This window comes from Aulonocara sp. 'chitande type north' Nkhata Bay, linkage group LG12, assembly GCF_057382095.1.
Source record: "Aulonocara sp. 'chitande type north' Nkhata Bay isolate Kocher_YH1m ecotype deep benthic linkage group LG12, A_spYH_male_GT1.1, whole genome shotgun sequence".
Taxonomy (NCBI): Eukaryota; Metazoa; Chordata; class Actinopteri; order Cichliformes; family Cichlidae; genus Aulonocara; species Aulonocara sp. 'chitande type north' Nkhata Bay.
In genome coordinates this window covers 2479117-2551205 of record NC_141355.1, presented here as the reverse complement: position 1 = coordinate 2551205, position 72089 = coordinate 2479117, and the positions used below count along the sequence as shown (strand labels likewise).

Genomic DNA, 72089 nt, shown 5'->3' with positions numbered 1-72089 from the left:
CTTCCAATCATCTCCCAGTGTCATAGTGGATCAGGTCAGGAGACAACTGAGGAAGCTTCGCCCCAGAAAGGCAGCAGGCCCAGACAAGGTGTGTCCTAGGATGCTAAAGGCGTGTGCTGCTGAACTTGGGGAGCCGCTACAACGAGTCTTCAACCTCAGTCTGCGACTGGGGAGAGTGCCCGCCCTATGGAAGACATCCTGCATCGTCCCGGTCCCCAAAAAGAACCGGCCCAATGAGCTGAATGACTTCCGACCGGTGGCACTGACGTCACATCTTATGAAGACTCTAGAGCGGCTCTTCCTCATCCTCCTCCGACCACAGGTACAACATGCCCAGGACCCACTACAGTTTGCATACAAGGCGGATGTCAGAGTGAGGATGCCATCCTGTACCTCCTGCATAGAGCCCACTCACACCTGGACAAGGGAAAAGGCACGGTCAGGATCCTGTTTCTTGACTTTTCCAGTGCCTTTAATACCATCCGGCCCTGTCTGCTTCAGGAGAAACTAAACAGGATGCAGGTGGACCCCTGCCTGGTCGCTTGGATCTCCGACTACCTCACCGACAGGCCACAGTAAGTCAGGCTGAAGGACATCACGTCGGACACTGTGGTGTGGTCAGCACTACAGGGAACTGTGCTGTCCCCACTTCTCTTCACCCTGTACACCTCTGACTTCTGCTATAACTCTGAATTATGCCACATTCAGAAGTTTGCAGATGACACGGCCATCATGGGGTGTATCTGGGATGACCAGGAAGAGGAGTCCAGGAGTCCGGTGAGGAACTTTGTCACATGGAGTCACACAAACCACCTGCAACTCAACACTTCAAAGACCAAGGAACTGGTTGTGGATTTCTGTTAGGTAAACTGACACGGATGGATTACGTGGCAGAAACACACACGGACACCAAATAGTTTGTGATGCAAGTTTATATACACGAGTAGGGAATATTTACAAGGGAAGGGGCTATATACAGTGATAGATAAAAATGTGCCAGAAGATTAACACCGAGGAGATCAGACGGAGCCGAGGTATGCAGGTAGGCAGGTGACGCACCGGAGCTACCTGACAACAAGGAACAAAACAGAGTTTACGGCGTACCGTTGATAGCCGAACGTTAAACACAAGTGGACGGAGAGAGTTGGAGAGCTTACTTGACACACAAACCACAGCTGCTGCAGTGACCGCAGCCTGATGGAACGTAGCACTCCGTCGCGGATCCACAATAGCCAACACAAAATCCTAGGTAGGCAGGCAGGCAATGGAACAGGCTAAGACAAAAGAGAAGCAGTCAAAATGTGGGTCCTTAAAACATACAGCTCCACAGCGTAGAATCAACAGATTCAGCCTGTGCTAACTCGTTACCACTTGTGACAGCGACAATACTCCGACACCAGACGTCCGTGACTCTGCTCCCTAAAAGCGCTCACTGATGACGTCCGATGCGTCGCAGGTGTGTCGGAATGCCATCAAGCCCCGCCTCGCCTACCTATAACGAAAAGGAAAACAAAACCCAAACAACAACAATACACCTACCCACCACCTCCTAACAGTATCCCCCCCCCTCAAGGAACGCCACCCGGCGGTCCTCCAGGCTTGTCAGGATGCCTCCTGTAAAAATCCACAATAAGCGCCGGGTCCACAATAAAGGTCCTAGAGACCCAGGAGCGCTCCTCCGGGCCATACCCCTCCCAGTCCACCAGAAACTGGAAACCACGGCCACGACGGCGCACATCCAGCAGCTGCCGGACCGAATAGACAGGACCGCCGTCCACCACCCGGGCCACGCGGAGGAGGTTCCACGGGTGGGCACAGCGGGCTGCGAGAGACTGGCTGTAGTTGAGAAACGTGGAACGTAGGATGAACCCTCATGGAGGCCGGTAGTTGCAGCCTCACGGAAACAGGATTGATGATGCGTTGGATGGTGAAAGGACCCAGGAAGCGAGGGGCAAGCTTCCTGGACACGCACTTCAAAGGAACATTTGCAGAGGACAGCCAAACCTGTTGGCCCACGGTGTATTGAGGCGCAGGCGTTCTCCTCCGATCAGCAGCCCGGCGAGTCTGAGACACAGTCCGGAGCAGCGCTGCCTTAGCCAAATCCTCTGACTGCGACGTAAATGATCCTGCACGGCCGGAACCGCAATCTCCGCCTCCTGAGAAGGAAACAACGGCGGCTGATATCCCAGACAGACCTCAAACGGAGAAAAACCAGTAGCTGCCGAGGTGAGAGAGTTATAAGCATACTCAATCCAAGCAAGATGACCACTCCAGGAAGCGGGGTCAGAGGAGGCCACACAGCGCAAGGCGGACTCCAGCTGCTGATTGGCCCTTTCAGTCTGTCCATTAGACTGTGGGTGATAGCCCGAGGAAAGGCTCACCCCCACCCCCAACGCAGTACAAAAAGCCTTCCACACCCGAGAAACAAACTGAGGCCCCCTGTCAGACACAATGTCCAAAGGAATCCCATGTAACTGAAAAACGTGATCCTTGGAGAACCTGTCCACAATGGTGAGGATCACCGAGTGACCAGCGGAACGCGGCAACCCGGTAACAAAGTCAACTGCAATATGCGACCAAGGTCGACCAGGGACAGGCAGGGGATGCAGCAGCCTGGGAGGGGCCAGATGACGGCTCTTATTGCGCGCACAGGTGTCACAGGCCAGCACATACTCGCGGGCATCACTCGCCAAAGCGGGCCACCAAAAGAAGCGCCGTAACAGGGAAACCGTACAACGCACGCCAGGATGACAAGCAAAACGAGACGCGTGCACCCAGTGCAAGACACGCGCACGCACGGCCGCCGGAACAAACAGTTTACCCGGCGGGCCCGAACCCGGGTCCGGATCCTGCCGCTGCGCCTGGCGCACCAGGCTCTCGATCTCCCATGTCACGGCCCCCACCACGCAAGACGAGGGGATGATCGGAACCACCCCCGTAGACTCAGACGCGGGGGAAAATTGACGGGACAAGGCGTCCGGCTTAACATTGCAAGAACCCGGGCGAAACGATATAGTAAAATGAAACCGGCTAAAAAACGGCTGCCACCTGGCCTGCCTGGAGTTAAGCCGCTTCGCACTCCGAATGTAAGAGAGATTCTTATGGTCCGTCCAAACCACAAACGGCTGTTCCGCCCCCTCCAACCAGTGACGCCACTCTTCCAAAGCCAGCTTAACCGCCAGCAGCTCACGATTACCCACGTCATAGTTCCGCTCAGCCGGAGAAAACCGCCGCGAAAAAACCGCGCACGGATGGAGACGGCCATCATCGGGCGAGCACTGCGACAACACCGCCCCCGCACCCACATCAGAAGCATCCACCTCCACAACAAACTGTCTGGCACCATCTGGGTGGGCGAGAATGGGCGCGGAACAAAACAACTCCTTCAACCGAGCAAACGCCTGCTCGGCCTCAGGAGACCAACTGAAAACTCGAGCCGGGGACGTAAGCCGGGTGAGCGGAAGGGTGATCTGACTGAAGTTCTTAATAAATCGGCGATAAAAATTAGCAAACCCCAAAAACCTCTGCAGGTGTTTGCGCGAGGAAGGAGTCGGCCAATCCGCGATCGCTCTGATTTTACCAGGATCAGGCCCCACCTGCCCCTTAGCAAGGACATAGCCCAGGAACGACACAGAACGAGCATGAAACTCACACTTCTCCGCTTTCACAAAAAGTTTGTTTTCCAGAAGCCGCTGCAAAACCTGCTGAACATGGTCCTCAAAAGACCGTGAAAAAACAAGGATGTCATCCAAATAAACGAACACACACCGATTCAAAAAGTCCCGAAGCACATCATTAATCAATGCTTGAAACACCGCCGGCGCATTCGTCAGCTCAAAAGGCATTACCAGATATTCGTAATGTCCACGATGAGTGTTAAAGGCCGTTTTCCACTCATCTCCCTGGCGCATGCGCACCAGATGAGGTGCGCATTGTGAAGGTCCAGCTTCGTAAAAATGACCGCGTCCTGTAAAGGTTCAAAAGCAGAAGAGATCAGGGGAAGAGGGTATTTGTTCTTCACAGTAATGTCATTAAGACCCCGAAAATCAATGCAGGGTCGGAGAGATCCATCTTTCTTATCCACAAAGAAAAAACCCGCCGCCAACGGCGAAGACGACGGACGAATCAAGCCCGCCTCCAGTGACTCCATGATATACCTCTCCATGGCCGCCTTCTCCGGACCAGAGAGGTTATACAGCCGGCTGGTGGGCAAAGGAGCTCCCGGTAACAGTTCAATGCCACAATCATAAGGACGATGGGGGGGAAGCGAGAGCGCACAGCGTTTACTGAAAACCACTCCCAGATCATGATATTGTTCAGGTACAGACGAAAGATCCACCTCCTCGGGCGCCAGCTTAGACGAGCAGACAGGCGAAGGTGGAAGAGCACACTGTAAACAGTGGGACAAGCAGTGGCTACTCCAACTCTCAATTTCAGGAGGTCCAGACCAGGTCCACTGCCAGTTCAGATAGAGGGAGAGGAGGTGGAGGTGGTCAACACATACAAGTACCTCGGGCTGTAGGTGGACAACAAACTGGACTGGTCATGCAAAACGCAGCACCTGTATAAAAAAGGCCAAAGCCGACTGTACTTCCTCAGGAGGCTGAGGTCTTTCAACATCTGCAGGAAGCTCCTGAGGATGTTTTACCAGTCAGTGGTCGCAGGAGTCCTTTTCTATGGCGTGGTGTGCTGGGGGAGCAGCACAGCAAAGAGGGACTCATCCAGACTGGAGAAACTAATCATGAAGGTGGGCTCTGTGGTCGGCATGAAGCTGGACACTCTGGTGACAGTGGCAGAGAAAAGGACATTAAAGAAACTGATGGACATTATGAACAATGCCAGGCATCCTCTGCACACGGTCGTAAACAATCAGAGAACCCTATTCAGCGACAGGCTGCTTCTCCCAAAGTCAAAAACCACCAGACTTAAAAACTCCTTTGTCCCACACGCCATCAGACTGTTTAACTCCTCACTGGAGGGGAGAGGGAGGAGAAACAGGAGGACAAAGGAGGGGGGAACAACTGAGTTGTAGGAGCTTTTCTACACTGTGCAATATTTGCAATATTTGTTTTTTGTTTTGTCTTTTTTCTTATATTTGACTGTGCAATAATCACTGTGCAATATACTCACTCAAATGAGCAATCCTATTTATCCATATTGTATATTCTGTATCTATGTGTATATATGGTGTATTTATGCTTATATCCTTACTCTCATTCCCCTTAATATATCTGTAACATGCAACTTCTTACGGTGCTTTGCAACTGGAAACTGAATTTCCCGGAGGAACCCACCCGAGGGATTAATAAAGTTTCATCTAATCTAACTTGGCGTTGCAAAACGTGCAGATAGGACGCTCACTCCCATCACGTTCCGTGATACATGTGAATCTATATTGTACATATTTGTTCAACCACTTTCTTCTTTTGCCCGACATGGTTAGTATGGATTAAAACAGTAACAAAAAAAAAAAAAAAAAAAAAAAAAAAATAATCATCACACGAAGTACTACCATGACAGTCACATGTTGACTACTGAGCGCGCTAAATTCCCCACAGCACTGATTGGCCAAGCAGTGTAGCATGATCATCTGCAGCCAGTGATGGCCAAATGGGGCGGCCCCTAGGGTTCGGTCGAACCCAGGTTAAGAACCTCGGTTTTAAAAGCTTCTGAAATGTCCCGAGTCTCAAGTTCTGTTAACAGTAAATCCGATGGAATGAACTCATATTTAGAACAAGAACAGGGGAGTTTAGGTGTTTTAAATCCTAATGCTCAGACATTCAAACCTGTGTTACCAGAGCGACCCTGTCAGGGTGTTGATGAAAGTGATCATCAAGCGCAGGTTAAAAATATTTCTCAGCCCAAGGTCGTTTTGTTGGAACAGTCAGAGACGAAGTTACATCAAGTATTTCCAGGTGCAGTTTCGACTACTCAGATAATGTCGCAGTTGAAGGCACCATCAAAACATCTTACACCTACAGCACAAGGTAGTGAGGGTCATGATCATCTAGTTACTGGTTTGAAGAAACAAAATGAAATTACAACTTTATTGGCTGAGCAGCAGTCTCTGTTTTTGCTACCAAGGCGTGACATTCAGTTCTTTGATGGTGATCTTTTGCAATATCAACCCTTTATGAGAATTTTTGAGCACATGGTAGAGAGTCAAGCTTGGAGTGCTAAGGATTGTTTATATTTTCTCGAGCAATACACCAGAGGCCATCCAGAGAAGTGGTCAGAAGCTGTCAGTATATGCCTGCTGAGTATGGATATGCTAAAGCTAAATCTTTGCTCCATGAAAACTTTGGCAATTCGTTGAAAATTGCTGCTGCCTACATTGAAAGGGTCAATAAATGGCCACCTATAAAATCTGATGATGTGAAGGCTTTGCAGGAATATGGGTTTTTATTAAGGCAACGTTGTAATGCAATGGGAGACGTTGAGTCCTTGCATGAGTTGGATGTCTCTGCTAACATGCAAGCAGTTATAAAAAAGTTGCCTTATAAGCTCAGGGATAAATGAAGGAATGCGGTGTGCGATCTGCAGGAGAGGTTTCAACACAAAGTGGTTTTTAGCGATATTGTTGAGTTTGTCAAAAGGCAAGTGAAGATCGTAAGTGACCCATTGTTTGGAGACATACAGGATCCTCCAACAGCCATCAGAAAAGAGGCGAGGAATGTTAAGTCTTAGTTTTACCCTAACTCTAAGAGGAGTAATTTTGCTACTACGGTGGCCAAGGTGGAAGGGAAGATTGAGCCAGTGTTGAGGTGAGAGAGTGGTTCAGTTGTGACCAAAGTTTGCTTGTTTTGTGGAGCAGGGCATATGTTGGATTTGTGTCCTTCATTTGAAAGAAAGTTACACTGTGAAAGATTATCTTTTTTGAAAGAGAATGGTGTGTGTTTTAGTTGTCTGCGCATTGGGCACAGAAGCAGGGACTGCAGGAAACGTCTCTTGTGTGAAGTCTGTAATCAGAAACACCCCACACTCTTACATATCCACTCCAAGCAGAGGGAAAGTGTTTCAGTGCAAACTAAAGGAGAGGGAGAACCACCAGATGAAGGACCTTCGTGTGCTGTGCAAAGCAGTGGTGTTACTGGGGCCAGTGAACAAAACTGTGCTCTCTCCATAATACCAGTTAGAGTGAAGTCCAAGAAAGGCAATCAGTCACTGATATCCTGTGCTTTTCTAGATCCTGGGAGTTGAGTTTCATTTTGTACTGAAGGGCTCATGAATAGGCTGAAACTTTCAGAAAGGAAAACTGGCATTCTGTTGCAGACAATGAGTCAGGAGAAAATGGTCAGTTACGTTGTTTCAGATTTGGAAGTAACTGGTTTGGATTTGGATCACTACTGTGACTTGCCTGACTTATTTACACAGAAAAACATGCCTGTTCATCAATTCAGTATTCCCCGACAGAAAGATCTTGACAGATGGCCACATTTGCGCCATATTAAGATACTGGAGATAAATTCAAGGGTAGAGCTGTTGATTGGGACCAATGTGCCAAAGGCTTTAGAGCCATGGGATGTTGTTAGAAGTCAGGATGGGGGTCCCTATGCAGTAAAAACTATGCTGGGTTGGACGGTGAATGGTCCTGTCAGAGAAGATTGTAAGACTGACATTTTTGATGAGAGTGTCAATAGGACTTCTGTGGCAAGACTGGATGAACTGTGGGAACGTCAAATGAAGGCTGATTTTCCAGAATGTATTCAGGATGAGCAGTTTGCTTTGTCTAGAGAAGATCAGCAGTTTATGAAGTCAGTGGTAGACTCTGTTAAGTTGGTTGATGGTCATTATACCATTGATTTACCTTTTAGGTGCAATCAGGTAAAAATGCCAAATAATAGGAAGGCTATCGAACAGCGAACTATGGTTCATTTCATGTCATATCCTTTGGATAATATTTCCAAAGGGTATGCAGAGAATGTGCCTGCTGAAGAATTGGATCGCTGTGATGGAGGGTTGTGGTACATTCCACATCATGGGGTGCATCACCCACAGAAGAAGAAGTTGCAAGTTGTCTTTGATTGTGGTGCTTCATTGCAGGGAGTGTCTCTGAATGGACAGCTTTTGCAAGGCCCAGTTCTTACTAGCTTGCTAGTTGGGGTCATACCTAGGTTCCGTAAAGAGCCTGTTGTGCTCATGGCAGATAATGAATCCATGTTTTATCAGGTAAGAGTACAAAGAGAAGACTCAGATCTGTTAAGGTTTCTGTGGTGGCCAGTCGGAGATCATAGTCAGGATCTGGTGGAATACAGAACGAAAATACACCTGTTCGGAGCCACCTGATCCCCTAGTTGTACAAGTTGTGCCTCGAGGAAATGTGCAGAGGATAACAGAGATCAGTTCAGACTAGAAGTTGTCAACAATGTTCTACATAATGTTTATGTGGATGATTGCCTTACCTCTATTGGGTCTGAAGAGGAGGCAGCGTTGCTCCATTAAGAACTTATTGCTCTTTGTGCTAAGGGAGGCTTTAAGCTCACCAAATTGATTAGAAACAGACGAGCAGTACTTGCTGCCATACCTCAGCAGGAACAATTCAAGGACGTTAAGGCCTTGGGTTTGGATAGTGACGTTTTGCCAGTAGAGAGAGCACTAGGTGTACAGTGGAGTATCCAATCGGATACATTCAAGTTTGAGATCACACTTAAAAAAAAAACCTCTCTCAAGGAGAGGGATATTGTCTCTTGTGAGCTCGATCAATGACCCATTGGGGTTTTTGGCACCTGTTGTGTTGTCTGCTAAGTTAATCATTCAGAAACTGTGCAGAAATCATTGGGGTTGTGTTACAACCCGGCTCAAAAGCCGCAACATAACAAAGGAGACGAATACCAGCGTGTGGGTGAAAAGAAGTTTTATCTTAAAATGGAAAACCAGGTTGGCTAAAATGGCTGGTGCCACCAAGGCAAAGACTAGTGCACTGCCCGAAAGCTTGCCTCAGGTATGCTTTTATCCACACCTGACTAGGTGTGGCCAATTAGCACTAGCTGAAAACACTGAGACGATTAGAAGCTGCAGAGGGACGTAACACCTCCTCCCTTAAAAGGGTTCCTCTAGGACCCTTAAATTTATTAAAAGCCCCTCTGAAGCCTTCAGTTCCTTGACCCACAAACCTGGAATAAAAGTTAAAGCTAACAGAAGCACAGTGTTCACGTTATAGTTGGCATCTCTAAGCATGGATGGGCATGAGGATTTGAAGTTGCCACACTGAACAGACAAAAAGTAACATGTGACCAACACAAAGGAGCACAACAGTCACAAACCCAAAATGATTACCTGATCTGCTACAACACAAAACCAAAAGTAGCAACAAATAATCACAACTAAGTGATCTGTTGTCTCCACCACACAAACAGTCACATACAAGTGGCCCTATACCACAACAAGTTACTTTAATACAAAAAGTTCAGTAAATCAAGCATACTAGTGACCAACCACAAAATGGAGAGCTATGGCCACACAATGATCACATCAAGGGTGGCTCAGCACCCCACAGTGTTATTGCCATCACCTGGCCAACAACACTCACAAGTGATCCAACAAAATAGCCATATTCCCCACAACACTAAAAGGTCACATCACAAAACACTCACCTCACAAGGATCTCATTAGCATCCATCAACACTGACATATGCACACACATGGCGTACACACAATGCCAACTTAAAAACAGCCTACCTGCCTCAGCTACAGACCATAATCATGAATGGTCTCAAACCTCCTACCAAGTTTGGTGCCACTGATTTACTATGTGCAACTCCAAGCCTAAAACACTAAAAACAACAAAACCCTTACTTTTCCTACCCTTGTCTTCAGTGGTGTACCAGGCTCGAGGCAACTTTAAACGCGAACTCGAGAGCAGGCAGCAGACCAGAGATAGTCTCCTACCAAACTCTGAAGCGTACCCCCACCCAGGATAGCCACCAAACACAATAAACTAAAACAATAAAGCAAAACAACAAACAAGTGCTTCGATGGAAGGGCAGCACAGCCACCCAGCTGAAACACACTTACTAAAGGGAGTTTGCTCAATTACAGTGACCACCATCACTCACCCACTTAAAAGCAAAACAAACTGACATTCAGTCTCCACTAAAATGTCCAAATATCCCGGACGAGCCCCCACTTGTGTTACGTCTCCCCGAGGGCAAGAGGCGATAACACAACAACTCCGGAAACTCAGTACAGGTGTTATGAAAAGAAGGTTTAATGGCAGCGCTCTCACAAAATAAACAATCCAGACTCAAACAACAAATGTGGGGGAAAAAGGGACAGTTAGGTTATGCCAAAAAAAACACCAAAAAGACAAAACCAAAACTTAGCTGAGCTGAGCTATTAGCCTAGAAAAGCAACAAACAGGAGAGAAAAACCCTAAACCTCAACTTAAAACAAGCTCAAAATTACATGGGTGGCACCAACCTACTTACCTAGTGTTTCTAACACAAAGACTCTACGTGAGTAAGTGTATGGGGTCCCCAAACTTACCTAGTCCACTTTACTCCCACCACAATCATCAAACAAAAGAAAGACAGCAGGAAACCGTCACACATGTGTCAAACAATTCAAGGAGGGAAGAGAGCCACGCCCAGCCACAGGTGAGTCTCCTTATCAAGGGTTTCACTCCTGGGTTGTCCAATCAGGGCCTCCCTCCTCTAATTAGTTGGACGTCACACAGATTGACATCAGCCTGCAGTCTGCGACCTAAGGGAATGGCAAACAAAAGGGGAGGGAAAGAAAACATGCAGCCTGCAGACACGTAACAGGTTGGGATGATGTGTTGCCAGTTACTGTCGGAAAAGAATGGACAGTTTGGCGGAATGATCTTTGCCTTCTTGCAGATTTTAAGGTTAACCGGTGCTTTAAACCTAACTTTGGAGATGTTGCTTCTGCTCGGTTACATCACTTCGCAGATGCAAGAGAGGAGGGTTATGGCACAGTCTAGGGCTGTTCGATATAACGATATATATCGGATGACGATATAAAAACATCTATCGTTTCATTTTACGCTATTGTTTGTTTCGTGGTGTCGCAAAATAAACTGTTTACAGCAATATTTTTTCATTGTTTTGATGGTTACTGTAGCAGCTATATTAATTTCTTAAAGTTCTCTCTTTCTCTTATATTTTATATAGCCACACTACGGACAGACAAGCGCCTGTTTTTATGAGTTGTGGTTAGCAATAATGACGGTAAAACCATTGCGTGTCCGCTTGTTTATGTTCCACATAAACCTTTCACAATAAAGCTCAAGATCCTGTTGAGACTTTTCAAAATAAACTGAATCACGTGAAAGAGCAGATTATTTACGGGTGAGAAGTAGAAAAGAGCCGCCAGGTGCTAATAAATAAACCTTAGACTCAAACATTAGAACAGGCTTTTCCCCGCAGCACGCCGTGTAATAAATACTCACAAAGAAAACGGCGCCGTTACAACTTATGTCTAAAAATGTATCGTTTCATGCATCGGTTAAAACACTCGACTCCAGCTACATGACGCACAGCTGGAAACACTTCACACAAGTCGAGATTCACAGAATTTACAGAAAATGTTGCATTGTTGTGATTTATATCGTTATCGGGACGATAGAATTCTTATATCGGGATATGAGATTTTGGTAATATCGCACAGCCCTAGCACAGTCACTTACCTGTTGTTGCCCAGCACCCAGAATCAAGTCCATTGTGCGTTTATAATGCGTAAAGCAAGAGTGGCTCCACTGAAACAAACTTCCATTCCTCGCATGGAGTTGACAGCTGCATTGGTTGCGAGTAGAATGGATAAGATGTGGAGAAAAGAGCTGCAAATGCATTTGCAGGAGTCAGTATTTTGGACTGATAGTACCTCGATGTAGCAGTATATTAGAAATGAAACCTCAAGGTTTAAAGTATTTGTCCCAAACCGGGTGACCGAGATACTTAAAGTGTCCAAACCTTCTCAGTGGAGATATGTTAATACATCATGAAATCCAGCTGATCTGGCTTCTAGGGGAGTCAAGGTGCAATCCTTTTTGAAGGATGATTCCTGGTTAACAGGGCCAAAGTTTCTTGCTGAACCAGAAATTAATTGTCCAGTGAACCTTGATTTTGGAAAGATCTCTTCAAATGATCCAGAGATTAAAATGGTCACTTTAGTTAATGCTGTTGATGCAAATGAATACAAAGATGGTGCAATGAAGTTCATCACTTATTTTTCTTCTTGGCATCGTCTGAAAAGGATGGTTGCATGGATTCTTAGATTCAAGAGTTTGCTGCTAGAACTTAGTAATAAGGAGAAACAGCTGAAAGAGAGCTTTAAGTCTAGTGTGACCAAAGAAAATATTGAGGAAAAGCTTAAAAGAGAGTTGCAGACTGTCAAGCCAATGAAGCTGCTGCAGGACAGGAGTGATGTGGTGGATAGAAGGGGTCCTGGTGATGATACAGGCAGCAGAGTTCTGGATGCGTTGGAGCTTGTGGATCGATTTTTGAGTAAGAAGTGAAATCCGGGAAAGTAACAAGGCTATGGACAATAATGGCTGTGGCATGTGGGGTGAGAAAAGGACGGAGACGATTAATGTTGCACAATTGAAAATTTGCAGACCAAGTGACATTATTAAAGTGTGAATCGAAAGATAGAGTACTGTCGAGGATGACAGCCAAGCTTTTCACAGAGGAAGAAACGAAGACCGGCGAGTTATTGATAGTAACAGAGAAACTGTTGGTTCTGGATAATGTTGATTTAGTGCCTACCAAGAGGAGCTCGGATTTATTACTATTCAGTTTGAGAAAATTAGAAGAGAACCATGAATTTAGTTCGGCTAAGCAGAGGGTGAGGGAGGATGGGGGAAGAGCAGAATCAGTTTTAGTGGACAGATAAAGCTGGGTGTCATTGGCATAACACTGAAACAGGATATTGTATTTACGGAAAATGTGTCCAAGCAGAAGGTAGATAATGAAAAGAAGGGGCCCCAAGACAGATCTCTGGGGTCATTTTGACCCACCGTTCTTAGTTATCTTGTGTTTTCGTATTTTGTTCTTTATTTATTCTATGATTCATAGGTTGTTCAGTAATGTTTATGAGATTTCCCCTCGTGACCTTACCCCATGTGTTTCCACACATCTGTGAGTCCCCATGCCTCGTTTCTCCTCCTTGTGTTTTATCTCATGTTTCCCCCAGTCTGTTATGTCTGTGCTCTCCCCCTGTTCTCTCCTCCCCTCCTGTCTGGGCCCCTGTGTACCTCCTGTTTTACTTTGACAGTCTCCTCTCAGTATGAGTCAGTGTTGTGTTATTTAGAACTACAAATTAAATTTCTTTTAGCAATTACTGTTTTTTAATGTCACAATTCCAACCCTGCTCCTTGATCCGAGTGACCCGAAATTGGCGCTCTGGTGGAGTTACTTTGTGTGTGTGTTTATAAGTAGTTTTAAACCTTGTGATCCACAAAACAGCATAACAGTAAAAGAAGAACTGACTGTGTTACAGTCAGTGCGGGAGCAGCGGCTTCGCTCATGCGCGATTCATTTGCCGTTTGGACGCACAGGTGTGAACGTCTCCTGCCCTGATAGCAGCTGGGGGAGGACTATCCTCTGCCAGTGAGCGCTTTGGCACGGGTGAGGTGCCCAAGGCAGCACCGCTGCTTGTTGAGAGTAAGAGCAATATGCGTTTTCACGTCAAACAGTCGTCATAAATAAGTCTCCAGTAATACCAGAAAAAGTCGCCAGATTTGTCGCTAGTCGCTTTTTAGAAAAAAAGTCGCTAAATTGGCAACACTGCTGGGAGGTAGGCTTAGTAGAGCAGCTATGCCTGTAAAGGCAAGGCATCCCACTATTATAGCTAAGGGTCTTCATATTTCTGACCTTGTGCTTCCTTGTGCCATGAAGAGGCCGCTAGAAAAGCTGCAACCACCAAGTACCTGCAGAGGGTCAGGCAAGTCCTGAGGAGTCAGCAGAATGGTAAGAACAAGATCCGGGCCATCAACACGTACGCCCTGCCCGTGATCAGGTACCCTGCTGGATTAATAGGCTGGCCAAAGGAGGAGATAGAAGCCACTGACATCAAGACAAGAAAGCTCCTTACCATGCATGGAGGGTTTCACCCCAAGTCCAGCACCCTGAGGCTGTACGCTAAGCGGAAGGAAGGGGGCCGGGGACTGGTGAGTGTCAGCACCACAGTCCAGGATGAGACAACGAACATCCAAGAATACATTGGGAAGATGGCCCCAACTGACCGAGTGCTCAGTGAATACCTCAGGCAGCAGAAAGCCAAGAAAGAGGAGGGAGACGAGGAACCATCATGGAAGGACAGGCCCCTGCACGGTATGTACCACCGGCAGATAGAGGAGGTGGCTGATATCCAGAAATCCTACCAGTGGCTGGACAAAGCTGGACTGAAAGACAGCACAGAGGCACTAATCATGGCAGCACAAGAACAAGCTCTGAGTACAAGATCCATAGAGGCTGGGGTCTATCACACCAAGCAAGACCCCAGGTGCAGGCTGTGTAAAGATGCCCCAGAGACAATCCAGCACATAACAGCAGGGTGCAAGATGCTAGCAGGCAAGGCATACATGGAACGCCATAAACAAGTGGCCGGCATAGTGTAAAGGAACATCTGTGCCGAGTATAACCTGGAAGTCCTGAGGTCAAAATGGGAGATGCCCCCAAGGGTGGTGGAGAATGACCGAGCTAAGATCCTGTGGGACTTCCAGATACAGACGGACAAAATGGTGGTGGCTAACCAACCGGACATAGTGGTGGTAGACAAACAGAAGAAGACGGCCGTAGTGATCGATGTAGCGGTTCCGAATGACAGCAATATCAGGAAGAAGGAACACGAGAAGCTGGAGAAATACCAAGGGCTCAGAGAAGAGCTCGAGAGGATGTGGAGGGTGAAGGTAACGGTGGTCCCCGTGGTAATCGGAGCACTAGGTGCGGTGACTCCCAAGCTAGGCGAGTGGCTCCAGCAGATCCCGGGAACAACATCGGAGATCTCTGTCCAGAAGAGCGCAGTCGTGTGTGTGTGTGTGTGTGTGTGTGTGTGTATTTATATATATATTAGGGGTGCAACGATACACAAAATTCACGGTTCGGTTCGATACTTTGGTGTAACGGTTCGATATTTTTCGATACAAAAAAAATGTTCATGCCTTTTTAATTTGTCATTTATTAAAATTATAAATATATATTTTAACTCAAAAGTACAGTTTTTAAATTTAATGTTGCTGAAACAACAAAGTAATAAAAAAATAAATCTATTTGATGGAGAAATCACTTATCCTTGGAAAAGAGAGTTTATTACAGAGAAATGTCTCTTTCCAAAATAAAAGCTATACTCTACGCTTCTTCTGGGCTATATTCTCAGCAGCATATTAAACATATCAGGTCCCCATAAGGAGAATCCTGTGCTAACGGCTGTCTAAATGACTCGGGTAAAGTTTGTAGCATGCGTGCTTGTTGTTTTTGTCTGCTTCCACTTGTCTTTGCACTAGGATGCTGTCGGAGTAAATGTGCAGTCATATTCATTGTTGTCCCACTAGTACTGTCAGCGTTAATCTGAAATGACGTTAACGCCACAACACTGCAAATCCCCGTTAACGAGCTACCGCGGATCGCCTCATGCGTGGGGCTGGACAGCCAACACGTTAATAAGAAAAAATAAAAGAAAAAAAACACCCCGGACTGGGCCGCCTGGCCACCCTTTATTTGGGTGGACCTCTCCCAGGCTCCGAAAGCCTGGCCAGCCCACGTGATGGGTTGGCACCGCCCCCCAGGCGGATAAATTATAAAAGAAAAAAAACACCCGGACCGGGCCACCTGTCCACCCTTTATTTGGGTGGACCTCTCCCAGGCTCTGAAAGCCTGGCCAGCCCTCCTGATTGATTGAAGCTTTTATTTGTCACTTGCAGTTTGTCACTTGCAGTTGCCTGCAGTGAAATGGGACCTTTCTGACCGTACATACAATACACAGACAGGTCAGAAGAGGAAGCATAGATGAAACAATGAAATGTATAACACAAAAAGGCAGTCGAGGAGGAAAATGAAATGCTGCTCATCCTGATCAATAATGGGGGATGAGAACAGAAACGACATGATGAGGTGGCACCGCATCCCAGACGCGCAAATGAACGTAGAAAATACCCGGACCGGGCCGCCTGGCCACCCTTTATTTGGGTGGACCTCCCCCAGGCTCCGAAAGCCTGGCCAGCCCTCGTGATGGGTTGGCACCGCCCCCCAGGCGTATGAACGAAAACAGAAAAAACACACAGGGCCACCTGTCCACCCTTTATTTGGGTGGACCTCTCCCAGGCTCTGAAAGCCTTGCCAGCCCTCCTGATTGATTGAAGCTTTTATTTGTCACTTGCAGTTTGTCACTTGCAGTTGCCTGCAGTGAAATGGGACCTTTCTGACCGTACATACAATACACAGACAGGTCAGAAGAGGAAGCATAGATGAAACAATGAAATGTATAACGCAAAAAGGCAGTCGAGGAGGAAAATGAAATGCAGCTCATCCTGATCAATAATGGGGGATGAGAACAGAAACGACATGATGAGGTGGCACCGCATCCCAGACGCGCAAATGTACGTAGAAAATACCCGGACCGGGCCGCCTGGCCACCCTTTATTTGGGTGGACCTCCCCCAGGCTCCGAAAGCCTGGCCAGCCCACGTGATGGGGTGGCACCGCCCCCCAGGCGGATAAATTAGAAAGAAAAAAAAACACCCGGCACCGGGCCGCCTGGCCACCCTTTATTTGGGTGGACCTCCCCCAGGCTCCGAAAGCCTTGCCAGCCCACGTGATGGGTTGGCACCGCCCCCCAGGCAGATAAATTATAAAAGAAAAAAAACACCCGGCACAGGGCCACCTGGCCACCCTTTATTTGGGTGGACCTCTCCCAGGCTCTGAAAGCCTGGCCAGCCCTCCTGATTGATTGAAGCTTTTATTTGTCACTTGCAGTTTGTCACTTGCAGTTGCCTGCAGTGAAATGGGACCTTTCTGACCGTACATACAATACACAGACAGGTCAGAAGAGGAAGCATAGATGAAACAATGAAATGTATAACACAAAAAGGCAGTCGAGGAGGAAAATGAAATGCTGCTCATCCTGATCAATAATGGGGGATGAGAACAGAAACGACATGATGAGGTAGCACTGGTGCATTGCCAGATGTGCAAGCAGCCAATTCTATAGGCAGTAAAATAATTACATACCTTCAGAGGTTTTGAATTGAGTGTTGATAACAAGCTGCAAAAACAGCAGCACTTAACAACGTTAAAGCCCTTTACTCTTTAGCCCAGAATGCAGGATCCACATTTTCTAAAAAAAAATTTCACTACATATCGTACTGTGTATGACTGTGTACGTGACAAATAAAAATTTGAATTTGAATTTGGTCCATGTGAATCTGAAGAAGAAACACTCAGTGCATCATGGGAATCCCTTAGCAGCCTACACCTATTGCAGCATAACTAAGGGAGGATTCAGGGTCACCTGATCCAGCTCTAACTATATGCTTCAGAAAGGAAAGTTTTAAGACTAATCTTAAAATAGAGATAGTGTCTGTCTCCCAAATCCAAACTGGAAGCTGGTTCCATGGAAGAGGGGCCTGAAAACTGAAGAACTCTCCCTCCCATTCTACTTTTAAATACTCTAGGAACAAAAAGTAAGCTTGCAATGCGAGAGGGAAGTGTTCTAATGGGGTGATTCGGTACTATAAGGTCATTAAGATAAGATGGGGCCTTATTATTTAAGACCTTGTATGCAAAAAGCAGGATTTTGAATTCAATTCTGGATTTAACAGGGAGTCAATGGAGGGAAGCCAATATCGGAGAAATTTGCTCTCTCTTTCTAGTCCCTGCCAGTACTCTTGCTGCAGCATTTTGGATTAACTGAAGGCTTGTCAGGGAGTTTTAGGACATCCTGATAATAATGAATTACAGTCGTCCAGCCTAGAAGTAATAAATGCATGAACTATGTAACCCACCTAAAATTGCATCATGAAATTAACTGTAGTTCCCAAAGAGTGTCAGTAGGTGGCACTCTGAGATTGTGTAGTGCTTGTGAACTTGAATCGTTATCGCGAAGGAGAACAACGTTAAGGCTACAAATGCTGGTCGGAGCAACTCACCAGGAATTTTTCCCTATTTCTTGTAAAAAAAAAGGATTTTACTCTTCCGCTTGTTGGGAAATGCGGACATTTTTGGTTGATGCCGATGTACCTCTTTTATGATCCCTGTTCATTTCCGGTGAGTTGACTCACTACGTTAGCATAGCAAGCTAATCGTTAGTTAAGTGTAGTGTAAATTCTATGTGTTTTTTAAGTGCTGTATTATCTTTGATACTCTAAGCCAATCGGAGATGTTTTTTTCTGAAAGCTAGGAAGTAAGTTTTATTTCCTGTAAGGAGATGATAATCAATCAATGATAATCAATGATATAAGTGACCATTTACCAGTCTTTGCATCTTATAATTGCCATTATAAAATTAACAGAAATGAACACAAGATTATTTACAAAAGAATTCGAACAGAGAAGACATTTAACTGTCTTAAAAATTAACTTTTAAAGCAAGAAACTTCTTCATGTTCATGTTTATGAACACGAAGAAGTTAATAAACCTTATGAAGCATTTTTAAGAACACATTAAACACACATTAGTAACACATTACTTGGTAAAAACTGCCAGGTGATTGAAATCAACAGGAAACACAACTATGCAGGAAGACCATGGATGACTAAAGGACTGCAAAATGCCAGGAAAAAAAGAACACCCTATATCTTATATATATATATATAATATTTTATTAAAAGGTTAGAACACAATAAAGAAAACACAAAAGGTATATGGAATGTCATAAACAGTACAATCAAAAATGAATCAAGGAACAATGATTACCCTGGGTACTTTATAGAAGGGACAAAAAGCATTAACAAAATGAAAGAGAAAGCAAATGGTTTTAATGAATTCTTCGTAAATATGGGGCCAAAACTGGCAGAGGAAATAAAGGCCGATGGAATAGAAAGGAACACTGGTGAAAATATTGAAAGGAATAGAAGCTCAGTGTTTCTAAGAGCAGTGGAAGAGAATGAAATATATGACATCGTTAGAGGACTTAAGAACAAAACCAGTACAGATTGGAATGACATTGATGTTGTAACAGTAAGAGAGTTGCTGATTATTTATGGTATTGGAAAACCGTTAAAATACGTTTTCAACTTGTCTTTTCAAAAAGGTTTTTTTCCTGAAAAAATGAAAGTTGTTCAAGTTATTCCAATTTACAAAACAGGTAAAAAGCATCACTTTGCAAATTATAGACCAGTGACTATTTATAAAAAGTTTATAAAAATTTATAAAAAGATTTGACAGTTTTGTGGACAAATGTGAATTGCCTACATAATAAGAAGTACACACTTGGAGTTTTTTTAAATTAAAAAAACTGTTCAATACCAGGGCTGCCACGATTAGTCGACTAGTCACGATTACATCGATTATCAAAATCGTCGAAGACTAATTTAATAGTCGACGCGTCGTTTGAAGCTTTGTAAGATCCCAAAAGACACAGGAATAATAGCAGGATTTAAGAGTGTAATAACGGACTGAAACAGAAGATTCCAAAAATGGCAGCAGCTAGTTAGTTTTAATATTACTCTTATTATTCTTTCTGGGTCACAAAATAAATGTTTAACATATTTCAGGAGAGAATGTAGCTGTGTAAACTTCAAATATGTGCTCAGTTTATCAAGACACCACATATTTTCAAAAGCGCCCCGACATTTTCGGAGACGTCTGTTACCCACTAGCTCGATAGCTAGCCGGGGTTCAAGGCTCGCTAGAGCCGGTGAGAACACCGGACTCCTGGCAAACCATTTTCAAACCCACCGCCGTCTTTCGCTACTCAGGTTAAACATGATATCCAAGTCACTTAGATAACTTAAAAATGTTATTGTTTGGCTTTTTTCAGTATTTTATTTGTTCCTAAGTAAATCGGTTTGGCTGAGATTAAAGTTATAGTTTTTACACAGCTGAATAAACGTCAAGCAGACAGCTGATCATCAGAAGTGTGAGATGCTTGAGAATTTACTCCGGTGCCCTGTTATATTTTAGATAGCAAGGAGCAGACGGCTGAGTTTATTAAACTTCACCGAAACAATCTGCAAATTTAATTAAAATTTAATAAACTATCATCTTGTCTTTATTTTTTAGTTAGCACATACACTTAAAGCTGTAAGCTAATGATAGTTATATTAGAGCAGATGCATGCTGGTGCAGTAAGCTCTGTGTTGCATGATCTGATTAGTGGACTAATCGCAAAAATAATCGGTGACTAGTCGACTATCAAAATAAACGTTTGTGGCAGCCCTATTCGATACTGTCAGTCATGAAATTCTAATAAAAAAAATGGAAAGTATGGGTTTAGGGGAGTGGTTTTGGACTGATAAAAAGCTATGTAGTGAATATGCAACAATATGTACAAATAAATGAGTAGGAATCTAAATTGATGGATGTTGCTTGTGACATACCTCAAAGATCAGTATTAGGTCCAAAAGAATTCATGGATTCTTTATTGTCATTCGCATCACATGTTTACATGAGGTGTAACGAAAATTACGTGCACGTGGTCCCGGAGCGAAAGAAACAGAGTAACGAAGAAACAGAATAAAAAGAAAACAGAATAACAAGTAATAAGTATTTCAAATAAATTAAGTGCAGCAACCTGAGTATTATAAATGCAAGTATTAAAATAATACAAATAAAATAAATAGAGTGCAACAACCTGAGTACCAGTATGGAGTATAGATATAGAAATGTAGGTATAAATACTTTAGCAGCAAATGGCATGATGTCTAGCATTGATAAAGTGACGATGTCAGTAGTGATTAGGTGCTACAATAACAGTTCTTGTCCATTATTGACTGAGAAGTCTCACAGTTTCTGGAATGAAGCTGTTTCTCTGTCTGGTGGTTTTGCATTTAATGCTCCTGAGCCTCCTGCCTGGGGGGCAGAAGGTTTATTATGTATAAAAATTATATTTGCCAAGTATCGAAGATTCTAAAGTTTGTAATATTTGCAGATGACACAAATATATTTTGTTCAGGTGTGGAATTGCCACAGGTTTTGGAGGTGATCACACAGGGATTAAAGATATTAAAGAAGTGGTTTGATATAAATAAATTATCATTAAATCTAGATAAAAGCAAATTTATGTTATTTGGAAACCATAAGAAAAATATCGAAGTAGAAATATGTGTTGACGATGTATATTTAGAAAGAGTAAATGAAATAAAATTTCTTGGTGTGATCATTGACCACCATCATTGTTAGGGGGAAATTGGAAAGGAGGCATTGCCGTTCTGGGGAAAACAAAGCAAATCTTGGATCAGAAAGCACTTCACATATTATACTGTGCTTCACTACTACCATATATGAGCTATTGTGTAGAGGTCTGGGGAAACACATGCAGAAGTAATACACAAACAATAACTATAATGCAGAAAAGGGCCATTAGAATAATAAATAATGCAGGGTACAGGGAACATACAAATGCACTCTTTATCAAAATGCATGAAATTCCAAGACTTGGTGAAGTTTGAAACAACGCAAATAATATATAAAGCAAGAAATAAAATGCTTCCAAAAGACATCTGTAAATTGTTTATAGAAAGAGAAGGGGGGTATAACTTAAGAGGAAAATGGAATTTAAAAATACAAAGTCCTAGAACGACAAAGTATGTCTATCTCAATAGCGGGAGTTAAATTACGGAACAGTCAGAACAGAACAAATAAAAGAAAGTAACAACATAAACTAGGGCTGGGCGATATGGCCTAAAATTCATATCGCGATATAATTTGAAGCATGTGCAGTAACGATATATATCGCGATATATTCTTTTCTTCTGTATAACGTATTTTCCACACTATAAGGCACTTAAAATCCTTTAATTTTCTCAAAAATCGAGAGTGTGCCTTATGTATGAATTCTGGTTGTGCTTACGGACCTCGAACCGATTTTGGCTGCAGAAATCTGTTAAAAAATGTTTTAGTACAACTTTGGTAAGCAGCACTGCTTGATGGATTGTCAGAGCATTACAGCTGCCGTAGTGAGGAGCCTCGCGGAGTAATCTGGGTCCAAAACTCCGTCTACTTCAGGTCCCAAAGTCAAACGAACACTGAGAGTTAAAAACGGTCTAAATTCTTTCATCTTTAATAAAATTATCAGCGTTGCTGCTTTATCAGGTGTAACAATTAAGTTTAACATCCATGCGTCCATGAAAACAGAAGTTATTACATTTAACGGAGTTAGAAGTTAACAGGAAGTTAGCTCGCTAGTTTACACCTAAACATGACATACCATGTTCTGACTGAGAGATTTTTGAAACTAATTCAAACGTACAGCTCTGCTACCACTTCCAACATAAATGAAAACAGGAAACTAAACAGCAGTGGCGTTTGTAGGGTTACTGAAGTTGGACTACCTGGTATATAATGTTGTGCTACGTGATTGCTAGCGACACAGCTATTTAAGCATAACATTAGCACAGTGAAGGATGAAGGATGAACGCCAACTTTTTTTTATCACTCATTAAAACTTAACGTGAGGGATTCTGGTGGTCAGGGACAAATGCAATCGCATAGCAGGATGCTATACACGGGCCAAACTTCAGTCAGGAGAACAACTAAGATTATTCATCCACAATACGAGGTTAGTTATTAATATACTGCAACAACATGAGAATAGAACAGCTGCGAGAGAATTCAACATTAATGAATCAATGTTACGGAAGTGGAGGAAGCGCAGTTTTTGGCTTTCCCCATATTTCAAAAGTGCTTCATCTCTTTGCTATGACTGTCGCCCAGCATAATTTGCAGATGATAATGGTTGTAGCCGCTGCGATGCTTTCAACCAAAACAGGCGCAGTTTGATGACATCATCAACATGCGCCATCGCGATAGAGTGATACAGTCAAAATCTCTATCGTTGGCCAAAATTATATCGTTTATATCACCCACCCCTAACATAAACCAGTTTAAAATAAAATATAAAAAACAAATCTTAAACAAATATAAGAATGAAGAAAACGGGGTAAACCCAGGACCGTAATTGAAGTGATGTTTTGGTTTGTTTGTTTCATTATTTGTGAATCTAATTTACATATTCTGTCTTTATTTATATGAAAGAAATGATATTGTCATTTTTTTGTTTGTTTTGCTGTTGTTTCATTTGTTTGTTTGTTTAATTTAAGACTAAAAGAAAATTAAATGAATGAGATGTAAAATTTGAGGGGGTAGGGGCAAATAAGTGTATACTTCTGCCTACTCCTTTTCAAACAAAAGAATTGAATGATATTATGTAATGATGGTGAATGTACATGTTTGAAATAAAAATGAACTGAAGTGAAATAAATATGACCAGTCTTTGAATAAATAGTACTGCGACCACGTTTTGTACTTCTCTCGTGCATCGATGAGGTGCATTCTCACAATTCAGTAAGCGCTGGATTATTGTTACTGCTGTTCACAAAAGAGGAGATGTGAGTTAATTTTGTGTGATAAGTGCCTATGGAAACCGTTTTAAGGTTCTTTAATTCTGTTATTATCGATTGCATTAAGTTGTCATTTACGAAAATGAGAGGTGTATGGTCACTAGTGTTGATTAAGTTGTTTTATAATATTAATGCAAAATGTGTTCACTGCCCTGTGCAGGTTGGTCTTTTTGTTGGAGTGTGAAATTGTGCGAGTGAGACCAGTAAATTCACCTGCAGCGAGCCAGGATTCAGGATCCCAGCTGCGATGGAGGAAGGTTTGCAGCCTACTTAGAAGTGACAGACGCGTTACTTCCTGACAGATAAGCTTATGAGATCTCAAAACAATACACTGCCTGGGTAGTACTACTAACATTAACACTATCCACACACACTTCACACACCTGAACAGAAAAGACTGAAAAGAACTCTGAACTGAGTACACAGGCTGACAAACATGGACTATTGGAATTTTCTCATTGTGAATTGTTGAATGACTATTTATGGTTTTGTTTAAATAAATGTTAACTGTTCTTTTAGCTGTGTGTCACGTGCTCCTTAGTCGATTTCTAGAGAACATAAACCCAAGATCCTAACTTCCTCTACGTTCTGTAGTGGTAAAGTATCATGTGTTACAACTAGGTTTTTAGCGTCACGTTGAGACAGGATATTCCTCATTTCAGAGATATTGCACAAATGGAAGAAAGCAGTCCTACATATTTGTTTAATATGTGCATTGAAGGACATATCCTGGTCAAAAATTACTCCAAAATTACTTTCCTGCAACCAGGAAAGAAATTACTAGCCAGGGAGACGTGGCTAGTCGTTGCTCCATTATTTATTCCAATTCAAGCTCATGCAGTCTTTTGTTACTTTATAGTAGTACAACTGTGTATTTACTTTTTCCAAAAATAGCTCACATTATGATGATGATGATGAAGCTTTATTCGTCACTTGCAGTTGCCTGCAGCAAAATTGGACCCCTTCTGACCATACATACATTACACAAACATCACATTGGGGAGACAGGTCAGAACAGGGAGCTTACAGAAAAACAGTGAAATGTACAACACAATAGGGGAGTGGAGGAGGAAAAAAGAGAACTCTACTCAGACTGAGCTCCTGGTAGGGGATCAGTATGAGAACAGAAAACAAAAATTCCTCAGCACAAAAAGCACATGAATCTTCACACTGTAACACCATGAAAACACATGACAAGCAACAGGGATGGGTAAATGGGGTGAGAGGTTGCCAGTGTAGACAGCAGCATGATTCCACGCTGGCCCGGTCAATCGCCGTCTGCATCGGGTGGGTGCAACCATTGGAGGCGTTTGGAGGGGGGAGAGGGGTGAGTGTACATCTGCGTCAGTGTACGTGTGTGTGTCCTGTTCAACTTGAGAGAGAGTGTCCTTTTACCTGGTTAAGCAAAGTCAACAGTCCTGATCCGACGCAGGTGTCCTTGAAGGATACGATCAGAGGGAATTTCTTGTTCAGGAGCCAAATGAGTGAAGGAGATGATTGTTTGGGTTAATGTGAACAACTGCATGCAATTTCACAGTTGGTCTAATGTCCATCACTGGTCACTTGATCTGTCAATTTCCCATTGCAGAGCCGTGAGCTTCTCTAAGATCTTATCCATATTGCGTTCAATAAACGCAGTGTGAGTACTCAGAGACTGCCCATCGTCAATCACGTCGGCCAGCCTTGTGGGACCGCTTTCTTTGTTTTCGATAAGCCAGGTTCAAGCCAGCTCCGATCAGCCAGAACTCTGTTATCATGGTTCCAAATGGGTAGATCTCGTTCAACGTCCTCTATTGAGAGTGTCGCCAGACACACGACGCAACCGACCATCAAGTATCCGGCAGCAAGGGGCTCTGCAGGACAATCAGGCTCTCCCGAGCCCAGGCTTCTCATCAAAAATAGGGTGTCAATTTCGTTAAGGGACCAGTTGATCAAATTCATAATTCTTTAGGTCTTAGAGAACAAGACTGAGAGACTCTCTGAGGGTTAGAAAGTTACACGAGAATACACAAGGACATGAGAAGCCAAGCAGGAAAGATAAGGGAAGGGAGAGGGAAAAGATGCAACTGCTTCCGTCAAGAGCGAGATAGGATTTCACATATTCTCAATACGTGTTCCGTTATCAGATAGACAAAGAGAATGAACATATTCCACTGTCATAGACAAAGCCGATTTTCTTATGAAACTCGCTTCAAAATGAATGCTAAAAAGATAATCCATGCATTTCGAAAGATTCCGAAAGAATGGTGTAATCACTACCATCTTGATATGTACACTGAATTTAAGTAAATACTTTATGGCAGAAAACAAACAACTAAAACAACACACTATAAAGGTGGAGCCGATCAGTAACATTACAGAACGTTGAATTTACTAGACTAAACAATGTTTCTGTGCTTTCAGTTTCTGACCTTAATAACTAATCTATGCAATATATCGGGTGTGACTGCTTTTATTTTCTATTTCTGGTACAATACTAGCCTGCAAGCAGGAAAGAAATGATAAGGCAGGGAGTACATGTAACATTATGAGAAAACAGTGCTGAGCATGCTTCTGACTACTAACAACAGGCCAAACCATGGTCTCACACTGCCACCTACTGGTACAAAAATGGAGCATCAGCTACAAATATCCCAGACTAGTTACCAGGTCTATAGTTAAAACTAGTTAATTTAGAGGATTTTCAAAAGAAAATATCACTTACATTTAAAGTAAAATAGCTTAAATATAAGTTAATTCACATAAATGTGATTAGACATTAGTGGCTATCACACACACACACATTCATACTGTTGCTCTTTGATTAGATAACTCTATGGCTGCTGTCAATATACAGGCGAAGCTTACGGGTTATGCAGCCAACTTTGTAAGTTGGAACATTAAGTCTATGAATCACCCTGTTAAGCACAAAAAGGTGCTTACACAACTGAAAAAATCTGATATGTCTTTTCCACAGGGGACTCACCTTTGTATAGCAGACCGATATAGATTGAAGACTGGTTGGGTTGGCCAAATAGTCCATTCCAACTTTAACTCTAAGACAGAGGGGTGGCCATCCTTATGGGTAAAAACGTCCCATTTCCTGTATCAACCATTTTATCTGATCCTATGGGTCCTTATTATGGGTCCGTATTACTGTGGTTGGCCAACATTATGGACTTTATGGACAACTTTATGAACTGATTTAAGCCAACATTTACGCCCCCAAATGGGATGATGAAACCTTAATTGTCTATTAATTCTCGTGAATTCTGGATATGACAACACACAATCTCATTTTAGCTGGAGGTACAAGCTGTGTGCTCTCTAACCTAGAAAGAAGCTCTAATAAGGATACTCATCCAGGGCATGCTCCGACTATATTCCTGTCCACAAAATGTTCTATTGGATAAATTCATTTGTCACTGATAAATGTCCTCTTCCACTTATTGAAACTTGCAATTATCAATCTATTGTTATTTCAGATCATACCCCCCTATTGATGAGATGGGGGTTGGATGCCTCACTGCCCTCCGCCTCTGGCAGTGGCCCTTTCTACTAAGGAGGCAAGAGTTCTGCATGTCCTGGTGACCCTCCACCTGTTTCACAGGTGGGTGCAGCCTGATCTATCTAGTGGAAGTCTAGACAGACCAGACCAGCTCAACCACACAGACACTTCCTACCTGATTTGAGGACAAAAGCAGAGTATGCAATATGTGGGACAAACAAACACACACACACACACAAATGGCAAATGTGAGATCATGGGAATCTAAGCAGCTTGAACCGAAAGTGACTAAAAATTGTCAAGGCTGAGCAGGACTCAAGCGCAGACTACGAATCACAATAAACATTTTTTTTATTTACATGACACAGAGTGCACTATATACAAGTGGGGAGAAGGGGTCCAGCGAATCCAGAGGTCCATGGAGGGTGGGGGGCTCCAAAGGCTCACTGCAACTGCCACACTCACGAACAGGGTCTCAAGGCGGGGCACGGAAAATCTATATACAAGGACAAAATGTTAAATGCCAAGCAAAGCACAAAGAGAAATCAAAATATTTCCAAAGCTAGAATTGCACTAACGAATGTTACACAGTAGTCCAGCGACAAAGGGCTCCAAGCAACTGCCTTCAGAAGTGGCTGGTAAACAGGATGATGAACCTCAGGTGAGAAATTGCTTGCAGGTGTGAGGACAGCAACCGGGAGCCCATGATTAGGTCCACCCAGGCATCGCGTTGTGAGCAGGGAAGCAAGAAAGAAAGTGAGAGAAACAAAAACAAATACATATACATGTAGCGTAACTGGACCATGACAGTAATATTTCAGTTTGATCAACCATCTCAACAAGTTCAATTACTTTCTTTTCAAGCTGCTTACACTACATTGACTTTTGTTTTTACACAATCTCAGAAGAGGAGAGCCACTGAGGGAACGCCTTCCGCCCTCGGACGCCTCCACCGTGACCTCCACTTCTGAGAGGAATTGCCCACAGATCAAGCATGGAGTGTGCCTGAATGGACATACAGAACTCCAAGGTTCGGCCCAGTGTTGAGGGTTTTCCCAAAGGAGAGGGCCCGGCGGGCGGTGCCTCACAGCCCTCTGCCTCTGGGAGTGGCCCCTTTCTACTAAGGAGGCAAGAGGTGGCCAGGAGTCTGTCAGCGAGTTCTGCATGTCCTGGTGACCCTCCACCTGTTTCACAGGTGGGTGCAGCCTGATCTATCTAGTGAAAGTCTAGACAGACCAGACCAGCTCAACCACACAGACACTTCCTACCTGATTTGAGGACAAAAGCAGAGTATGCAATATGTGGGACAAACACACACACACACACACACACACACACACACACACACACACACACACACACACACACACACACACACACACACACAGATCAGTTGAAAGGGACAGAAGAAATGGCAAAAGTGAGAATATCTCACACACACACACAACAGAGGGGGAAGAGATAGAGAAATTGGCAAATGTGAGATCATGCTAAGCAGCTTGAACTGAAAGTGACTGGAAATGTTTACGTTAGATCAGCCACCCATCCATTCTCTGCTGTGTTTCTTTTCCAGTGTCACAGGGCAGCTCGAGCCTATCCCAGCTATCTTAGGGCGAGAAGCAGGGTGCACCCTCGACAGGTCACCAGTCTGTTACAGGGCTAACACATAGACGCAGAAAACCATTCGCACCTATCGCCAATTTACACTCTTCGATTACCTATTGCCACTAACTGCAGGTCGTTGGACTGTGGCAGGAAGCCGAAGTACTAGGAAAGAACCCACGCAAACACAGGAAGAACATGCAAACTCCACACAGAGCGACGGTAGAGCTGAACTCAAGACCTTCTTCCTGTGCGGTAACGGTGCTAACCACTGTGCCGCCCGCATGTGAGCAACCGTCTCCCAGAAATTTGAAAAAGTTCAGTTACTTTCTTTCAAGCTGCTTACACTACATTGACTTTTGTTTTTACACAATCTCAGAAGAGGAGAGCCACTGAGGGAACGCCTTCCGCCCTCCAACGCCTCCACCGTGACCTCCACTTCTGAGAGGAATTGCCCACAGATCAAGCATGGAGTGTGCCTGAATGGACATACAGAACTCCAAGGTTCGGCCCAGTGTTGAGGGTTTTCCCAAAGGAGAGGGCCCGGCGGGCGGTGCCTCACAGCCCTCTGCCTCTGGGAGTGGCCCCTTTCTACTAAGGAGGCAAGAGGTGGCCAGGAGTCTGTCAGCGAGTTCTGCATGTCCTGGTGACCCTCCACCTGTTTCACAGGTGGGTGCAGCCTGATCTATCTAGTGAAAGTCTAGACAGACCAGACCAGCTCAACCACACAGACACTTCCTACCTGATTTGAGGACAAAAGCAGAGTATGCAATATGTGGGACAAACACACACACACACACACACACACACACACACACTCACACACACTCACTCACAGATCAGTTGAAAGGGACAGAAGAAATGGCAAAAGTGAGAATATCTCACACACACACAACAGAGGGGGAAGAGATAGAGAAATTGGCAAATGTGAGATCATGCTAAGCAGCTTGAACTGAAAGTGACTGGAAATGTTTACGTTAGATCAGCCACCCATCCATTCTCTGCTGTGTTTCTTTTCCAGTGTCACAGGGCAGCTCGAGCCTATCCCAGCTATCTTAGGGCGAGAAGCAGGGTACACCCTCGACAGGTCACCAGTCTGTTACAGGGCTAACACATAGACGCAGAAAACCATTCGCACCTATCGCCAATTTACACTCTTCGATTACCTATTGCCACTAACTGCAGGTCGTTGGACTGTGGCAGGAAGCCGAAGTACTAGGAAAGAACCCACGCAAAAACAGGAAGAACATGCAAACTCCACACAGAGCGACGGTAGAGCTGAACTCAAGACCTTCTTCCTGTGCGGTAACGGTGCTAACCACTGTGCCGCCCGCGTGTGAGCAACCGTCTCCCAGAAATTTAAAAAAGTTCAGTTACTTTCTTTCAAGCTGCTTACACTACATTAACTTTTGTTTTTACACAATCTCAGAAGAGGAGAGCCACTGAGGGAACGCCTTCCGCCCTCGGACGCCTCCACCGTGACCTCCACTTCTGAGAGGAATTGCCCACAGATCAAGCATGGAGTGTGCCTGAATGGACATACAGAACTCCAAGGTTCGGCCCAGTGTTGAGGGTTTTCCCAAAGGAGAGGGCCCGGCGGGCGGTGCCTCACAGCCCTCTGCCTCTGGGAGTGGCCCCTTTCTACTAAGGAGGCAAGAGGTGGCCAGGAGTCTGTCAGCGAGTTCTGCATGTCCTGGTGACCCTCCACCTGTTTCACAGGTGGGTGCAGCCTGATCTATCTAGTGAAAGTCTAGACAGACCAGACCAGCTCAACCACACAGACACTTCCTACCTGATTTGAGGACAAAAGCAGAGTATGCAATATGTGGGACACACACACACACACACACACACACACACACACACACACACACACACACACAGATCAGTTGAAAGGGACAGAAGAAATGGCAAAAGTGAGAATATCTCACACACACACACAACAGAGGGGGAAGAGATAGAGAAATTGGCAAATGTGAGATCATGCTAAGCAGCTCGAACTGAAAGTGACTGGAAATGTTTACGTTAGATCAGCCACCCATCCATTCTCTGCTGTGTTTCTTTTCCAGTGTCACAGGGCAGCTCGAGCCTATCCCAGCTATCTTAGGGCGAGAAGCAGGGTGCACCCTCGACAGGTCACCAGTCTGTTACAGGGCTAACACATAGACGCAGAAAACCATTCGCACCTATCGCCAATTTACACTCTTCGATTACCTATTGCCACTATCTGCAGGTCGTTGGACTGTGGCAGGAAGCCGAAGTACTAGGAAAGAACCCACGCAAACACAGGAAGAACATGCAAACTCCACACAGAGCGACGGTAGAGCTGAACTCAAGACCTTCTTCCTGTGCGGTAACGGTGCTAACCACTGTGCCGCCCGCGTGTGAGCAACCGTCTCCCAGAAATTTAAAAAAGTTCAGTTACTTTCTTTCAAGCTGCTTACACTACATTAACTTTTGTTTTTACAGAATCTCAGAAGAGGAGAGCCACTGAGGGAACGCCTTCCGCCCTCGGACGCCTCCACCGTGACCTCCACTTCTGAGAGGAATTGCCCACAGATCAAGCATGGAGTGTGCCTGAATGGACATACAGAACTCCAAGGTTCGGCCCAGTGTTGAGGGTTTTCCCAAAGGAGAGGGCCCGGCGGGCGGTGCCTCACAGCCCTCTGCCTCTGGGAGTGGCCCCTTTCTACTAAGGAGGCAAGAGGTGGCCAGGAGTCTGTCAGCGAGTTCTGCATGTCCTGGTGACCCTCCACCTGTTTCACAGGTGGGTGCAGCCTGATCTATCTAGTGAAAGTCTAGACAGACCAGACCAGCTCAACCACACAGACACTTCCTACCTGATTTGAGGACAAAAGCAGAGTATGCAATATGTGGGACACACACACACACACACACACACACACACACACACACACACACACACACACACTCACAGATCAGTTGAAAGGGACAGAAGAAATGGCAAAAGTGAGAATATCTCACACACACACACACACACACACACACACTCACAGATCAGTTTAAAGGGACAGAAGAAATGGCAAAAGTGAGAATATCTCACACACACACACACACACACACACACACACACACACACACACACACACACACACACACACACACACACACACTCACAGATCAGTTTAAAGGGACAGAAGAAATGGCAAAAGTGAGAATATCTCACACACACACAACAGAGGGGGAAGAGATAGAGAAATTGGCAAATGTGAGATCATGCTAAGCAGCTTGAACTGAAAGTGACTGGAAATGTTTACGTTAGATCAGCCACCCATCCATTCTCTGCTGTGTTTCTTTTCCAGTGTCACAGGGCAGCTCGAGCCTATCCCAGCTATCTTAGGGCGAGAAGCAGGGTGCACCCTCGACAGGTCACCAGTCTGTTACAGGGCTAACACATAGACGCAGAAAACCATTCGCACCTATCGCCAATTTACACTCTTCGATTACCTATTGCCACTAACTGCAGGTCGTTGGACTGTGGCAGGAAGCCGGAGTACAAGGAAAGAACCCACGCAAAAACAGGAAGAACATGCAAACTCCACACAGAGCGACGGTAGAGCTGAACTCAAGACCTTCTTCCTGTGCGGTAACGGTGCTAACCACTGTGCCGCCCGCGTGTGAGCAACCGTCTCCCAGAAATTTGAAAAAGTTCAGTTACTTTCTTTCAAGCTGCTTACACTACATTGACTTTTGTTTTTACACAATCTCAGAAGAGGAGAGCCACTGAGGGAACGCCTTCCGCCCTCGGACGCCTCCACCGTGACCTCCACTTCTGAGAGGAATTGCCCACAGATCAAGCATGGAGTGTGCCTGAATGGACATACAGAACTCCAAGGTTCGGCCCAGTGTTGAGGGTTTTCCCAAAGGAGAGGGCCCGGCGGGCGGTGCCTCACAGCCCTCTGCCTCTGGGAGTGGCCCCTTTCTACTAAGGAGGCAAGAGGTGGCCAGGAGTCTGTCAGCGAGTTCTGCATGTCCTGGTGACCCTCCACCTGTTTCACAGGTGGGTGCAGCCTGATCTATCTAGTGAAAGTCTAGACAGACCAGACCAGCTCAACCACACAGACACTTCCTACCTGATTTGAGGACAAAAGCAGAGTATGCAATATGTGGGACACACACACACACACACACACACACACACACTCACAGATCAGTTGAAAGGGACAGAAGAAATGGCAAAAGTGAGAATATCTCACACACACACAACAGAGGGGGAAGAGATAGAGAAATTGGCAAATGTGAGATCATGCTAAGCAGCTTGAACTGAAAGTGACTGGAAATGTTTACGTTAGATCAGCCACCCATCCATTCTCTGCTGTGTTTCTTTTCCAGTGTCACAGGGCAGCTCGAGCCTATCCCAGCTATCTTAGGGCGAGAAGCAGGGTGCACCCTCGACAGGTCACCAGTCTGTTACAGGGCTAACACATAGACGCAGAAAACCATTCGCACCTATCGCCAATTTACACTCTTCGATTACCTATTGCCACTAACTGCAGGTCGTTGGACTGTGGCAGGAAGCCGAAGTACTAGGAAAGAACCCACGCAAACACAGGAAGAACATGCAAACTCCACACAGAGCGACGGTAGAGCTGAACTCAAGACCTTCTTCCTGTGCGGTAACGGTGCTAACCACTGTGCCGCCCGCATGTGAGCAACCGTCTCCCAGAAATTTGAAAAAGTTCAGTTACTTTCTTTCAAGCTGCTTACACTACATTGACTTTTGTTTTTACACAATCTCAGAAGAGGAGAGCCACTGAGGGAACGCCTTCCGCCCTCCAACGCCTCCACCGTGACCTCCACTTCTGAGAGGAATTGCCCACAGATCAAGCATGGAGTGTGCCTGAATGGACATACAGAACTCCAAGGTTCGGCCCAGTGTTGAGGGTTTTCCCAAAGGAGAGGGCCCGGCGGGCGGTGCCTCACAGCCCTCTGCCTCTGGGAGTGGCCCCTTTCTACTAAGGAGGCAAGAGGTGGCCAGGAGTCTGTCAGCGAGTTCTGCATGTCCTGGTGACCCTCCACCTGTTTCACAGGTGGGTGCAGCCTGATCTATCTAGTGAAAGTCTAGACAGACCAGACCAGCTCAACCACACAGACACTTCCTACCTGATTTGAGGACAAAAGCAGAGTATGCAATATGTGGGACACACACACACACACACACACACTCACAGATCAGTTGAAAGGGACAGAAGAAATGGCAAAAGTGAGAATATCTCACACACACACAACAGAGGGGGAAGAGATAGAGAAATTGGCAAATGTGAGATCATGCTAAGCAGCTTGAACTGAAAGTGACTGGAAATGTTTACGTTAGATCAGCCACCCATCCATTCTCTGCTGTGTTTCTTTTCCAGTGTCACAGGGCAGCTCGAGCCTATCCCAGCTATCTTAGGGCGAGAAGCAGGGTGCACCCTCGACAGGTCACCAGTCTGTTACAGGGCTAACACATAGACGCAGAAAACCATTCGCACCTATCACCAATTTACACTCTTCGATTACCTGTTGCCACTAACTGCAGGTCGTTGGACTGTGGCAGGAAGCCGAAGTACTAGGAAAGAACCCACGCAAAAGCAGGAAGAACATGCAAACTCCACACAGAGCGACGGTAGAGCTGAACTCAAGACCTTCTTCCTGTGCGGTAACGGTGCTAACCACTGTGCCGCCCGCATGTGAGCAACCGTCTCCCAGAAATTTGAAAAAGTTCAGTTACTTTCTTTCAAGCTGCTTACACTACATTGACTTTTGTTTTTACACAATCTCAGAAGAGGAGAGCCACTGAGGGAACGCCTTCCGCCCTCGGACGCCTCCACCGTGACCTCCACTTCTGAGAGGAATTGCCCACAGATCAAGCATGGAGTGTGCCTGAATGGACATACAGAACTCCAAGGTTCGGCCCAGTGTTGAGGGTTTTCCCAAAGGAGAGGGCCCGGCGGGCGGTGCCTCACAGCCCTCTGCCTCTGGGAGTGGCCCCTTTCTACTAAGGAGGCAAGAGGTGGCCAGGAGTCTGTCAGCGAGTTCTGCATGTCCTGGTGACCCTCCACCTGTTTCACAGGTGGGTGCAGCCTGATCTATCTAGTGAAAGTCTAGACAGACCAGACCAGCTCAACCACACAGACACTTCCTACATGATTTGAGGACAAAAGCAGAGTATGCAATATGTGGGACACACACACACACACACACACACACACACACACACTCACACACACAGATCAGTTGAAAGGGACAGAAGAAATGGCAAAAGTGAGAATATCACACACACACACACACACACACACACACACACACACACACACACACACACACACACACACACTCACAGATCAGTTTAAAGGGACAGAAGAAATGGCAAAAGTGAGAATATCTCACACACACACACACACACACACACACACACACTCACTCACAGATCAGTTGAAAGGGACAGAAGAAATGGCAAAAGTGAGAATATCTCACACACACACACAACAGAGGGGGAAGAGATAGAGAAATTGGCAAATGTGAGATCATGCTAAGCAGCTTGAACTGAAAGTGACTGGAAATGTTTACGTTAGATCAGCCACCCATCCATTCTCTGCTGTGTTTCTTTTCCAGTGTCACAGGGCAGCTCGAGCCTATCCCAGCTATCTTAGGGCGAGAAGCAGGGTGCACCCTCGACAGGTCACCAGTCTGTTACAGGGCTAACACATAGACGCAGAAAACCATTCGCACCTATCGCCAATTTACACTCTTCGATTACCTATTGCCACTAACTGCAGGTCGTTCGACTGTGGCAGGAAGCCGGAGTACAAGGAAAGAACCCACGCAAAAACAGGAAGAACATGCAAACTCCACACAGAGCGACGGTAGAGCTGAACTCAAGACCTTCTTCCTGTGCGGTAACGGTGCTAACCACTGTGCCGCCCGCGTGTGAGCAACCGTCTCCCAGAAATTTAAAAAAGTTCAGTTACTTTCTTTCAAGCTGCTTACACTACATTGACTTTTGTTTTTACACAATCTCAGAAGAGGAGAGCCACTGAGGGAACGCCTTCCGCCCTCCAACGCCTCCACCGTGACCTCCACTTCTGAGAGGAATTGCCCACAGATCAAGCATGGAGTGTGCCTGAATGGACATACAGAACTCCAAGGTTCGGCCCAGTGTTGAGGGTTTTCCCAAAGGAGAGGGCCCGGCGGGCGGTGCCTCACAGCCCTCTGCCTCTGGGAGTGGCCCCTTTCTACTAAGGAGGCAAGAGGTGGCCAGGAGTCTGTCAGCAAGTTCTGCATGTCCTGGTGACCCTCCACCTGTTTCACAGGTGGGTGCAGCCTGATCTATCTAGTGAAAGTCTAGACAGACCAGACCAGCTCAACCACACAGACACTTCCTACCTGATTTGAGGACAAAAGCAGAGTATGCAATATGTGGGACACACACACACACACACACACACACACACACACACACACTCACAGATCAGTTGAAAGGGACAGAAGAAATGGCAAAAGTGAGAATATCTCACACACACACACAACAGAGGGGGAAGAGATAGAGAAATTGGCAAATGTGAGATCATGCTAAGCAGCTTGAACTGAAAGTGACTGGAAATGTTTACGTTAGATCAGCCACCCATCCATTCTCTGCTGTGTTTCTTTTCCAGTGTCACAGGGCAGCTCGAGCCTATCCCAGCTATCTTAGGGCGAGAAGCAGGGTGCACCCTCGACAGGTCACCAGTCTGTTACAGGGCTAACACATAGACGCAGAAAACCATTCGCACCTATCGCCAATTTACACTCTTCGATTACCTATTGCCACTAACTGCAGGTCGTTCGACTGTGGCAGGAAGCCGGAGTACAAGGAAAGAACCCACGCAAACACAGGAAGAACATGCAAACTCCACACAGAGCGACGGTAGAGCTGAACTCAAGACCTTCTTCCTGTGCGGTAACGGTGCTAACCACTGTACCGCCCGCGTGTGAGCAACCGTCTCCCAGAAATTTAAAAAAGTTCAGTTACTTTCTTTCAAGCTGCTTACACTACATTGACTTTTGTTTTTACACAATCTCAGAAGAGGAGAGCCACTGAGGGAACGCCTTCCGCCCTCGGACGCCTCCACCGTGACCTCCACTTCTGAGAGGAATTGCCCACAGATCAAGCATGGAGTGTGCCTGAATGGACATACAGAACTCCAAGGTTCGGCCCAGTGTTGAGGGTTTTCCCAAAGGAGAGGGCCCGGCGGGCGGTGCCTCACAGCCCTCTGCCTCTGGGAGTGGCCCCTTTCTACTAAGGAGGCAAGAGGTGGCCAGGAGTCTGTCAGCGAGTTCTGCATGTCCTGGTGACCCTCCACCTGTTTCACAGGTGGGTGCAGCCTGATCTATCTAGTGAAAGTCTAGACAGACCAGACCAGCTCAACCACACAGACACTTCCTACCTGATTTGAGGACAAAAGCAGAGTATGCAATATGTGGGACACACACACACACACACACACACACACACAGATCAGTTGAAAGGGACAGAAGAAATGGCAAAAGTGAGAATATCTCACACACACACACACACACACACACACACACACACACACACTCACTCACAGATCAGTTGAAAGGGACAGAAGAAATGGCAAAAGTGAGAATATCTCACACACACACAACAGAGGGGGAAGAGATAGAGAAATTGGCAAATGTGAGATCATGCTAAGCAGCTTGAACTGAAAGTGACTGGAAATGTTTACGTTTGATCAGCCACCCATCCATTCTCTGCTGTGTTTCTTTTCCAGTGTCACAGGGCAGCTCGAGCCTATCCCAGCTATCTTAGGGCGAGAAGCAGGGTGCACCCTCGACAGGTCACCAGTCTGTTACAGGGCTAACACAGATACAGACAACCCTAGACACTTAAGAGCATTTCAGAGTTTCTCCACAAACTAGGATTTTGGAAAGAGGCCGGAGCACGTGGAGTGAACCCCCACAAACACTTTGAGGACATGAGAAGTCCATACAGAAAGACCTCAGCCTGATAGTGGAGTTGAACTCAGGACCTTCTTGCTGTGCGGGCAACTATATTAACCACTGTGCCACCGTGTTGCCCTTGTTTGTTCACCCGTCAATGAATTCATTTACTTCATTACTAAGCTTCTTAGCTTTACACATGCACCCACACACAGGGGAAAGAGCTAGAGGAAATGGCAAATGTTAGATGATAATCTCTCTCTCACTCACACACACAAGTCAAGGGGAGAGAGAAAGAAGAAATGACAAATGTGAGATCATTGCACGCACGCACGCACACACACACACACACACACACACACACACACACACACACACACACACACACACACACACACACACACACACACACACAAACAGACACACACAGGGGATAGAGATAGAGGAAACGGCAAATGTGAGATCAAGCTAAGCAGGTTGAATCAAAAGTGACTGGACATATTTACGTTTGATCAACGGTCTCCAAAATGTGAGTGAAGTTGGCCCCCCCACCTTCTTCAAATCCAACAAAAGTGGTATCAAACGTTTGTGCTACGTTTGTGCTGCAAAAATTTTCGTTTGTGCCGCTATCATTTTAAAAATATTAATAAAACAACGTCTTGATGCGTGCTTAATCATCCGGGTAAGTAAATTCCAAAAGGTTGATTCTGTTCATCCGGACACTTTCAGTGGGAGAAACGTTTCGTCACTCATCCAAGTGACTTCTTCAGTCTCAGCTGACTGCAGTTTTCCCCAATCTTATAAACAGTACATTTGACCTTTACATTTTCATTAATGTCTTTGAAAACAGAAGCAGCACAAACGACAACTTTAGCAGCACAAACCAGCACAAACATAGCACAACTGATTGACACCAATTTTGTTTGATTCCATTAATATGAGGGGGCTGGTTGACCTCTGATGACCTCTAGAAATTTTTATTAATATCTTTAAAATGATAGCAGCACAAACGAAAATTTTTGCAGCACAAACGTAGCACAAACGTTTGATACCACTTTTGTTGGATTTGAAGAGTGAGTGAAGTTGGCCCCCCCGCTCACGTCTCCAAGACATTTAAATGGATGTGCTGCAGGGATTGTCATAACATAACCTGATTAACATGTTATCTGCTGACTGTTAGGGGTCGACAAGCAAAACGAGCTCCTGGTACAAAATGCCTTACTGTTTCCCATTACCACAAATGATGCAAAGGTTGCTCTCCACAAATGTGGGCATAGTGTGCTATGAGTGCGACATAAAACTGTAGAGATAGAGCTTATGTGAGATGTTTGTGTGATGCTATAACAGAGCCGCAACAAATTTTTTGAAGTGATCAGCAATAGCTGTGAAGCTATTCATTACTGAGTTCATGTTTGGAACTTTGATTTCTGTTTATTTTTCTGTTTGTTTTCAATAAATTGGATGCTCAAAAAATGCTTTTGTCCAATTTCTGCTTGTTGCATGTTGAAGCTCTACTTGGAACCTTGTTAAGATCCAACCATGCAAAATATGACTTTTTTATTTTTTTGTTGCAATTTTTCAAGAGGTCTTAAACTTTTGATCGGGACTGTATCTCTATTCAGACCAGCTTGATTGTGACATCACAGAACAGAACCTCCCTGCAGTCTGTTGTTTTTATTGTGTGTGTGTTTTTTTTTAAATCTGCCATTGCTTTAGATATTTCAACCTTTTTGAAAATTATTTTCTTTTGCAGTTAGGATCCTTATTTGCTTTAAATCCATCACAGTACAGCAAACTAACCTTTTTAAACACAACCGAGTATTTTCCTGCAGCCTTTAAGTAACACAGTCTACCTAAGTTTGATTTGTAGCACGTTTCACACTATGTAAAAAACATAATGTTACCTGTACAGACCCAGTATGTGATTTAAAAACACGAGGACTTACACGTGATCTTTAAATGAGGAGTCCTTACCTTTAAATGTAACGTCTCTTCTTCCTCTCCTGTCTTGTCTTTCTAAACCTTCTTCTTGTCTCAGCTTGATTTCTTGTTTCTTCGTGTCAAACACCGCAGCCGGCGATTTGGCTACCAACGCACTGTGCTACACACTACACACAGTTTGTGTGTGCTGACATTTGTTGAGCTGATAGAAACGCTGCATTTGAAATTATCTGCCAATTAAAAAAAAAAAAAGTCACTCCCTTTATGCGTCTTCCTCTTCGGATAGGTAGATCCCAACGTACCGAAGCCGCAACTTAGGGACACATGCCGTTTTTCCGGTCTTGTGGCAAAAAGAAAAAGAAAAAAAGAAGAAAAAACCCCAAGTGTCCCACTCTTAACTCCTGACCTTTTCAAATGTCCACAAAGTCCGCATTGACTCTACAACTTCCTTTATCTTCGTTCCCATGGTAACGAAGGGATACACATATTTATAAAGGAGAATGCGCTTCTATCTGATTCTATCTGAAAAACCGTTGAGAAGTGCTGTGGTTTTTAGCCCCACTTATTTGCGCTCTTCCTCTCCTTCATCGGGTGCAGCTTCACCTAGGGATGGATGGACACACACACACACACCCACTGCTCCACCCCTCCCCTGATGCTGCTCAGCCACAAACCACACCCCGCCACAGGCACGTGCAGAGGGGGGGCTAGAGGGGCTTGAGCACCCGCCCCTTTCCTGATGGGTGCCCAAAGTGCCCTTTTGTTGAGGCAACTTTTTTTAAAAAAATTATTTATTTTTTTATGTGTGTGTGTGTGCGTGCGGAGTCTTGTCTGTGCCCATCAACAATAATATTTAACTATTAATCACAGTTTTGCTAAATAAAAGGATCTGGCTTGCATCAGTCACATGATCACATTTAACCAATGATCGCCCTTGACGGCAGAACGCGCTGGTTACGAGCCGGGAACGAGCTCACAAAGAGCACGCGCATTTGTTGCGGTCCGGAGCTGTAGGAGAAACACAAGTTAACTCAGAGACACAGACTGATGCGACAAACCCAGTAAGTAGGTGCACAGCGTGCACTGTAGTGTATAGCACCCAGGAGTATTAGCTTATTACGTACACGTTGGTAAGCTGTCTTGTTGCAACTGACGAACTGAAACAAACGAGCGTGCTGTGTGTGCAACAGCGCGACAAACATTACCTGTCCTTTTATTAACTGCACAAGCAGTGCTGGTCACAGCTGCTGGCTACCTGTGTAAGGCTGTCATGGATCTGTAGCTCTGTCACCGTTTTAGGGAACATATTTAGTTTTAAAGTAAGTTTCCGGGCTTTTCCTGCCTTTCTGGAGGGATTATATTTCACTAAAAAACGATCTAATATGCATGTCCACATAATAATTATTATAATTATAATATATTAAAAACACACGCTGTATTTTAAAGAACATACATTAAGAAGCAGATTATATTAGATTTATATTTTAAATAAGACAAAAGTTGGATTTTACAGCAGTAAAATGATTGTATCTCTACAGTTTAAAAATGTAATAAGCTTTGCCCCTGCACAGAGTGGATAGTGAAACAAATGGAATCATCATAAATACATTATTTCATATTTATTACTTCCCCCTCCTCATTGCGTTATTATTGTAGCTCTAGTAATAAATAATAATGTAAGGATTATGGATCAGCACCGTGATGCCCATAGTATATACAGTATTCTGAAGAAGGTCTAAAATGTCACTGTGTGTGCGTGCATGTGTGTGTTTTATTTAGATGGATTTTTTTTAAAAATATTACTCATGATATAACATTGTCCAGACATGCCTGGTAAGGACATGAGGAGGAAACAGCAGGAGCTGTGTGAGGCTACTAAAAGCAGGGCTATAACATTTTTCTGTCATCATTTTATTATAGATTAAGTGCAAGAGTTGTTAGGTGTGGATAATTAGATTATAGTTTATTGCAATAGCAAGTTGTGCCTTCAAAGGAGCTTGCAAAGACTACGATGACCGGGATGACTGAGAACCTTCACAGACAAGTTGTGCCTTGTTCTCACATAGCAAGTGGAGAGTGATATATGAAATGATGGGATGGAAGGAAGAAGAGAAGCAAAGAGTGATTCACAGGCAGAGCCTAATTTATTTCTCACAGTTTTTTGTTGCCTTATGGTTCCAAGCGCTGTCACCAATCTTTGCATTTTGTTATTATCTCATGACACTTGTTTAATCAGCTACCATCTCTCCTATGGACTTTTTAATGTCTACAGTCTCAGATCAACACAGCCCTTCTCTTCCCATATTAGATTCTTGATGAATGTGTGTTGTTGTTATTCAACCTGGTTCAATGTGCCCCTTTTTAACTTTGAGCACCCGTCCCTTTAAACCTCTCTGCACGGCCCTGCCCCGCCACAGTGCTTTTCAGATTTTTAAAATGTAGTTAATGAATTATTCAGTGTGTTTCAAACTAAACTGTTTATAAAACCAACAAAACCCCTAAAAATTAATCTTAACTACGTGTTTTGTCAGTTACTCAAAACATTTTTCTAAATGAGATAATATGTGGTTTGTGGCTCAGCTGCAGGGAGGGCTTTGGCTGGTGGGTTCAGGGTGTGGTGTCAGGGGATGCTGACCCACACGGCTGTTCTGCATCATCTGATCATGTTGGGACTGTGTGCTGCACGGGAAGAAGGTGGCTGGAAAACTGCACAAGCAGAAGAAACCAACGACAAACTGTAAATAAAAGCATCTACGTGCTTGTAACATGCATGCTTTACACCCTAACTGTTTATTAAGCATAACAAGGTTTTAATAAAATAGACATTGATTTCCTTAAACAATTTAGAAGAAAAAATAGCAGTCATCATAAAGCTAACAAAAAAAACACGGAAAAAATGCCTGAATAGCACAAGTGATTAATGCCATCAAGCTAATGCTAAAGAAGCAGCAGACAATGACAGGTCAACATAAAATAACTAAATCTTAAGGAATGAGTAATAACATAATGTATGATTAACTATATTTCACATTTATGAATGAATTACATTTTTCAGGTTTATTATCATTATGATTCAGACATAATGCAGCTGTAAAGATCACATTTAGTAGCAAATTTCTCATCAATAGAACCCAACACTAATTATATTTGATTTGGAGAGAATTAGAGAGATAGAGAATTATAAAAAGGGAATTAAAAAACACAGCATGGTACATTATTACAAATAAGGCACTCCCACATCAAAAGTAAAACTTGGAAGCTTTGTGTCTCTGTCATTATTTCTTCTGCCATACAGCTACACCGCTGGAGCATGGTACACAGAAGTCGCTTTAAAAAAATACATTTAGTATAGCTCTTCAGGCATAGAAAACATAACTTTACCTTACATCGAGGACAAACAACAAATTTACAATTCCACTTGCTGTACTCAACCAGGAGGTGAGACAGGGACGGATAGAAGGACATCCGTGGACTTCCTCCAATGAACCAAAGGTTATCTGGGCAGGTTTGTAGTGTTTTTAGTGATTTTCACAGCAGTCTTTCCAAGGCCGTGGACTCTCCCATTCCCTCAAACACTGCAAGCAGAATTCAAACGGCTGTCCATTTACTGCTGTGCACACTTTACAGAGGACATTTAAATCTGATCCATTCTCTCTTATCACAATGGATCTGCATTCGGGACACTACAGGGAGACCTCCCTTATGGGGATGCTGCTGACATATTATAAATTGTTATATCTATATTTAGCCTAATGGTAAGGAGAAATATTACTTTTTTCCACCGTCGAGATCCTTTGAGATCAAAGTGGATCAACAGCTTCACCAAATGAAGCACTATAAAAACTGCACAGGAAAAATATCCCTAACTTCACCTGTGATCACACAGTAGTTTTCTGTTGCAAAGGGAACAAAGAGAAAGACTTCACTGAGTGAAAAAGGATGAAGATACAAGCTGGTGATGATCCAGTGCACCTGGTCTCAGGACGTGAAGAAAAAGCCTGATCACCTTCTCCACAAAAACAAGGTGAGCTTAATGTTATGATTGATTTTAGCTTTTCAAGTTATGTATGTTACTTTCATAATAGTCACAGATTATATTGCAAACGCAGTGATTGCTGTTATGTGTATGATGACCAAAACTCTCTAAAAAACTGTTATTTCTTGCTGGCTTTCAATGGAAGATTATACCCATCCATTCAATTGAATTTGTTTTGAAGTCTTTTTCTGCTTTGATTGAGCTTGAAAGTCAAAAACACCACCAACAAAAAACTTTTAAAACTGCTTTTTGTTTCCTTTTTTCCTTTGAAGAAATCCTGAGCAGGAGGAACCAAACAGCTGAGAGCATCTTGACCACAGTGGGGGAAAAGGTGTGCACTGAGGATGATTTTGAAATATTAACTTTGTTGTCACTGCTAAGGAGTTTTGGACACAGGAGTGTGTTTAAAATGTGTGCATCTTCAGTGGTGTTCAGGGAACCTGACATAATAGTTTTTGACATGTTTAAATATTTTGTGAGGTTCATCTCTGTCCTCTGTTGTGTGTGTAGGATATCTTATGGCTGAAGTCCGGCTGACTGTCGCTGGGAAGCTATTGGTGAACGACTCTGCATCTCTATCTGAATATGGGCTCAAGCCCTCGTGCGTGGTGCAGATGGTGGTGAAGGTCCACAGAGGCTGACAGAGACCAGCAATATGATACATCCAAAGGACAAAATGCATCATCTTTGCTAACTGGCACTGAACTGTGTCGTCTTTGATCTTTGGTTTTCTTCTACACTTAAACATACAGCTCAATGAAGCATTAAATGTAAGCGACTGTATAACTTACTTGTTATAATAGTCTTACAGAGTAGGCCTTGAGATGGAGAGGATAGATGCAGCTTCAGTAAAAGACATTTTCAGGGAAAGAACATTTTCCAGTTCCTCTTTGGAAATTTGAATATTGTGAAAAATGACTTGAAAAAACATGTTTTTAATAAGGCTTGGAGCTAAATGTGGAAAAATGTTGCTACTAATTCCAGCATCATTCAGTTTACAAACGGCGTCCCATTGAATAACTGGAATCCCCCCTCCCCCATTTTCACATAATGTGAAGCCATCCAGTGGAATGGTTCACATTTTTGAAACTCCTGATATTGCGTGAAATCCCTTTATGCACACTTTGACTACAAGGGGTAGCCGACAAGCATTAAAAAAGGATAATGTTTTTAAAAATGGGAAGAGCAACCAAATTATAACATAACATTAAAGTGAGCATGTGCTACACACCTCCTGCATGAATCAATAAATTCAGATATATTTAATCAGTGATGCAAAATCTTACAAAACATGCTTTGGTTTTGTCTAGTGGACTCTTGCTGCCTTTAGCAGAGAGTGCTAATTCTGGGACTGGTGGATGCTTACAGCACACAGTATATGAAGAAAACTATAAAGATGTTTACATACAGCCTATAAACATGGAGTGATGGTAATACAACCACAAATTTGTTTCACAGCTGAAATTAATCAGATAAAAATAAAAACCCATTATTTTTTAATGCTGTGCCACTGGTATTCTATTTGTACTTGTCTAGATTTATACTCCTCTACACCTCTTTAGATGCTGTATTGCTTTAAAACATTGATGTGAAGATACCAGTGCCCATTCTGCTGGTTAAAAAAAATAAGAAGGTAATCTTTAAATACACCAAATGTTCAGGTACATCCTGAAGGGTGCAATATTCCACACAGGCAGGAGGGGTCACTGTTTGAAAACAGTTGCAGGTCAGCTAAAGTACATACAATGGCATAACACTGCAAACCAGGGATACTGGTTAAATGACCATAGGGAGATTTTAAATGGAAAAAACTAACAAAAGATCAAAATACATATGTACATATTACTCACAAATCATATCAAGTTTGAACTCTTTTTTTTTTTTAGGGAACAGAAGTCAAATTAACCATGGGTTCAATCTGGTTACAAAAAGCTTTCTTCACATTAATAAATACATTACTCATACGTCACCTGCATGTGGGTAAATCCTAGAGTCATACAGGAAGCAGCGGAGCCAGCTTCCTAGGCCTATACTGATATGTGTGTGAGCACATGGTTCCTGACAGTTATTTTGTATCCGTAATCATAATGCAACAATCAAAAAGAGAGGTGTTTGGATAAACTGTTATTTATTTTCAGGCTGTTTTTTCAAGATCCAGTGCATTTAACAGTGCATTGAAACATTTGATGCTGTGACGCAAAATTACCTAAACACCAATGAAAGGGTAATCAGAAACTTACAAAGTAGCCAGTAATCCTGGTGATGACTCGTGTGAACTTAAATCTTCTAGAAAAATATATGTGACCCTAGGACTTGTCATAGGATGCCAATTTAGCCTGCAGCCTGAAAATAGAGCATAAAATGTAAATCATGGATGGAAGGTTACATCGGACACCAAAAAGCATGTATTCATGCACCGCAGACGAGCTTTTCTACACTTCACCCAGACAAGCTGTATTTAAAACCACTAATGTCAGAACCAGTCATAACGTACTGCATGTAATGTGCCTAACACAGATCATCTCCTGTCTTTTGCCATGTGTGTGAAAGGGCCACAATGTCTAGCGTTCATGACAGAAAATGGCATCACACCAATCTTATATTTACCAAATTACATTCAAGCTATAATTTTTGAGAAGGTTCATGACATGTAGGTAAAATATTTTCCTCTACAAAACTCTAAATGTCCTTTGGCATCTTTGCTTTTTTAAAAAAATTAGCATACATCTTTAAATTAAATCAAAAGTAAGAAATATATGAAACTGATGTTAACGAGGCAGCTAGTGACTAGCTGAATAAAAAAAGTGCTGATGAGTCTTTGCGGTCACATGAGGTTCAGCTGAAGGAGATGGTGAGGAAAAGGTAACGGAAGGAGAGATGATGCAGAAAGGCACAGAGTAGGTTTCCTCCATTGTGTCTTCACTCCTGCAGTTTGAACTGGAAAGAACTGGTGCTCCATTTGGTTGTGTCACAGTCAAGCATGGTGCGCTCTGTGAAGATCACATTCCCTTCTGCATCTATCAGGATAATTGTATTGGTTCTGAATGGATAACAATACAGAGAAGAAAACAATTGTAAATTTAATATCTAATAAGTATGACAGTGGTTATGAAAAGTCACTTTTCAGACACTGTTTGCCGCTGCCCTGCTAAATGATGTTTTGATAGCTTTGGAAAGGACTAACCCTCTGACCTTTTGGCTACAAGAGAGTGTCTGTACCCAATAATCCAGTGTTTCATTGCTGTGGAGGATTGATTACACTGGGGATTTTTTGTGTGTGCCAAGAGTTCACTGTTCTGTGATATTGCTGTCTAGCACAGTAGTGTAGGTGGAGTTTGGGTGCCCCCTCGAATCCAAGAAATATATTATTATTTGAGGTCTGTCAATTCAAAGCTGCTTTTTACCTGTCCATTTGGAGACAGTAAAAACTAATATTCTTAAAATTCTATTCCTAAAATTTAAATCACAATTCAATTTCAAGTTAATAATATACAATCTTTTGATTTGACTAAAGCAGAACAATATTTAAAGAAATTTAAAAGGCCTTCTGGGTTTTGTTTGTTTGTTTGTTTGTTTTTTTGCTGTATTATGCTTTTAAAAACATCAAAATCCACAGTCAGATTACAACAAAAACAAACAAGAAGCACTCTGAGAGCGCAAATTGTATTCAATTCAATTCAATTTTATTTATATAGCGCCAAATCACAACAAAAGTCGCCTCAAGGTGCTTCATAGATATAGAGAAAACCCCAACAATCATATGACCCCCTATGAGCAAGCACTTTGGCGACAGTGGGAAGGAAAAACTCCCTTTTAACAGGAAGAAACCTCTGACAGAACCAGGCTCAGGGAGGGGCGGGGCCATCTGCTGCGACCGGTTGGGCTGAGAGAAGGAAGACAGGATAAAAGATTGTATTTTATCTCTATTAATATTCATTGCAGATGCAGATATGGAAAGCTGGAGTCTGTGTCGGGATCACCAAGTAGCTGTTCCTGGTTCTTGGTTCTCCGGCTGTTGTACCTGTGTAGTTGGTGCACTGTCCCACAACATCACTCATGCTCAAGATTTACACAGGGCCAGATACCTACATTCAAGCTACCTTCTCGTAACAGCACAGTGATACAGAATTTTAGGATTTGTTTTAATAATGCACAAAAGTATTACAACTTAACTCTTAAAAATGTTAATCAAGAAACTGGGTTTTATGACGTGCAGCATGTCATAGCACGTAAAGCACGTGCAGTGCTTTAATTTGCTTCTCTTGCTATCTATGCATTTTTTCTGATACCTTCACAGGTGTTGAATAAACAAATGTTTGACCCTCACACAGAGCAGCTGTGCACGTCAAATAATGAGAAGTGCCACAACTTCCAATGTGTTAATGCATCAACTTCACTTGCAGCACAGGTAGTGGACTTTAAAGAAGGGTAACAAGATTGAATACAATTTTATTTGTTGTCCCGTATACCAATTTGCCATTCTTTGTGAAATGCAGATGCATAAAACAGTTCTATGCAAAACATGCAGGCTACTTTCATGCTGCACATTCTACAACAAACACTTATTTTGTGTGCATTTGTCTATTTCAAACAGGTGCCGGTCCTCACCTCTGCAGTGCTGCCGTCTCCTGTAGCGCTGCATGGTTCTAAGCTAAGTTTCCTTTCCTTTTTCTGTTCTCTTAGATTTGTCCTCAGGTTTGAAGTGTCTGTGTTGTGCAGCTGGTCTGGTCTGTCTCTAGACAGTTCAGGCTGCACCCACTAGTTAAATGGTGGAGGCTCACAGCGACATACTCAACACAGAAGTTTCTGAACTCTGCATGAGGGTTTCTCCGACGAAGTGAGGGCCGTGAGGCACAGCTCCCCGTCCCCCGGTGACCCTGCTAGGTCCACCTTCTTAGGGAAACCCTCTGCAGAGGAGCTGACAGAGCCAGGAACTTGTGAGTTGTGTGTGTCCACTCAGGCATCATTCATGCTTGTTCTGTAGGCAGTTCCTGTCAGAAGGAGGAGGCGCAGCAGAAGCGTCGGGGGGCGGAAGACGGTGCCTCAGTGCCTCTCTCCTTCTGACATTGTTAAAGAAAACACAACAAATTTATAATTATTTAGATAGTTACATGTAGGTAATGTCCTCAAGTTCTGTATAACCACTTTTTCCTCTCTCTGTGTTTGTTTCTCGTTCGTTGTTGTGTGTGTTTGTGTGCATTTGTCTCTTTCAAACAGGTGCCGGTCCTCACCTCTGCAGTGCTGCCGTCTCCTGTAGCGCTGCATGGTTCTAAGCTAAGTTTCCTTTCCTTTTTCTGTTCTCTTAGATTTGTCCTCAGGTTTGAAGTGTCTGTGTTGTGCAGCTGGTCTGGTCTGTCGCTATAACGCGGCCTCGCTGTTTCGCACATTTTTTTTGTGCAAGTTTGCATGCTTTTTTTTTTTTTGCGCACAGCGCTTTGTGTTCTGCGTCCTGATTGGCTTCAGACTATTGTTGATCTCCTCCGTGCCGTCTCTCCTGTGCAGTACAGAATCGCTGATTCATTGATTCATTAATGATTCATTGATGTTGAATTATCTCTCAGCTGCTCTGTTCTCATGTGCTGGACCTGAAAACACGGTTTGATCTTTGGTTTCTGTAATACTGGACTTATTTGTCTACGAAGGTTTGAGCTTTGAGAGCTTAAACAGGAGAGAAACGTGTGAAAATGTTCATGTCGGTCTGAGTGTATAAAGTGTGTAGTGACGGGTTTTACAGCCTTAAAACATTGATAATAACTGTGAAAAATAAAGTTGGCTACTTCAGATTTCACCAATCGCAGGTTATTTTTAGAACGTAACTCCCGCGATAAACGAGGGAGCGCTGTTTACAGATACTGAGAAGTATAAAATCTGAATCCTTTCTCTCGTTTGCTCTGAGGCGCGGGGGGGAAATATCGACAAGTCGATCAACATCATCTACAGATACATTCGACATCTCGAAAAATGTAAATTGCCACTTGATTCGTCCATTTGGTTGAAAAACCCGACCGTGAACAAGGAGCGAATATCACACCGGAAACTAAGCGCTATGCGCCGGAAGTAGCATATGCTAAGGCGCACACAGGTCTAAGTTATAGGTCTAAGTTCCCCATAATGCACTGGGTGTTTCTTCTTCACTCAACATGTGTTAGTAGACCTCTCTGCATTCAGCCCGTCTGCCCCTCATCTATCGATGGATGTTTGTTAGAGGCTTTGGTTCCCACTGTCGCTCACAGACGGTCACCTAATGTTTCCCTGTGTAACTGCAGGGTCTTTGCCTTATAACATAGAAGTAGCTTGAGGTAACTGTTGTTATGATTTGATGCTGTGTGTGTGTAATAAAGCTCCCTTACTGACAGTGGGTCACCACAGCTTGTAGCTCCATGTATTTGATGTGGCACGTTTGCCCTCGCTGACACAACCCTAAAGGGATTTGTGTGTATGAATAAAGTTTATTGTTCATACGGTTCATTGCCGTATGTCTATGAAAGGCTGAATGAGGGTTGTAGCTCCCTCAGCAGCTGTGGAGCGATGGCTCGTGGTCACCTGATTCAGCCCTGGAGATGTGGTTGGTTAGACACGCTGCTTTAGTTGGACACTACAAACCACACTCACCTGTTTACACAAACACATACACACCTTTTGTGTTACAACCACCTTGTTACACTCAAACACCAGATGATGCATCTGAGCCAACTAAGGATTCACTGAGACTGAAGAAGCTCGAGATCATAAGAATTTGAGGCTCAGCTGATACAGTATCATAGGACAATCCAACCATTGTATGTCAAGAGACTATAGGCAGTAAAAGCTCCATCTGGAGGAGGAACGACGTGGTTCAGAGCGTTGCCTCCTGCAGCTGGTGACATGTTCAGATTTCAGCTCTGTCGGTTAGAAAGTCTGTTTTTGTTTTTCATCTGTGTGTTGCTCTTTCATCCTTTTGTTCTTCCTCTTTCTTGCATCAAGCTGGCTGACTTCACCACTGATGAGGTAACCATGAGCAGTAAGCCTCGTGTCGCTCACAGTTACATTTAACATAGTGCGATAAACACACTCAGTCTTTATAAGGTACATCCTCTAAAGGTTCACATAACAGACAAACAGGATAATAAAAATAATCTGGTTCTCTGCAGCGTCCTCAGATGAACAACACACAACATTATTAGACGTCTCAGTATTTGTTACACTGAACACAAATATAAACACAACACTTTTGTTTCCATGAGCTGAACCGGATCCTGACTGGTTTTGCGACATGTGTCATTGTGCTACACATGTACGGCATATTTCAGAGTGGCCTTTTATTGTGGGCAGTCTCAGACACACCTGTGCAATATTCATGCTGTCTAATCAGCACCTTGACATGCCACACCTCACAGGTGTGGCATGTTAGACTACTTTTAATTAACTGCTTCAGCCCACTTACAATGAAAATGTAACAAAAAATCTTGTTCCTGACCTGTGCAGTATGTTAACACTATTGGAAGTAAAAATAACTCTAATTTTGAAAACACAACTTTCTTTCTTTCTTTTTTTTTTAATAAAGCTCTGACTTGTATTATGAGTCTGTGGTCTGGGAGAGAGTCTGTAACTCTGTCTGCAAAATACAGGATATAATGACCAATGTTGGGCAATTAATTATATAGTTACTTCTTCAAAAAAGTAACCGAGTTATGCAAACAAAGTTTTTTGCAGCTGTTTACCTAAAAATGTAGCCAAGGCGTTTTTTAATTAAACATTTCAAACTATTTACAGAACAATCAGCTGTTCTGCATCAAATCTGATGCCACACAAATTATTTGTGCCACTCCAAAAAATAATTTGTGTCCACTATGAGATGAAGGAGAACAACAGCCTGATACCTGCAGGACAACAGCAGATGTATCACTGCTGTAACACTCAGCAGTCGCCTCATTGTTCTGACACACACAACAAAACTGCTGACTACGCTACACACTCACTACATAAGATTTGCGCTAAACGTCGCAAATCTCTCACATCTCCAAGCACCGCCGTCACTCCTAAAACTTCCTCCCGTTTCTAACCCTTGCCATATAATTTTTGATTGGTCCACATGGTACATTTTTCCACCAATAGGAAAGGGTGGTTGTTAGGTATTTTAGTACCATGGTAGCATTTACAGGATATTGTTTTATACAGGAAAACTCTGTTACTCAATAAGGCCCAACTACTAGTTGTTTTTCTCTTTCTCTGTGACCCAAGAATTAATGTGTAGGACTCACAAGCTGGTACCCCAAGGTCGAAAACACCACAGAGATGAGACCACTTCTTTACTCCCATCCTCCCTTTTCTTTATCTCCTGGAAAAGGCTCGTTAAAGGCTAGGTGGTTTGTTTCAGAATTCACTAATGAAAGAACTCTGTATTCTATGTCTAGGAGTGTATTTTGCTGGGATGATCATAAATTGTAGCTGAACTGATAAACTACACAAGGGATACTTTGCTCAGAAGGCAGGAAGACGTTTCCTTATTTGGTCTGTACCGGTTTGAACTGGGAAAGCTGACACACGAACCTTTTTTTTTCATCTATATAAACTGCTGTGTATCAAATAAACCTTTGAGTCGATTTGGGAAGACAACCTGAAGCAGTCTGTGTTTCCTTGTTCTCCCAAGCTGCTCCCGACGTCGTAACTAACCCAGCTGAATGGCATACCTGAGTGTTACTTTAAATAATTAGGAATCTTAGAAGGAAAGGACAGAACTCTGCTTATCGCTCACGCCACGGAGGAAACCCGGGAAGGCAATTTCCTTCAATTTTGGTGTCAGAAGTGGGATCCTGACAGAAGGTAAATATGTGTCTTTCATATTTATATAAAGACCATATTATACCTCTCTCAGTGATCGATCCATAAAAAAACGGGATATGCTGACGAAGTTTCACTTAGTGATCCAGAGAGATACACTGACTGACTTCCTCAGTCCCCGAATCCATAAAGAAACGGGATATGCTGACGAAGTTTCACTTAGTGATCCAGAGAGATACACTGACTGACTTCCTCAGTCCCCGAATAAAGTAAATTAACCCTTGTGTGGTGTTGGTGGACACAGGAAGTTGCCTGTTGTCTTGAATATTTTAATTTTGTTTAAAAAATAATAATAATAATAATAATTAATTGTTTAATTAAACGTACGTTAAAAAGTGAGAAGTTGCTCACTCAGAAAAAGTGACACAGAAAGTTGCCTGTTGTCTTAAATACTTCTCGTTAAGTGAGAAGTTGCTCATCAAAGAGTGACACAGGGAGTTGCCTGTTATCTTGAAACGTACGTTAAAAAGTGAGAAGTTGCTCACTCACAGAAAGCTAGTAAATAATTAAATTTAATTTTGTTAAAAAAAAAAAAAAAACGAAAGAAAACTGAAAACGGGTCTCACAGACCCGATTACCATACAAGGGTTAAAAGCAGTAAATTAAAAGCAGAAAGACACAGGAAGTTGCCTGTTGTTTTACGAGAAGTTGCTCGTTAAGCGAGAAGTTGCTCGCTAAGTGAGAGTTGCTCACACAAACAAAAATTGCTAGCAATAAATTTAAAGTGACCTCAGCTGTGCCGCAGCGAAAATACTAACATAAATCCTCCTAGCGTGTAAACCCCTCTGGAAATCACTGAACATGGGTCAGAATTATTCAAAGACCACAGACAGGTCCGATAAAAAATCTAAAGTACCTGTAAAACCAAAAATTAATAAAATACAAAATAAAGTCTCAAATAACGGCTCAGTATAACTCCCATTTCCGGTTACGTGTAACCTACGTCCGCGAATCGGTGAAGACGTCCATGATCACGTATCCAGAACATGCGGGAGTGCTTATGTGACTGACTTTGTTTACAACTTAAGAAGTTCAATGCATTCTAATTTCTTTTCGGAGCCTTATCCCGAACGATTATCGCCAGAAAACAGGTCAGTAGAAATGTTGAATATCATTTGTGATAAGAAAAGTAGTCTGCTTAAAAAGTCCTGTAGAAAATATATGATAGAATGCCGCGACGTGATGCATCAAATGTTACCACTATGGAAAAAGGGACCGGAACCAGGTGTAGATGCTTTAACATCAAATAAAACTAGTGCAGGCTCTAGCAAAGAAAATAAATCTACTGCGGGAAAAGCTAGTCTTGCATGCTCAGCCATTCAGCCCACAGCCCCGCCGCCTTACGAAGATGAGACCGAATTAATAGTTGCTGCAGCAGCTGCACGCAAACAATGTCAGCATTCTGATCCAACCAGCTCAAAAGAAAGCGACGAAAAATCTGAATCACATGCAACGGATCTTAGCCATCTCTTTAAACAAGATCAGGAAAAACAATATATACGCCGCAAGGAAGAATTAGCAGAACATAAAAAAAGAGAAAAACTTTTGAAAGAAGAATGTGAGGAACTTATGAAAAACAATTTAGACGACTATGAAGAAACTGCAGGCAGTGTCCACAATAGACACCCACATGAAACGCCACGATATCGTAGCTAGAGGTTTAGAGGTAGCTAAAGAAATACCTGTTACCCGAACTTTAATAAAGACTTATCTAAAAGGAAAAAAGGAAAAACAAAGCCGGAATGACAAAGGTCCTTACGCCAACACTCGCGGTAGTAAACAAACAGACCCAAAGCATGATAAAGCATCCACAACTGCAGAGTTTTTGTGGGTAAATAATGACAAAATCGCCGATTTCTTTAAGAATCTAAAGAAATTCCTGCTAACAATGTCCAGAGACAAAATTGACTTAAATGCAGTAACTATGTGTAAACAGAAGCCTGATGAATCCATCCTAGTATTCATAAAACGCTTTATGCACTGTTGGACAAGCTAGAGGTGCAAATTTAGCTCAGTTTTCCAGCAGCCGCAGACACCCAAAGCAAAAATGAATTTGTGTATTTAATTTAACATAAAGGGTGAAATGTTTGCTGACACTGATAACAGCTTATGTTTTCTCTGCCCTATGTACCGACATGATGGAGAAGGAACATCCTCTGTGTCAGCTGGACCCTCAGCAGAGAATGAACTCAACATCCTTTTTGTCCGGTACTCTATGTCACACACTGTGCCAAAAAAAAACGTGTACAGACGCCACTACCAGGTAATCCCATGACTGGGAGCCACACTTTTGTTTCTCTCACACTGTTCAACAACATGATAACTGCTCACACAAGTGAAGGTCAAACAGTGATTTTGTCACATAACTCAGACATAGGTTACGAAATATGTCGACACATAGATCTAACCTACCCTATCCACTGTACTATTTCTGCAGTTACATTGCCAGCTGAATACCAGAATATGACATTATGGTCAAAAAGTGAGAATGATATAGGATTTATTGACTGTACACTTTATCACGTACACCTATTAAAACACAACAAGCAGTATATGTCAAGCAGCATCCCATTTCCACGGAAAAAGCCGCAGCCCTAGATGTCATGATAGGAGATTTATTGACTACAGGAGTAATAAAGCCCACACTCCTGTAAATCCTGTGCCAAAGCCTAACAAACCTGGCGTATGGCGTTTCATACAAGACTTAAGGCAAATTAATGCAGTCAACATTCCTCTGCCACCTCTCGTTTCAGATGTTCACAGCATATTGACATGCATTGCATACACATTTTACCGTGGTGGATTTATGCTCCGCTCCTTTTTCTCATGAAGACACACAGCCGTTATTTGCATTCACACATAGAAATAAGCAGTACACTTGGACTCGTTTGCCCCAAGGCATGATAGACAGCTCTGCTGCTTTTTCAATGGTGCTTCACTCCTCCAGGGCTGCACCCTGATCCACATGTGGATGACCTCCTCCTCTGTGCTGAAAGTGAAAAACTGTGTCAAACTGCTACACACATGCTTCTCCAGCACCTCCAAAAGACTGGCCACAAAGCATCTGCAAAGAAAATGCAGTACTGTCAGACTTCTGTTCAATATTTGGGATTCACACTGTCTCACGGAAAACGTTCCATGACTGCTGACAGGGTCAAAGCTGTGACCTCCGTCCCTCGTCCCACTACACAGAAGGACATGTCGTCCTTCTTAGGCATGGTGAACTATTGCAGACAGTGGATACCAGACTGTTCTTTTCATGACCACATTCTGCGTGAATGTTGTAAAAAAGACAAGCCTCCTCGAATACTGTGATCCACAGAAATGACTGTCTCTTTCAATGCATTAAAGGGAGTGCTGACCTCCGCCACTCAAAGGTGCTGCCTGAATTGTTCAGGAATGCCGGCCTGCCTGAGGGCAGTAGCAGCTTGCTCTATCATGATAAGGGACTGCGAGAAGCTCACACTCTCACATGACACTATTCTACACACCAATCACCAGGTCACGACCATTCTAGCAAACATAACTAAACAGCATATGCAAATCTCACTATAAAAGCGAGCAGCACACCTGATTCGCCAGCACATTTATTGATCCTATGCTGTGTTCTTCTGACCGACAGGATGGCTCAGACAGGCTTGATGATCATGACTGCATGACACGTATACAGGAATCCACAGCACAACGTCCAGATTTAGAGCAAACACCTATCTCAGACTCAGCCACGGTTTATGTGGACGGGTCCTGTTCAAGGCCGAATGACAACTCATTTCTTTGTGGCTATTCAGTGGTAACAGTGCCTGACATCATACTAGAGGCTCACTCATTACCATTTCACTCAGCACAAAAAGCAGAGCTCATGGCTTTAATACGCGCCTGTGAGCTACATTTGGATAAGCATGTGACAATTTACGCAGACAGCCGCTATGCATTTGGCGTTGTGCATGACTTTGGCACATTGTGGAGACAGAGAGGATTTAGATCTGCTGATGGAAAATAAATTGCTAAATTCTGATTTTGTTCAAAGACTTTTTCAGGCTATACAGCTGCCATCGGCCGTTGCAGTTGTAAAAACGAATGGACACAGTACAGCTGACACAGACGAAGCAACAGGTAATGCCTTAGCAGACGTGACAGCCAAGGCTGCAGCTGCATCACAGCTCCCACCTCCGCAGGAAGTATTATCTGTGCCCCTACAGCTGCCACTTAAACTCCCAGACTATTTAGGAACAAATGTTGATTTAAAATTCATACAAGAGCAAGCCTCTGCATGTGATTACACCTATTGGGAGAATAATGACTGTACCTTAGATGACAGAGATGGCCTATACAAAATCTTAAGGGTTTGATTGCCCTCCCATATTCCCTGGTGCCAGTCCTTGTCCGACATTTTCACGGTGTGAGTCATGTCGGACAAAGAGGGGTAATAGGGGCAATAAAATCAAGATTTGTAATTGAGAAAACATCACATGCAGTAAAAAGCATATTAGCAACCTGTCTAACATGTGCACGAACTAATGTAGGAAAATCAAAAGCAAAACATCAGCATTTACCACAACCAGATTTTCCATTTCATACATTACAAATTGATTTCACACATATGCCAGCACAAGGAAGCATCAAGTACTTACTGGTAATAGTGGATCAATTTAGTAAATGAGTAGAAGCTTATCCAACCTCAAAAGAAACTGCAGAAGTAGTCTGTCAAAAGTTGAGCAATGAAATAATACCCAGATTCGGAATACCTCACCAAATTAACAGTGATAGAGGACCTTCATTCACATGAGAAGTAATTAAAAAATGTGCTAAAACTTTAATGACCTGGGTCAAATTACTTACTCAAGTCCTCTGTGAGATTAGAATGACTCAATCTGAAGTAACCAAATTATTTCCATTTGAAATAAGACTATTTCCAAGACCATGGTCAGCTTCCAGAGGGGCACCGCTAGTAGAAGGTGATGTATATTGCATTGTCCACTGATGTTCACAACCTGGTAGAAAAACTGAATAATAACTATCAGAAAGTTTGTCTCTCTCAGCTTTTCCCCTCCACAGTTCCACCAGTGGAGACAAGGAGACGCATGTTGGAGAAGCCACTAAAACCAAGGACACTCTGGGAGGCCGCGTTTTCCAGCCCCCAGGCTTTACTGGCAGTGACGAAGAACCAGCATCCTTACGGACGGACAACCTCAGTGGATTCATGCCAGCAGGGTTAAGACCAGCCCAATCGGACCATCTCAGGCGTCGGATCAAGCAGACGACATCTCCGGCGAGCCAGCGCCCGGAAGTAGAGCAAATAAACACACGGGTAGATGACATCTCCGGCGAGCCAGCGCCCGGATCCAGTGCACACACGCAATCACTGATTAACACACAACGCCTGAAAGAACAACAACAAGGTACTCAAACATCCAGCAGGAACAGAAAGCCAAAAGTACCACATGATGTCTAACCTGATAAAGCCAGACTCATTTCATCCTGATAATGGAGAAAATGAAATGCCCATTGTCATCATACGACGCTTATTCAATGTCTCTCGAACCTGGGACCAGGCCAGGAGACGACTGAAGAACTGTTTTTCTTATATACTTTCTTATATATTTAGGTTATTTATTATATCTATCGCATTAACCTTAGGATTTCTCTTTGCTATTTTGTATTGTAAACTGCAACCATGTTCACATTTCTGCAGGTCATATTTTGCTGACTATACCTCATGCTCCATTTTGCAAGACACCTACTTAATGCACTCCTCACGTTCCCTAAAATCAGTAAATAGCAACATAGACGCCACTAATAAACCATTTTATGCGCCCTCTAGAACAGGAGCTAACGCCTGGTATGAAAATGCCAGAACAGCCGCTCGTGATTTAGGAAACAGTAACTGTTATGTCTGTTCAAAGGCTAATCCAGAACAGGTAATAGTAGGATACCCCATATCCGGTTTCCCCCTCACTGAGGGACTAGAGAAAATCAGCGGAAATAATGCTCTCTTTAAAGACGCTTTACAGTTGACTCTGAGCCCTCTCGACTGCCTACTTAGACACACACACACACCAACTAACCCTGAGACTCCATTAGGCGAATTATTGAAGTTATCTAATGACACCGCAGGGACCTGCGCCCCAATGAAACGCCCTAAGAATAGGTTAAAACCCTCACTGCCCTTAGGACAGATCCCTCTCCATTTTAATACTAGTATGATATGTCTGCGCAGACTAAAGTTAACTGGCCCAGACACACACATAGATTATACAAAGGATAACTATACATTCTTCTCTGACTCCCCAGGTGCACGCTGTAATGAGACATGGCTAGCTGTCTCTATGGCTGAAGTTTTATCATATCTGGAGGAACACACACACAGTTCAAGTTCGAGCAGAGAATCGATCATTGTTCCCCCAGACGGTGTATTAAATGACACTGACTGGGGGGAGTTAGTTAAATCACACATGGTCACGCGCCTAACTAGAGCAATCCCACATGCTTATTGGTTTTGCAATAATACCCCTAGATTAGCTTTACCTGTTAATTGGACCGGTACCTGTGGTCTAGTAACCGTTGATGTATGCTGTACTTTCATTCCCAATAATACCGCTCCTAACGGTTCATTCACACAAGCTATGAATAAACTTGAAGCATTGCAGATAGAACTAATTGCCAATACAGGTCACGGTCAGTGGCTACATAAGTGGCTACAGGACACGTTTGGGAGATGGAAGGAACTAATTGTAGCCTTTGTAACCGTTGCAGCATGTTTTTGATGATTATTGTCTGTTGTGTGGTACCCTGTGTACGTTCAATGATAACCCGTATAGCTACTAGTACAGCTACTTCGATTTATTTGCAATTGGCACAAATTGACCCAGATTATGTGTCAGATGTTACCAATGATGTTCCTGATGTGTATATTTAACATTAGGTTGTGAACTATTACATTTTATGATTTGCTTTTTATATTATGTTATTACATTTGTGATTTTTCCTTTCTATTTGAGTTATTATTTTTAAAAATAATAAAAGAGGGGAACTGTTAGGTATTTTAGTACCATGGTAGCATTTACAGGATATTGTTTTATACAGGAAAACTCTGTTACTCAATAAGGCCCAACTACTAGTTGTTTTTCTCTTTCTCTGTGACCCAAGAATTAATGTGTAGGACTCACAAGCTGGTACCCCAAGGTCGAAAACACCACAGAGATGAGACCACTTCTTTACTCCCATCCTCCCTTTTCTTTATCTCCTGGAAAAGGCTCGTTAAAGGCTAGGTGGTTTGTTTCAGAATTCACTAATGAAAGAACTCTGTATTCTATGTCTAGGAGTGTATTTTGCTGGGATGATCATAAATTGTAGCTGAACTGATAAACTACACACAGGATACTTCTTGGCTCACAAGGCAGGAAGACGTTTCCTTATTTGGTCTGTACCGGTTTGAACTGGGAAAGCTGACACACGAACCTTTTTTTTTCATCTATATAAACTGCTGTGTATCAAATAAACCTTTGAGTCGATTTGGGAAGACAACCTGAAGCAGTCTGTGTTTCCTTGTTCTCCCAAGCTGCTCCCGACGTCGTAACTAACCCAGCTGAATGGCATACCTGAGTGTTACTTTAAATAATTAGGAATCTTAGAAGGAAAGGACAGAACTCTGCTTATCGCTCACGCCACGGAGGAAACCCGGGAAGGCAATTTCCTTCAGTGGTGGGGTGTTGTTTTTGCTCACAGGCTTTCGAGCGTTTTCCTTATAAAACGGCGTTTTCACCGTTTCTTCCCGCAGTAAATATAAACAACGACAGTATTCAGGAAGAAAACCAAACATTGCAGATATTTTTATCATAACTCTGGTTGTACGCGGCCGATCAACACAATTTAAAAACTGGTATAAAGTCCACACTTTTCCCGTCAGTTGTTCCGTCGGTCCTGCTCACATCTCCAATGGTTGTACACGTTGTCATTAACGTGGCTTCACTCCACATCAGCCGCTTTGCTAAAACACCGGTGTCGGCGCATAAGGACGCGTCAGAGCCTGACAGCGACGTTGATTAGCTGCGTATATACGAATGTGAATCGCGTGATTGGCTGGACTACGGGATAAGGTGGCCTCGTTCTAATCCTATACGGGAGCAGCCAGTCACTGACTAACACTGCAAAACAGGATTGTTAAAGTTTTCATTTTAATTTCAATTCAGGTGAATTTTTTTTTTTTTTTTTTTGTGCGCGCAACGCAGATTTTCTGTGCAGAGACCGTGCCAGCAGTGCGCAATTGTGTACGCGCGCAGCTTAGAGGGAACATTGCTTGCGAGTGTCGGGTCTTTTGTGTTTGTAGAAAATGTTTCATATCTCTGAGTTCAGCTCATGGAAAACAGGAGCAAAAGCAAAAGTGTTGCGTTTATATTTTTGTTCAGTGTAAATGATAAAACATCAGGTTTGACCCAGAATACAGTTTGGTCCACATGGTGGCGCTGTGAAAAGTGCGCGCTGTACTGGTGGCACCAGTGTCCCCAGCCCACAGACCAGTGCTGCCACTAATCGAGTTTCATTAGCAGCATCTAAATGCTGTTTAAAGGTGGACTTCATCTGTCACACAGGAGCAGTTTGGCTTCGCTTTGCTTAAATAATGACCTGGTGTATTTCTGTATACACACCTGCTAAGGATCAGGTGACTTTTATAATAAAAGGTTAATACGTGAAACCTTAAAAATAAAAAGGGCTGTTTTTAGCAGTATTTAGGCTGCAGTCTGTGTATTATGTCCATGATATTCTACATTACAGTAAAAACAGTAATTATATAAAGAACAGATGGATCAGGATCCTGTCTGTGTCTTTACTATGATCTCAGCTGATAATGAGGCTTGAAAGAGACATGTTTGAACTTTTGCATTGATCAGACAAATAAGCCTGCATGTTTGCATGAGCTTTACCTTTAACTGTAAAACATGAAGCCTTTATTATTAAAAAAACAAAACCCTTTTGGTGTCATACAGGTAAGAAAGCAGCGAAGCGTTTTTCTCTCTAACAGACCTTTCATCTGTTTTCTCTGCCGTTGCTCTGATGGGACCTGCAGGGTGTTTTTGGTGACGTGGAGGTTTGCACAGTTGCTGCCTGTGGTGTGTGTAGAAATGTTCATGTTCTAGTCCCACTGTGAAGCACATAGACGTGTCCTGACTTCCTGTCTGTCCCACACTCTGTTGTCTCTGTTTGTTGCTGCCAACAGTACAAGTCATCTTTGCAGATTTTACTGAATTAACAAAAACATTTTTACTGAAAGACTTATTCAGTAAACACGTTTGTTACACTGAGACTGAAAAAGAGATCCCTGTTTACGCTCATAGAAAACGAGCCTCTGTTTTACTTTATTGAAATCATTTCTAATCACAGACAGGATCAGCAGGGTGCAGCTGCAGTGAGGTGTTAGTAGAGGAGCTGTGTTTGTGAGCTGTAGTCTGGATCAGGTCTCTGTGGGAGACTCGGGTTACAGTACTTCTGAATATCACACAGCACATTTCTTCAGAATCGGTTGCTGTTTGCTAACATTTGACCTTTGCCCTTTTAGGCTGCCCTTCTGGCGCCCGTCGATGAGGACTTGGGATCTGACAAGAAGCAAACTGGGGGAAGCAGCAGAGTACCAGACTTCCCTCCTCCAGCAGGCCGGGAGATCTTGTTGCGCACCTGTGTGCCGCGACCAGCAGCGTACTCCAAGGCGCTGCCTCAGCGGCTCTTCTGTGTCCTGATGAGGGAGGAGTTTAGGTTGGCCGGAGCCTTTTCCACAGACACGTCCTTCTTTTAAGTCCTGTGAACAATTCACACCTGGGATAAAGATAAGTGAAGGACACAGGATGGAGACTTTCACATAAAACAATAAAGCTGAATTGAACTAAAGTGAATAATTTGAAAATGACTCAGTGTTTTATCAGCGACACGTTACCGCAGCCTTTTAAGATCACTGAACCTGTTACTTCAAAAAACAACATGTAATGTTGAAGGGGACAAAGAGTTAGTTCATGTTTGACACTGATGTTAATCAAAACTTCCAAGATCCAGGTTGAATAAAACAGCATTAGGTGTGTGATTTCACTCTGCTCCACACACCTGCGTGCTCCAATCAGAGACACCAGAGGAACAGGTGATGAATGTGATGGGGAAGCATACGCAGGTGTGACATACAGAGCCGTGGGAATTACAGGACATTATTACTGTTGATATATTCTCAGCGATCAGCTGTTAGTGAAGAGCATGAAAACCTTACTGCACGTCGGTCAGCTCAACTTAGCTCGCTGGATAATTTACTTGTCAGCTTGAAAACATTTAACTTTAACAAAATGTTCACCAACACGGGTCAGTGTAGGTCACTGAGTCATCCTGCACACTAGCCCTGCCCCGCCCACCTGTGTTTATACACCTCTGCAGCCCCTCCTCCTTCAGCCGGGACATTTGTTCTAGCCTTCATTCATAAACTCGGCTTTCTAACATGCAGCTAAAGTTCAGTCTGCATGCTCGACCCACATACTCCTGGTAGCTGAAGTGAAATACTGCTGTGCGTAAGGGTCGGGCGGGTGACCACGTCACCTGGTCATGGGGTAAATGCTGCGGCCGGGTTCAACTCTGACCTGAGGCCCTTTATTTCTCCCTCCCTGCTTTGCTGTCTGGTCTTTATTGTGCTATTAAATACAGACAAAAAAGTTTGTTCTCCTCCTTCCATCACCACCTTTGTTGCATGTAGAAAAGTGTCATATAGAACCAGTCGTTACTTTAATGGTCTGAACTAAACGGTCGGGTGGCGCCAACAGCGACTAAGAATTTTCTGGGCCAACAGGATTTGTGTTTCAGTCCCTGATAAACTGACCCATCCTCTAAAAAACAAAACCCAAAAACTATATTTACAAGATAAATGATCAGAAATAGTAACGACAACAAAAGCACAGGAATCATAGATCCAACGGGACAGGCTCGTTACAATGAAGGAAAACACTGAGCGACTGTTGAGGCCCTTATTAGTCCTACAAAACATAACAGAAATGTTACAATAAAACACAGAGGCCTTTATTGTCACGTCCATCGTACTGTGACTCCTCAGCACATTCATCTCCAATCAGCAGCTTCCTTCACTGACCCAATCACAGGTCTCAGGCCAGCTGTTGTACTCAGGTTTGGATTATTTGCTGAGGTTTTAGATCTCTGGACCAAAGCCTTTAAAAGGAAACAGTTTCTCAGAGGTTACATCAGTAAATATGATCTCACTGTTACAGTGATCATTCACATCTCTGATTAACCTCTGAAGAGACACATTTGGTCCTTAGCGACGCCTCTGTCACAGGCGTCTGTCAGAACAACAGCGTGTGTTTGACACAGTCCATCATGAAGAGAAGCAGTTTTTCTTCTGAATTAGTGAAATAACTGGTCTGTAAATTACAGTAACACGAGTGTCATTGTTAAAACACAGTTTATGAAACACTTAATTTGTTGTGAACTTATTGACAACGTAAACATTTGCTGGTTGCCACTGTAACTGATGACTGTGTGGTCACATGACTGAAAAGTAAACAAATATCACAAAATAAAGAAATGCCTCCAACTTGTGTTACGAGTAGTTAGTGTGCAGAAACACGGCTGCAGGGTCAGCCCTCCCTCCACAGTCGCTCATCAGGCTGGTCGCAGCGCGTTTGCCTGTCTACTGATGTCTGCATGAGCAGAAACACCAATTTGAGTGATGTTATGTAATTCAGGATTCAATCAATGTGTCAGTGTTTGTTACTTTGTTACATTAATTTTTTAACCACGTTATTTTGTTGTGGGATGAACTTCTGCAAACAACAACATATGGCAACAAAAAACAAAACTTGCAGTTGGAATCGATGGAGCTGTGAGATGATGGGATGTCGACTGGTTCACTAACCATTAACATTTGGGATATTAGGATAACAGTAGCGTGTAAACATAAGCAGTGCAAACACTTCCTATAACGACACATTTACAGTCTAGTTTGGGGAAAGCTGAGGAATTAGGGTGAAGAGACGGTGGATGTTTAACCCTCCCTTGGTTTGACAGCTCGCTCAGCCAGCGAGTTATGAATGATGTTCTTGATAGACTCCGCCCCCGCGCCTTCTAGGAAAGTGTGGTGATCTCCCTTGATGACGTGGACCGACACCTCGCCATCACAGACCTGAAGAAAGACGCAGTACACAGTTTGAACATTGGAAGGCTCAGACAGAGTTTATAGAAACACACACAAGCGCACACACGCACAGTGAAGATAAGTACTACAGACTGATGTAAATGTGCATCGGTACCTCGCTGAGCTTATAGTCAGCTCCCAGGTTTTGCTCATATTCGCTGCTGGTTTCGGCGCGCAGCAGCTTCACGCTGCCGTGGTATTTTGCAGTAGGTACATATGCATCAGCAGCCTTTAGCTTGTAGTAGAAGGCGGAGGCTGCAAAGTGCAGTGAGTCTCGGTCGATGTCCTTGTGAGCGGAGGTGATTAGGTCCACGGCCACACTGACGCGTGCATTCAGGTCTGACAGCGGGAGCAGAGTCTCCAAAAGCTGTAGGATGTAACCATGGAGACGACTGTAAGTTCATAGCAAACGTTACCGCGTGCTCGCGGAGATATTGTTGTTTTCAGAAAAGTAAGTGACACATAATTAATGAACATCACAGATCTTATGTATATGAAAATGCAAAATGAAGATGTTTTGATATTCAGGAGTTACAAATGTCAGCTTTCAGTGAGAAACTGTACGAAGGTTTGATTTAACCGCATGTTTTACTTTAGTCTCCATAACAGCTCCAAACATCACATCATTGTTGAGTCAAACCTGCACCACACACAGACTGTGCTGGAACAGCAGCTCCAGACTGTGTTACAGTCACCATCTTTACCTTACAGGCGCCGTGAGGCAAAAGCTCAGGTTGTGTGGCCTTTAACGCTGATGCCACATAAAGGAATACTTGTGTGTGAACCTGTGGGTCAGAGACAGTATACCTTGTTGTATTCAATGCCAGTGAACTGCTGGATGAAGGCACACAAGGCTTCAGTCTCAGCCTCAGACTCGTTGCCGGGTGTTAGCTTGGCTCTGTAGCTCTGCAAATCAAAAACACAGTTAAACCTGTTCACATGCAGATCATGTGACCAGAGCTCATCCTTCAAAACCAACATCACACACGCTATACAGCATATACATGAAATAAAGATGCGCGAGTGTTTCTCTGACCTGTGTGTACGCTGCCACATATGAATGTGAGCCATCAAAGAGAAACAGGAACTCCACAGGCTGATTCTGGGTCTGCAGCTGAGAGCACATTTCAAATGCTACACAGGCACCAGAAGAATATCCAGCGACTCTGTACGGGCCGTCCGGCTGCACCTGCCTGACGCAGCTCACGTAGTAGGCAGCCAGGGACTCAATGCTATCCAGAGGAGCAGCTGCAAAGGAAACACATGAGGGGAGTTAGTTTGGCTGCACAGTGACATAAACAGCTGATGCACAACATGTGAGTGACAAAGGTCTGAGAACAGAACCACAAACTTTTAAACTGTGAAACAAAGAAAACATGAAATCACATCAGGTCTTTGGTTTTCCTCAGGCCATTATGGAGGGAGCTGTATATGTACAAGTGTTTGTAGTTTCACCTTTGAACAGTCAGACTTTCAGCTTTAACACATTTTGCTGTTTAACAGTTACACACGTTTTGATACACATGATTGTGACACCTGGTGAGGACGCACACTCATCATTTGATGACAAGTAAGGACACGTAGTTTCCACGATGGTTCAAAGTGTTGATTTTGTGTTTTAAAGTTTTTCTCTGTGACTGTAAAGTCATTTTAATATGAGCCCCATTATGCTGACAAACCCACGCAGACGATGCACACAGCTCAGCAACACCAACAAGCCTGAAACTCAAATGACATGAAAAGTTATCCATGAGGCGCCAAAACACAACAACAGCTGCAGCAAAGGCTCTTTGTACTGTAAGATGAAGATCCTACAAAAGTAGAAGCCTCACAAACCACATGTAGACTGGTTGTGCAAACTCCCACGGACCCTGCAGTCGAGAGGATAACAAGCTGCTCCAGTGATCATGACCAGGACACAAACTGCTTCCTCCTGAATCAGAGGCCTGACTGACAGACACACCCTGGCATAGAGGAGGCTGAGGAGTGTGACAGTTGGAGCACACGCTCAGGTCTAGGTCTTTAAACAGGGGAACCACCACCCCAGTGTGCCAGTCCAGAGGCAGCATCCCAGAGCTTCACGCAGCGCCGTGTCAGCCAGGACGGCCCTGCAACACCCAGATCCTTCTCATCAGCCTCAGGTCTGTCCTAAATCCTAGCAGGAGCTACCACGACGCGTACCACAAAATGCATCGCACTGGTTCTTCCCAGTAGTTGGAACTGGTTGTCTGCTTGCCAATGAATCCTGCTTATTGGTTCCACTTGTGCTACAATCAGGACGAATTGTAGTGGGTTAGGGTTAGCTGGATATGTGCTGGATATGTGGTGGAGGGTAACTGCAGGAGAAGAAGCTAGTGGGGGAGTAGAGCAGGGGAGGATGTGCGTCCCCGAGGCCTGCTGGAGGGCAAGGGCAGTGCTGGATATGTGGTGGAGGGTAACTGCAGGAGAAGAAGCTAGTGGGGGAGTAGAGCAGGGGAGGATGTGGGTCCCCGGGGCCTGCTGGAGGGCAAGGGCCATGCCCGATGTGAGTAGCAGCAGGGCCAGTGCGCCCAGGAGCACATCTTTTTCGACCGTAAGGGAGACAGGAGGCCGACTCACTGCCTCGGCTAAATGGAGAGGGAATTTCAGAAGGGCCAGGGCACAAGCATGGACCTTTTTCAGCTGTAAGGGAGACAAGAGCAAGGTGTGACGTAGGTCCCCGGGGCCTGCTGGAGGTCCAGGTCCACGCTCGATTTGAGTAGCAGCAATGGCCAGTGCACCAGGAGCACATCTTTTTCGACTATAAAGGAGACAGGAGGCCGAACAGGTCTCTGACCCTTCAGCATAGACAGGTGGCTGAATGGGCCCCTTGGGCCCTCCAGCCGAGACAGACAGCTCAAACGGGTTCCTCTGACCCTTCAGCGGAGACAGACACCGAACCAGCATGTGTGGAGACCTCTGGCAGTGTGGACACTGGCTGGAGCTTAGTGGCACATTGGCTTGGCTCAGGCAGTGGTATGCAGTCCTCAGAGGGCTGAAAGTGTTCTCCAACACATCCAGCAGAGGACAGAGGACTCTACTAAAAAATCCGACTCTACTAACCTATCAGAGGCTGCTTAAGATCAGAATGCAATCATCTGCAGTTTTCTTCTTAATTAACAATAAACTTAGTGTATATGTACTCCTAAATTTGATGAAAGTGATAAATAATAGACAGCTCTCTCTCTCTCTATATTCTGACATTTAACTAATTCAAAAGATATTTCAATATTTATTTATCTAAAACAAAACAAGTTAGAATAGCCTTTATTGTCATTGTACAGAGTACAACGAAATTGGAGTGCCACTCCCTTGGTGCAAGTTTCAATAATAAATATAAATGTAAAATATAAAAAGTACAAAAAAACAATCGTAAGTACTCAAACAATAGTTTGTACAATATATACAGGATAGCAGCATTAATATAATGACAGTATGAATAGCAGCATAATATAATGACAGTGACGGTATGGAATAGGTTCAATTGTATTTGTTCTTATTTACTACGGTGATAGCTCTGGGAAAGAAGCTATCCCTGAATCTGTTTGTCCTGGTTTTATGTGACCTGTACCGTCGGCCTGACGGTAATAGTTCAAACAGTTGGTTGCTGGGGTGAGAGTAGTCCTTGATGATATTGCCAGCTCTGCTGAGGTACCGAGAGTTTGCAGTGACCTCCATGCTGGGCAGAGAGCAGCCAGTGATCTTCTAGTTGCAAGTTCACTCTAAATTGATGTTTAACAGAAAAAAAAAATGTTTTTATGTTTTTTCCCTAAAGTGTATGTAAATATCTGGTTTCAGCTGTGAATATACTGCTGTGTATTGAAATTCCTCTTGTTTTGCATAGAAATATACTGAACAACATACAAAGCATAATATATAAAATAAAATCTACCTGAGTTTTTTCTTTGAAAGAAGCCACTTGTGTCAATTGTTGTGTTCATCAGTACATAACTGAAACCGATTACAGTGCTTTGTTTAGCCGTGGAGGGAAACAACTGAAAATATGAAATAAACACACATGTAAGCTAAGACTCTCTAAAAAAACATCATTGTTGTTGTTCGGATTTTCATTTCCCCATTTGTTGATTCACTCCAAGAGCAAGTAACGTAATATGGGTCAAGTGATCAGTTTGATATCAATCTTTTGTGATACACCGTCATATTTACATTATTTGTACAGTATGAATGATTTGCTTTGGTACCTGGTCAAACTTAAGCTCTCCTCTGTCTGCCTGTCTACGCTTCTCCTGCAGCAGTTTCTCCCCCCTCGCTCACATGCGTAAGTGCTATGCTCAGTCACCCAGTGCCTGAGCTCAGATCATACCAAAATTAGGGTGAATTTACGACTGTGCGCTATGTGCTTCGAATATTGTGTGTAGTTTTTTGTTTTATACAGTTGGCAGTCAGGCATCAGTAACAAAATCACCAGGCTCACAGTAGACAGATTCACAAGAAATTCATTTGGGCTTAGAAGGAATAAAACAAACAGAATCCTTAATTAAGCTTGCGTTAGATTGCAAAATGGTCCCAGATGAAACAGTCTTAACAACACGAAATGCACAGTTCTTTTGTAAAGGTTCTTTTTATTTGGAAGGAAAAATAAGCACAGACAGAGTCCCCAGAAGTGTCCAAAAAGTGATTTATTAAACACACACAGTTATACAGTGTGGGAAGCCGGTCTTCGATCTTCTCTGCTCGTTACAGAAAGCTTTATAGCCTAATATGACGTCAGAACATTTCCTAGAACTCAGCTTCTCAGAAACCTAACACTTTCTCAGGCTTTATGTTCCCAGATATGGATGAGGGAAAACATCTGGTCTAAACAATTGTGTGTCCGAGTGTGCAGTTTGTGAGATTGTCTGTCCAGGCCAACAAAAGGTCGCTGTCCTCATCTGACTTTACTTTGGGCCGCCTGGAGCCACAGAGATGCTGGTGGTTTTTGCATAATAGAATATTACAGAGGAATGTGTCTTATTCTGCGTGCTCTGGAATACAAGATTAAGCAGATTTACTAAATGATAAATGATACATGATAATGGTGATGATCAACTGATACTAAGTGATGCAGACTAATGAAATAATAATGAAATAATGGCAGTGAAATTACATGTTTTTCTTGACAACTCCTCCTCTTGGGCTCGCTTGCGAGCCCAACTTACACCAGGATTTGTCTCACTCCTCCGTCCAGCCTACAATCTCCCTCAAAGGCATCATGGACTCCGGCGCAGCTGAACCTGCTGAGCCTGAGCTCAGGGCTCTCTCCAGCATCTTTACTAAAAGCCGCCGGACCAGAGGGATGAGACAACATCCAATCATCAATATGACAAGAAAAACAACAAAAGAAAACATGGCAGACATAACAACACTCTTCCATTGCCCAAAGACAGACGTGAACCAGTCTCCCGGTCCAGTGTTCACACCTGATTGCTCATGCATGGTTTTAGATAACATTTTCAGACTCTCAAGCGCCCTAGTAACCGTACCGTCTGGTGCAGTATTGTTGGGTATGAACGTGCAACACATGTCCCCAAACATGGCACAGACACCACCTTTCTCAGCCAACAACATGTCCAGGGCCATTCGATTCTGGATTCCCATTAACGACGTCGGGCCTAATTGTTCCGCAAGGCCTTCTACCGCGTCCCTAGGGAGATTAGAGAGTCTCAACACATTATAATGGACATAGTTAATGCGATCGACATTTTTATTCGGAGTTATCCATAGAAACACACTTTCAAAGCCGGCCGCTATCTGATTAACTAACTTATACTCATCTGGAACTCCCCTGGGAACTCCTATTGAGTCAATCCAGGTTGGCGAGTCCCATCTTGGGTCATATTTGTGCATACTGTTGCGAAATCGATCAACTTCAGACCAGACAAAAAACAACGGAGGCTCCGGAAAAGTGCAATCAAACGATGAGTTTTATTATCACAGGAGAACAACCAACCGTCAGCATACAGAATGGGTTGCTCTGACAAAAATACACTGGGTTCTGGTTTTATAGGATAACATATCACACCTACGTCAATACAGTTCAAAAATACAGGGTGACAGATGGACAAAAGTTCAATTCGTGCAAACAAGGGTACATCACATATACTTTTAATAACTATAAACTGACATATAACTTCTCCTTTCTTCATTACTTGCCTTTTAAGGTAATAACTTCAGGTCTTAGCATTTCTGAGAGCTAATAATTGGACCCTCGTCATTAATCACTAAGTAAAGTACTTTAGCAGCCAGTCTCAGACTGGAGTAGAAGACGCTTAGGCCTTCACTCAAACCTGACTATGTGTATTGTAAGCATGCATGCAATTAACCTGCTATGTTCTCATCTCCCCTCAACATGTATCATCTGGACACTCTCACCAGTGAAGCTTAAAACCTTCTAGACTGGAACATCAACTCTTAACCAAGCACATTTATGCATTGTGTATAAAATGAACTCAACCTATAAAATAGAAAGGTCAATGTGATGACAGACATATTCAATGCAATATAAACCCTGTAAGAAATATTACTGATAAGTGATACTGTGAAACATGTTATTAATACATTCTTCATAAGGCAAATTATATGGTAGTAATAAAAGAATCTCTGAATCCCAACATTCCCTCTTTTGACATTCCCACAGGAATGTCACCATACTTCATGTTGTATCACTCCCTGCCCCACTCTATGGGTTCCAGGTTCATCTGGTAGATGCCCTCAACCCAGCCAGGGTTCGTAACCCTCGCCACTATCTTTACCAACAATCCTCTGACACAAGGAATGATACAACAACCAGCGATGACCAATATTCCCAAAAATACAGCCAATGAGCACATCACTGATATAGCCACACCTTTCCATTGTCCAAACACAGATGTCATCCAGGATGCCAGCGGGTTTTCAATACCTGGGCCCTGTGCTTCGTACGTCGCTTACTACATCCAAGATCAAATGAAACATCCAAGACCAAATCATCGCGCTAACTCTGAGCTCGCTATTCCGGTTCCCCGAACACACCTGTTGTTGACGATTAGTATAGCTGGATGAAGTAATGTGAGATCACTGGGTGGCCCAACAGGGGCTACGCATCGATAGTAGAAACATTGATCGGCAACCCTTTGATTGGTCGGCGAAAATGTCGACGGAGCGCGCTCGGCTCGGTATTTTTAATTAAAACGCAAGGGAACACTGCAAAGGCTGCAAAAGCAAGGAGAGAGGGCTGGCAGAAAGTTGCTGACAAATCAAACTCGTAAGTAATTCAATAATAACAATAATAATGGAGTGGATTTATATAGCGCTTTTCAAGGCACCCAAAGCGCTTTACAATGCCACTATTCATTCACTCTCACATTCACACACTGGTGGAGGCAGCTACGGTTGTAGCCACAGCTGCCCTGGGGCAGACTGACAGAAGCCAGGCTGCCATATTGCGCCATCGGCCCCTCTGGCCAACACCAGTAGGCGGTAGGGTAGATTTATCATATCACACCATATTATCCAATATTATATTACATTATATTATATTATAATATGTTATATTATATCCCCTTTCACATTAGAG

General features: G+C 43.6%; 1 protein-coding gene, 4 long non-coding RNA genes and 1 pseudogene across 8 annotated transcripts; 4 read left to right on the top strand and 2 right to left on the bottom strand.

Moving 5' to 3' along the window:
• The first annotated feature begins 13992 nt into the window (after window positions 1-13992).
• Window positions 13993-15526, top strand: LOC147316657 (uncharacterized; annotated as a pseudogene).
• Window positions 15527-18066: 2540 nt separating this feature from the next.
• LOC147316653 (uncharacterized) lies at window positions 18067-62223 on the top strand. 3 transcript variants are annotated; one of them, XR_015131717.1, is made up of 21 exons: window positions 18067-18220; window positions 23676-23772; window positions 26980-28890; window positions 28984-29273; window positions 29790-29940; window positions 30034-30323; window positions 30838-30988; window positions 31082-31371; window positions 32092-32242; window positions 32336-32625; window positions 32958-33023; window positions 33122-33272; window positions 33366-33655; window positions 34144-34294; window positions 34388-34677; window positions 35220-35534; window positions 35628-35917; window positions 36260-36574; window positions 36668-36957; window positions 48119-50511; window positions 61898-62223. It is a non-coding gene; the product is annotated as an uncharacterized LOC147316653 (long non-coding RNA). The 3 variants fall into 3 exon arrangements; XR_015131719.1 differs by lacking the exons at window positions 48119-50511; window positions 61898-62223 and adding an exon at window positions 47467-47850 and having other exon boundaries at window positions 32336-33272; XR_015131718.1 differs by lacking the exons at window positions 48119-50511; window positions 61898-62223 and adding an exon at window positions 37379-39682 and having other exon boundaries at window positions 32336-33272.
• Window positions 27336-31561, bottom strand: LOC147316656 (uncharacterized). Its single transcript, XR_015131720.1, has 2 exons — window positions 27581-31561; window positions 27336-27498 (listed from the first exon to the last, which is right to left on the bottom strand). It is a non-coding gene; the product is annotated as an uncharacterized LOC147316656 (long non-coding RNA).
• Window positions 40383-43824, top strand: LOC147316655 (uncharacterized). Of its 2 annotated transcripts, none has more exons than XR_015131641.1 (3): window positions 40383-40549; window positions 43393-43512; window positions 43797-43824. It is a non-coding gene; the product is annotated as an uncharacterized LOC147316655 (long non-coding RNA). The 2 variants fall into 2 exon arrangements; XR_015131640.1 differs by lacking the exon at window positions 40383-40549 and adding an exon at window positions 42918-42993.
• LOC147316654 (uncharacterized) lies at window positions 51660-59868 on the top strand. The gene is made up of 2 exons (XR_015131716.1): window positions 51660-53435; window positions 57250-59868. It is a non-coding gene; the product is annotated as an uncharacterized LOC147316654 (long non-coding RNA).
• Window positions 62224-63809: 1586 nt separating the features above from the next.
• LOC147316652 (fatty acid synthase-like) lies at window positions 63810-65896 on the bottom strand. The gene is made up of 4 exons (XM_086313178.1): window positions 65553-65896; window positions 65324-65422; window positions 64632-64883; window positions 63810-64504 (listed from the first exon to the last, which is right to left on the bottom strand). The coding sequence occupies exons 1-4, from the start codon at window positions 65640-65642 to the stop codon at window positions 64367-64369; spliced, it is 579 nt and encodes a 192-aa protein (XP_086169304.1). The 5' UTR covers window positions 65643-65896; the 3' UTR covers window positions 63810-64366.
• Window positions 65897-72089: the final 6193 nt, after the last annotated feature.

Excerpts from the sequence above, each read along its gene's own strand:
- LOC147316652 (XM_086313178.1), bottom strand. The coding sequence starts at position 65,642 with ATGTGCTCTCAGCTGCAGACCCAGAATCAGCCTGTGGAGTTCCTGTTT. Across the intron at positions 64,884-65,323 it reads CTGGCATTGAATACAACAAG|CTTTTGGAGACTCTGCTCCC; the intron begins GTATACTGTCTC and ends TACATCCTACAG. Across the intron at positions 64,505-64,631 it reads CTGACTATAAGCTCAGCGAG|GTCTGTGATGGCGAGGTGTC; the intron begins GTACCGATGCAC and ends GTCTTTCTTCAG.